Source organism: Ovis canadensis, chromosome 25, assembly GCF_042477335.2.
Source record: "Ovis canadensis isolate MfBH-ARS-UI-01 breed Bighorn chromosome 25, ARS-UI_OviCan_v2, whole genome shotgun sequence".
NCBI lineage: Eukaryota > Metazoa > Chordata > Mammalia > Artiodactyla > Bovidae > Ovis > Ovis canadensis.
The window spans coordinates 61,357,803-61,409,692 of NC_091269.1; the positions used below are offsets into that span (position 1 = coordinate 61,357,803).

The 51,890-nt window shown below is 45.5% G+C and overlaps 1 protein-coding gene across 2 annotated transcripts; it reads left to right on the top strand.

Moving 5' to 3' along the window:
- The first annotated feature begins 3,640 nt into the window (after positions 1-3,640).
- Positions 3,641-49,289, top strand: LOC138430243 (WASH complex subunit 2-like). Of its 2 annotated transcripts, XM_069572290.1 has the most exons (31): positions 3,641-3,801; positions 3,887-4,009; positions 4,811-4,975; positions 10,764-10,823; positions 12,945-13,118; positions 15,321-15,414; positions 16,766-16,827; positions 18,067-18,114; positions 19,876-19,983; positions 20,564-20,651; positions 21,276-21,347; positions 22,029-22,147; positions 22,854-22,911; positions 23,947-24,006; positions 24,388-24,561; positions 26,817-26,941; positions 27,930-28,016; positions 31,455-31,556; positions 32,972-33,103; positions 35,057-35,220; positions 35,815-35,917; positions 38,093-38,248; positions 40,102-40,284; positions 42,104-42,232; positions 42,356-42,436; positions 43,022-43,147; positions 44,084-44,146; positions 44,504-44,713; positions 46,307-46,924; positions 47,995-48,172; positions 48,960-49,289. In XM_069572290.1, exons 1-31 carry the CDS (start codon positions 3,799-3,801, stop codon positions 49,097-49,099), a joined length of 4,005 nt encoding a protein of 1,334 aa, XP_069428391.1. In that variant the 5' UTR covers positions 3,641-3,798; the 3' UTR covers positions 49,100-49,289. The 2 variants fall into 2 exon arrangements, with proteins under 2 accessions (XP_069428391.1, XP_069428392.1); XM_069572291.1 differs by lacking the exon at positions 44,084-44,146.
- Positions 49,290-51,890: the final 2,601 nt, after the last annotated feature.

A 51,890-nucleotide genomic window follows, 5' to 3' on the forward strand; every position in this document is an offset into this window, starting at 1 on the left:
GTAAGACTGAGCACACAGGAAAGGGAGTTCAAAGCAGCGCCATCCCAGGGGAGGCAGGAAAGGCTCAGTCAAGAACATAGCGATTACTGGCCTTGGGCAAAAAGGGGTTGACTTTTCCAGAGACTGGAAACAAGGAGCTGGGCAGTTTGTAGCCTGTTCCTTTTGCTTGCCAAGCATCCCTTCTTCCCACTGTTTGCAGCATTTTTCTTATCATAGGCTTGTGTGCATGCGTGTTCACTCGTGTCTGACTCCATGCAGCTCCATGGACTGAGTGTAGCCCGCCAGACTCCTCTTGTCAATGGGATTTTCCAGGCAAGCACACTGGAGGGGGTTGCCATTTCCTGCTCCAGGGGATCTTTTCAACCAGGACGGAAGCAGCATCTCCTGCACCGGCAGGCAGATTCTTTACCACTAGCGCCACCTGGGAATCCCCCTTCTTCCTGATTTTGGTAACAGTCCCAAATTTTCATCTGGGGACTATTTCTCTCCATTCTATACGATCTCGGTAGAAGAACCAATTACGGAAGTGGGAATGTGATCCAAGGGAAGCTAATGAGATTCTGTTTATCTCAGGAATGTGAAATTCAGAGGCAAAAACCAAGAAGGAAGATGACTGGAACTGAGCTCCTCTGATGGTGGTGACTCAGAGGAGGTGGTCCCACGTTCTTCTGATTTATGTATGGTCTTCCCAAGACCAGTGTCTGCTTGGCTTTCCTTAAGTCCAGTGAGCTCTATAATGTCTTTCCCCCACCCCCAATTCTGTTTTGAGTTTGTCAGTCATATTCTGTTGTGTGCAAAGAAAAAAAAACTGTATGGGATACAGAACGTGTAGCCATAGAAACATCTGAAGTTGAAATGAGAAGCGGAAGTCTGCTTTCTCTGGAAGAGGCAAATAGAGCGGACAGTTTGAACCACGCGGTAAAGTTACGGAAGAGATCTAATCAAGGTTAAGTACACAGATCAAGTTAAAGAACTGTTGACCAGTGCTGAGGGGCCTGCTAAGTTTGCAGAGCATGAAATCGTAGTGATTTCCTTCAGGAACCTAGGTATCAGGAAGGAGAAAGGGCATAGTCAGACTGATTCAAAGCTAGGAACCAGCAGGGACCATGTGTCAAAACTATGAAGTGAGCCTATTAATGGGCTGTCAACAGAAGTCAAAGGCTAATATCATGAGCTCTACGCAGACAAAGCAAGGAAATAAAGCTGAGAGGGTGAAATGGCATGGTGGGGCATTGAGAGACTTGGCTTAGTTGAGAAAAGACCAGGGATTAACAGAGGGCCTTGGGAGCTTAAGCGGCAGCTCTATTACAGTCCGCAGTGAGAAGCCAGCAGTTTCAGCTGAGGTCCAGGGTGTGGGTGGTTCAGGGGCTCTGAGAATTGGAATGCAGATTAAGGCACACTGAGGCCAAGCTTACCCATGCGCCCACTGCAGTTGTCCATGATGATGTTAGAGGAGGTGTAAGTTTGGTAATTGGCTCGGCCCAGTTTTACCAATCAAATTCTAAAGTGGTTTTATTTATTAAAAATATTTTAAATGAATGTGAAGGAATGGCCAGGAGGTTGGTAGACTGCAACTTAAAAATGAAGTTCCGTCAAGAAAGTAAGACTAGCTACAGAGCAACGTAGTGGCTAACAGTGTGGGTTCCAGGCACCGTTTGTTTAGTGTTTTGTCTAACTCGAAGTTACTTAACCTCTCTGTGCCTCTTATTTCCTCAACTATAATGCAAGCATAAGAGTACCTGCTTCACAGTCATTGTGAGAATCAAATGAAGTAATATGTATAGAGTAGTAAACTCCTAGTACTTCAAACGTTATCTATTACTATTATACATGAGACATTATAAAACATAACGTGACACTCTATGATGAATATTTGTGAAAAGTATGACAGTGTTAGCTGCTCAGTCATGTCCGACTCTTTGGGACTATAACCCACCAGGCTCCTCTGTCATGGGATTCTCCAGGCACAAATAGTGGAGTGGGTAACCATTCCCTTCTCCAGGGAATCTTCTTAATCCAGAGATGGAACCAGGCTCTCTCACATTACAGGCAGATTGCTTACTCCCTGAACCACCAGGGAAGCCTGGATATTTGTGCAAACATTAGAAAATAACTGAGGTGGTGGTGGTGGTTTAGTCACTAAGTTGTATCTGAGTCTTGGGATCCCCATGGACTGTAGCCCGCCAGACTCCCCTTCCATGGGATTTTCCAGGCTAGAATATTGGAGTGGGTTGCCATTTCTTTCCCCAGGGGATCTTCCCAATCAGGGATCGAACCCGGGTCTCCTGCATTGCAGGCAGATTCTTTAGAAACTGAGCTAGGACGTAAGCCCCAAATAACTGAGGAGGGGCACTCAAAACTATCCTTGGGGTAATCAGGGAAGTCTTCACTCAAGAGAAAGAGGCAAACAGGAAACATAGGGCAAGAGAAAGAGGCAAACAGGAAACATAGGGCAAGTATTTGATAAAGAAAGGGCATAGAAAACACGGGCAGAGCTATGTTCAATGCTTACAGTATGGCAGGCACCCTGGTACTTGACAAATACCACATTTAACACCACATTCCTGAAAGATAGGTAACTTACATGGATTAAATAACCTGCCCATGGACACATAGGAATGGGAAGAAATTGGAATCTTCATTTTAAAAAGTAAGTTGGTCTGGCAGAAGAAGGTCTCTGCCGATGGACCTTCGGGCAAGTGTGAGGCAGAACAGCTGAATCACTCAGCGCTCCCGGGAAGCCGGGAAAGTTGAGCATGGATTCACAGGCAGGGGTCAGATTACAAATAGATTTTGGACTTGAATCTGAGGGCATTGCCTACGGAGTAAAGGATTTAGGGAGTAAAGGATTTTTAAGGAGGCCCTACCCAGTGAGTTGAACCCGAGCATGTCCTTAAAAGCATGATGATAACGAGACAGATCCATTTCCAGTAAATCTAGGTTTCTGTGTGCTGACCCACTGACAGTCAGCGGAGATGTAGCAAGGAAGAGGCGCAGCAGCCGCGAGCTCTTCTTCTGCACACATCTCCGGACGTTTAAAGCTCCTTGGATGGGTCATCCAAGATCCTTTTGGCTCCCCTCTGAACACATCTGGTTCCCTGCATACTTCCGGACTAATTACGCGCCGGCCACTCGGGTCCTTCAGCTGAAGCTAAACTTGACTCCCGCACCCCTTAAGCGCCCCCTGGCTTCCGCAGTCTTCCTTTTTTTTTTTTTTTTTCCTTTTCTAAAGTGAAACAGATTAAAAAAAATTATATTATAGTTGATTTACAGTGTTGTAATTTCTCTTGTACACCAAAGTGATGGTTATATATTCTTTTTCATATTCTTTTCCATTACGGTTTACCACAGGATATTGAATACCGTTTCCTAGGACTGTGTTGTTCATCCGTTGAATATGTAAGTTTGCATCTGCTAACCCCAAACTCCCAATCCCTTCCTCCCCTGACCCCCCACCGCTTTGACAACCGCAAGTTTGTTCTCTACATTCGCGAGTCTGTTTCACATTCAGAGTCTGCATATAAGTGATATCATATATTTGCCTTTCTCGTTTTCACTCAGTCCCTTCAGTACGACCATCGCTAGATCCATGCACGTGACTCACCCGCAGCCAGCTGGCCCAGCCTCCCTTCAGCGGCCCCACATCCGGTCACGTGAGGGGCAGGTCACGGGGCGCTCTGGTCACGTGAGGCCGGTCACGTGCCAGGGCCGCACTGCTAGGGGCTAGGCTTCCGGACACTCGGGGGCTCAGCGGGTGCGGGCCTGCCGCTTCGGAGCCCACCAAGCTGCGCAGCCGGGATGGTGAGGGCGGCGCTCTGGGTTGGGGCTGGGCCGCGTCCGCCGCCTCCCCGGAGCTCAGCCCCTCTTCTCGCCCTTCCCGCTGCAGATGAGCCGGGCCACCCCCGACCAGGAGCGAGCGCCGGCGTCCGAGCCCGTGTGGGAGCGTCCCTGGTCGGTGGAGGAGATCCGCAGGAGCAGCCAGAGCTGGTCGCTGGCGGCCGACGCGGGCGTGAGAGGCGGGACCCGGGACGGGAGCGGAGGGCGGGCCGTCTGCGGGGGATGCGCGGCCTGCGAGCGGGAGGACGTCAGTCCCAGCCCCTCTCCACCCAGTTGATCCCGCTCTGTCTCTCGTGGACTAAATAACACCCCTTCTTGCTCTCGAAAACTTCCTGGTGGCAGTCCTCAGGCCTTTGGGCGGATGCCGGCCGGCCGACTTCAGCTCTCTTGAGGGCTCCTACTCGGGCTGCCGCCCATCGCAGGGCGCTCTCTTCCTTGTTCGGTTTTTTCAGCCAGGCGCCAGCTCCATCCTGAGCGGAGAGTTCGGCTTCCACCACGCCGCAGGCTTGCAGTGGCACCTCATAGGCGACTCCCTGTTGAGATCTGGGCTGAGTGGGTTGGGAGACAAACCAGTATATGAATATCGTTGAGTAAGACACCTTAGGCCTGGGACCCAGTAAGCTCAGAGTCGTGGTTCCAGAGTCCCATTTGAGTAGGATTTTTGGATGAGCAGTGCTTTGTCATTTTGCCTTTCGTCTGTGATCCCTGTAGAAGGACAGCCAAACAACACTTTAAAGTTTCTCCAGAAACGAGATAGACTTCCTATCTATCACTGTTTGATGAGCTTTCGTAGTGTTTTTCTATGCTGCTTGGCCTTGGTACTGTCAAAAGCAGCATCCCTTTTCCGTTCCAACACACACACACACACACACACACACGAAAGAAAATGGTTGCTTTTCTGTTTTGATACGCAGAATAGATGCATAGTACAGACGCATATTGATACTGCTGTATATGTTTGTTTTTTAAATAGCTACTACAGTTTCTGCAGGAATTTTCACAGCAGACTATCTCTAGGACTCATGAAATCAAGAAACAAGTGGACGGACTAATCCGGGAGACTAAGGCCACCGATTGCCGCCTGCACAATGTCTTCAATGACTTCCTTATGCTCTCTAATACCCAGTTCATTGAAAACGTGAGTTACTTAGTTGCATCCGAGTTCTAAAGAAGTAACACTGTTAGAGGGAGCAGTAGTCAAACTGTGATATTAACTGGCCTATTGTTAGGTTCTCTTAAATTCTGGGGTAAGTAGTACTTCTTGGTAATGGATGTTCCCTCCCTTTTTATTAGTCAAGTTTACCTGTTTTTTCAAGCCTTTGAGAAAACCTAATGATAAAAACTTCCTCATATTCCAATGTTTTCATCCATCATTAATTCTGGAGTTGTCAGCAGTTTTGGTGAATTGCGTGGCCCTCCAGCAAGCCTTGTTATCCTCTGTAAGGAAAGCCATGCACCTGGCCTGACCCTCTGGGCACCAGCATGTTACTAATTGTGTGCATTGTGTCCTGCTAAGTTATGTTAAAAGCATGTGTGTGTCCACTTGGACTATTCTGAACTAATGCCTTGTTGTGCTGGCTGAACCTGTGTCACAAAATCAACTCCAAACAGATGGTTGCACTTTAACCCAAGTACAGTTTCGTCGGTCTATCAAGTCTCAAAGGTTTCTAGGAACACATAGGTAAACTAGAGCCCCTTCTTAGAGAGTACCACAGTTTTCTGTAATAGTGTTATTCCAGAATAAAAAGGGGTAACATGTGGCTGGAGCTCCATGACTGTAGGGGAGATTATTCTAGAGATGGAGAGAAAGCTTAGTCAGGCTGACCTGTGCTTCTCATAGGGTGGCTAACTTTCTAAGTGTCAGTGTTAGTTATACTGTGAAAAGAGAATTGTTAAATTAGGCTGTCTCCTGAGACTGTTAGATACAAAGTAATAAAAATGATTTTGAAAATTGCAAGATTATACAAAGATTTAGGATTGTTAAGAGGAGACTAGATATTGTCATGCAGATATCTTACACAGCATGTTTGTACATTTTTAGTAATTGAGGTTGAAATGCCACTACTGGGCTTTTGGGGGAACCTGTGTGTAAAATAAAGATCTTAATAAAGGTTTTAAGTATCTCTTTGCCTGTAATCTAAGATACAGCAGATACTCTGGTTAAATCTGTAGTCATTTTCTGGCCATCTGCGCAGAATGTCGGTGCTTGGTCCCGAGCATCGTTGCTATTGGAAGAGGCGGTGTAGCACCCTCGACTCTACTTCAGTAGTGTGTGCAGTCCCATCACTTCATCCCGCTGAATTCCGTGTCCTTTTAACTACGTCTGTTGCTCTCATTCTGTGCCTTTCTTGCTGGCTCGGGCGCTTAGCTCTTCTCGGCAGTCAGTCTTGCAGCCCTCGACTGGGCGAGGGACGGAACTGGGAGCCGCCTTTTGTACCTGAGGTGCCTGAAGCACGTTGATACTGGCTTGGTTCTGACTGATACTTCGGGGGAAACGGGCGTTATAAGCTCCTTTCTCTGAATCGTAACCTTCAGGTCTTCTCTTTCCCCAGCTCTTCTTTTCTTTCCAAGTTTTCTTAGATTCTGAGTTTCTGATGAGCTGGTTTTTGTGGGAGGTTTTTTGTTTACTTTTGTTTTTGTTGATTATTTTTGGTTTTGGTTCATGATTTCTGTTCGCTTCTTGGACTCCCTGCATCCATCTCTGTGTCTCCACTGTCTTGCGCTGCTGCCGCTTCCAGTCTGCGGCCAAGTTCCCCTCGAGATGTGCTGTGGCCACTGCCAACTCGAGCTGCTTCCCAGACCTCCCTGTGATGCCACATGTTACATTCTTCCCATTTATGGTAGCGCGTCATGCTGTTAAAAGGATGGCTGACACTTGATAAAACTGAAGGAATCTACCTGCTGATAATACATTTGGCAGGGATTTGGCTTTTTCTTCAGACCCTGACATCAGGACTCATGTATTACAATTCTGTCTTAAATGATGGTGTCATTTGGTTTCATGGTAGTTTATTGGAAAGATACACAAAGTAATAGCTTTTTGGGTTTTAGTAACTGACCTCAGAGGCAGCTAGTAGATTGTGAACTGCATTATAGAGTTAGTGAAACTGAAGAGCAATCAAGGCTTTTTAGGGCAAGAAAAATTAGTACCTTTAGTAAAGGCTCACGAGGGGATTCTGGAGGAGCAGAAATGCTGATTAACAGTGGCCAGTGCGTCAGTGTGTTATCAGTAGGGAATACAGTTCTTGCAGCTTCATTAATCTGTTCCTGTAGGAATTTTGTCCTGAAACACTGAGTGACCTAATTAACGACTTCTTTCACAGCACTTCCGATGATTGTAGTTCTGCATCTATCGATACGGTTTGATGTGTTGAACTTCTCTGCTAAATCAAGCCCCACATTTTTACTAAGTGTTACGTTCTTTGGGGTCAGCGTGAGCCTGATATATAGAGACTCAGTGGATATTTGAATGCGTTAATGAGAGATCATAAAAGTAAAGAGGACCATGGCTGGGTGTAATGTGTGAGAAATCTCCCCGATGTCAGATTTCTCTCTTAATTCCTCACCTTCACCTCTTACCTCATCTCCCCAAATGAGGAAAAGATTCTTCAAGTAGAAATATCAAAGATATTTGACAGTTCTGTGAATGGCTACCTGATTTTAAAATGATCAGGCAACCCGTGAAGCTGTGAGTTCTGAAGGGTAAAGTAAGTTAGCGTTGCTCACCTGCTTGTGTACTGAGCACTTGGGATTCATGGTCCTGCCTGGCCGCCCTTGAAAGATCCTGCGGGCTTTGTGTGTTTGTTGGCTGGTTTCTTAGATGTCCTGCTTGGCTTTCTGAAGGCTGCTGATGTCTTGTGAGGTGTTTCTAATGACAGGAGAAGAAGGAGGGTATTGATGCTGTTCAGACCTAAGCTTGAAGCTCAGTGTTTTAAGTTAAATGGTCTTGCTATTTAAAAGTCTGAAGTGACCTGGGCAGCTGTCTTGTCTTAAAGTCTCAATTTTAAGATTTATTTGCCATTTTTTGTTCATGCCTTTGAAAATTACTCCCCTAATTTCTGGTCTCTATAGAATTATTATTTTTTTTAATACGGAAAAAGAAGCAGCATATGAAATTTCAGATACTAAGGAAGAGCCTCTCAACGTTTTGACATGTATATTCCAAGTTCATTCTCATGCAGACATTGGACTTTAAGTTTTTTCCTTTTTTGTTGTCAGAATAATGTATAAAAAGTATTCAAATGTGAAAAAATTTAAACTACAGAAGTCAACTATAATTCTACCACCCCAAATTAACCAGCCACTGAACATTTTGGCATATTTTTTCCTAACCCCATGCATGTATATGACTTTAACCTCTTCTGTGTGTATGGGTTTCAGCCTGCATTTTTCTTCATGTTAGCATATTATTTTATAAGCATTTTAACACATCTGTAAGATTTACTGAACTTAATTTCTGTTTCTATTTCATTTTATGGCTACCATTATTTAACAATCCCCCATACAGAACTTTTTAAGATACAATATTTTGTGTATCCAGGAAAGAACAGAGGAGAAGGCAGTGGCACCCCACTCCAGTACTCTTGCCTGGAAAATCCTATGGATGGAGGAGCCTGGTAGGCTGCAGTCCATGGGGTCGCTAAGAGTCGGACACGACTGAGTGACTTCACTTTCACCTTTCACTTTCATGCTTTGGAGAAGGAAATGGCAACTCACTCCAGTGTTCTTGCCTGGAGAATCCCAGGGATGGGGGAGCCTGGTGGGCTGCCATCTATGGGATTGCACAGAGTCGGACACGACTAAAGTGACTTAGCAGTAGTAGCAGGAAAGAGCAGATAATAACCACAAATGCTTATAATGTGCACTACCTTGTATTAACAGATTTTAATATTTTTTTTTCCTTAGCTGTAAATATTTTGGGTGTGGGCTTGCTGGTTTTGCTGTCTCTTTACTCTTCTTATGTGGAGAGTATATATATAGTCTTTGGATGTCTGTTGGTACATGTGTATGTAATATGAGGTAGGGATCTCATTTTTTCTTTCCCATATAGGTAACTTTTGTTATGTAGTTCTTTTCGTCAGCGACGTGTATGAATATATGTTCTTGCGAATATAAATAGGCTTACGTGTAATTGTGAGTCTGTCTCTCACCTGTCTTTTATTATCTTTATCCACTGTAGTAAGTATCACAATCTTAAAGACCAGAGATTTCTAAGGAGTCTTAATAGGGCAAATCTCTGTGACTTCTCTTCAGTCATAATTTTCATGGTTATCCTTGGCTTCTTTACTTCTGTGAATTTGAGGATATCTTGCTAATTTCCCCGGAAGATTCTGCTAGTATTTTGATTGGAATTGCAGAGAGTTACAGATTTGGCATCTGTGGTTTTGAATGTAAATCTGGTGCCATGAGCATCTTACTGCTTGTATCTGTTGTTCTTGGAACTACATTTCAAGAAGTAGAATTCTTGGGTTGGAAGATGTGAACTTTTAAAAACAGCACTGTTTAATCAGATTGATGTTGGGTTAGAAGATATGAACATTTGAAAATAAGGTTGTCTAATCAGATTGATAGTTATTTTGAAAAGATGGGCAGCCTCGCTCAACTGCTGGCAAAGGTCTGGGACGTGGGCACTGAATGTGTGTGGTGGCAGCGAGAGTTGTTCCACACAGAGATCTGGAAGAAGCTGTTAAGAGTAAGCCAGAGTTTTGACTTTGGCTTGGCAATCGTGTTTTCGAGAAGCCTGTAGAAATAAAGGGTCCGTGACCTGAGAATTCAGTATATATGTGCAGCAGCTGGTTGGCACTGGGGAGAACTGGAAATGTCCTTAATGTTCTCTAATAAAGGATTCTTGAACCAACTACAGTCAACTTCATACCATAAAATATTATGCAGATATGAAAACAATTGAGTCGAATCTATATGCATGGACCTAGAAAGTGGTTTATGAGAATATCAAGTGAAGCGTGGGGCAGAAGGATGTGTGTCATATGAATGCAGTTTTGTTTCAAAGCTGGAAGGGCAGAAAGCTCTGGGTGTGTGCGTATGTCCGGATGAATTTGTGTGAGAGCCTTGGGAACACACACCAAACTTAACTTAGTTATTCTGAGGATGAGGTTGGAGGCAGGGATGGGATTATTTTTAAATATATCTCTCTGCAACTATCTTCATGTTGACATTTAAATTTTAATTGACGTGGCGTTTACATACCATAAAATAGACCCTTTTAAAAGTGTAGAAGGCAGTAGGTGCTGGTGTATTCTTAAGGTTTTGTGACCATTACTAGTATCTAATTCTAGAACATTTTCACCACTGCACTATTTATAATGAGAACGTTTTGCTTTGGGAGTTTAAGCAACAATAAATAGTTAAAAAAATCACAATGAGTTGCCGGAATGATGGCCCTGTATTGGAAAAGAAGCCACCTGCCCAAGCTGTATGGGTGAATCCCATGACTGGTCTTCTGGCCAATCAGTGGTGGGCTTGGCCTATCTGTTTTCTTATAAATGAGATAATAAAAATGTATCAACCATTTTAAGCCACAGGATAAAAATGACTTATCTTCATGGTTTCTACTGTATAAAATGTAAAAGCTGTTATACCCAGTGGGTAAGTTTCACCACTTGACGTGCTCAGGGCCTCGCGTGTGAGGGCCTGTATCAGAGCCCTGTCAGCGCTGTGTCAGGTTAGACAAGACAGTGTGGATGGAAAGGTTTTTTTTTTTTTTTTCATGTTTCCTAGTCTTTTGTGTCTTTTCTTTAAACTTGATTTTGGGAAAGCTGTCTGCTCGTCTCTGCTTTGGCCTCAGCCGTTTCTTGAATAATCATTTCTTCTTGTCTTTCTCTTTTTTAAATTGTGTATTGAACGCTTACATCGTGATTGATTCCAAATGCTGTTTTGACTAAACTGAACTTTGCTTCCATGTTTAGCGTGTATATGATGAGGTGGAGGAGCCGGTGCTCAAGACTGAGGCAGAAAAACCAGAACAGGTACTTGCTTTGAATCACTCTTCTCTTGGGCTCCTTTAAAGAAGAAAAGTAGTGATTTATGATACAGCTGCTGGAGGGAGAGTGGGGCAGGGAGATGGACTTTGGGAGGAATGGGAGATGCTGGTTTTGACAGCTCAAGAATTGAACTTGTTTGTTTCTGGAATTTATTGTATTAAGAAATGTATAGATCAAGTTCCTGATTTCTGGCTTAAGAGTAGAGCAGAGGTGTGTAGAGATATTCTGTAGGGGACCAGGTAAGAAATTGTTTGCTGGCTGCATTGATCTCTATCCTTTGCTTCTTTTTCTTCTTTTCTTCCTCTCCTATCCCTTCCCCTTCCTTCTTTAAAAATGTAAAAACCTTTTTTACCTTGAGGGTTACTTAAAAAACAAAAACCAGAATGGGCCATACTGGGCAGTACGTGGTGAGTTCTTTGAAGATTGTGTATCCCTGTTCTTTATGCCTGCTTTGCTGCTTATTACCACCAGTTTAAAAATAAAAGTAAGAAGAAAGCCAGACTGCTTGTAACATATGAATGTGGTAGACCAAGAAAGGGCACCAGAAGCCAGTTAGAGTTCTGCCCGAATGGCACGCACCCCAGTCCTCTTGCCTGGGAAATCCCATGGACGGAGGAGCCTGGCGGGCTGCAGTCCATGGGGTCGCTGAGAGTCGGACACGACTGAGCGACTTCAGTTTCACTTTCACCTTCATGCATTGGGGTAGTAAATGGCAACCCTCTCCAGTGTTCTTGCCTGGAGAATCCCAGGGACGGGGGAGCCTGGTGGGCTGCCATCTGTGGGATCGCACAAAGTCGGACACAACTGAAGCGACTTAGCTGCAGCAGCAGCAGCAGCCTTTAAAAATTTATTAGAAAATTTTTTTATTTTTAATAGATTTGCTAAACTGTTTTAAGTGTAGTAATATCTGGTTATACCAAGTCAAGGTTCAGTTTAAAGTGATAGTAACTATAGTGAATTATCTTTAAAAAATCCACAAGCATGTGTCTGCACACTTAGTACAATGTTAGCTGTTTAACTTAGAATCAAACATACCAGAGTGCAAAAAAGATGCAGCCGAAAGAAAAAAGGTAAGTTAGAGAGACTGCTGCACTCGAGGTGGAAGTATAAAACACTCCTCAGGTTTTCCCTTTTGGCTTTCAAAGCAGCAGTGTACGGGGACTTCCCAGGGTCCAGTGCTTAAGATGCCACTGTCCAATGTAGGGGACACAGGTTTGGTCACTGGTTGGGCAGCTAAGACCCCACATGCCGCACGGTGTGCGAGAAAAACAAAGCAAAGGGGAAACCTGTATGGCTGGTTTGTTTCTGTAATTATACATCGACTTGCAGAATGTTTGTGAGGAGAGGAAATGACACTGAATATATTCTGATGACACAGTTGAGTGTGTGAGAGCTGCTGTTACAGGAAGTGGAGATGGGTGGACTGTTTTCAGCAGGTTGGTGCTGTGGACAGAGTTTGGTCGAGGTCGGGGCATTGTTCTAGGGTAACCTACAGGATAGATTAGAGATGAAACCGACTCTCTCTTGGTTTGAAACAAGTTTATAAAATGTAGTTGTCCAGTTATTTTTTTAACTGTAATTGAAAAATAACGTCTCTGCCTGGAGTATTTTCTTCGAAGTCTTAACCTCTGAAATTGTCCTAAGGACCATTAACCAAGGTGAGTGGGCACAGTCATGGCAAAGCTGAAACCCCAGGCCCTTTGTTCCTTCAGAAGCAGGGAGGGAATGTGCCCCTGATGTCTTCTGATGTGCCGTCATTGTTTAGGGCGCTTTCACATAGTCTATAGAGGCTGCACCATCACTCCATTGTGCCTTTGTTTTTGTGAATGATGAACGTGGAGCTCCAGAACCTTCTGTAGTTTGGTGCGTGTTCAATGTGTAGACACATTTGGGGCTCAGCGCTCCAAAGTCTGAGATGAAGCATTCAGCAAAATCTTTGACTTTCAACATTTTAACATTGCAAATGATTAAGAACAACATTTTTAATTAAGTTTTTTTGATTTTGTTTGTTTTTGAGCATGAGTCTAGGCGTCAGTGAACATTCCCAGTGTTTATTAGGGTGGTATCAATATACTGGAGATCTTACTAAAAGTTACTCTTTCCTAGGAAAAGACCCGGGAACAGAAAGAAGTGGATCTGATTCCTAAAGTCCAGGAGGCTGTGAACTACGGTTTGCAGGTGTTGGACAGTGCATTTGAGCAACTAGACATAAAAGCAGGAAGCTCAGACTCTGAAGAGGATGATGCTAATGAGCGGATGGAATTGATCCTTGAGCCAAAGGTAAAGACACTCAGCTGTAATATTTATCGTTAGGCCTGTTGTGATTTGGGTCCTTTACGTGGGTGCAGAGTTGCTAAGATGTGGCCGTCACGTCTAAGAAGCGAGGCTGTCGCTTGGCGCGCTCACACTGACCCCACCAGTCAGAGGGTTGCTGCACAGGAGCATTGCTTGCGCACTCACTAGGCGCCAGCGTGCCAAGCTTGGGGAGTGCAGGGAGGCAGGGCTTCATCCCTACTCAGGATGCTTGTCACAACCATACCAGATGGTCAGAGGAAGGAGGCAGTTGCAAAAGTCTCCATCGTAGATGTTCTGACTTCCAGCTGGAGAAGTTAGGGTGAAGGTGAGATGTGAATTGGGTTTCGAAGGATGAGGAGGCTCATGAGAGGCGGGGGTTGTTGGGAAACTGACATCCTGTAGCTTGCGCAAAGAGGGACCTCAGAAGTGTTAAAAAACATGGGGGTTGTGCCAGGTCTCAGCCAATGTGAATGGAACTGCTGTGAGTGTTCGTGAAGAGATTGTTGGCCTAGCAGGTGCTCTTGGCCTCACTGTGCGCTCTCAGGCTGGCTCAGTAGTAAACACAAGAGGCTGCCTTGCTGGCTTTGAGAGTCCCTGTGACACACAGTGCGTTGTGAGTCGGAGCAGAAGCGGCCTCTCGTGATCATGTGTTCTCTGCATGTTTTTCTTCTAGTCTGAGCTGGCCCCGCCGAGCTGGGGCTGGCCCTTCACCCCTGACGTGCGTTCGTCATCTTGCTTTTCCACTGTAGGGATGTAGAAGTCGGCAGCTGGGTTTCCCTGGTGGCTGCCGCAGTGAAGCGTCTGCCTGCAGCGCAGGAGACTGGGCTTCTGTCCCTGGGTTGGGAGGATCCCCTGGAGAAGGGCATGGCCACCCACCCAGTCTTCTTGCCTGGAGAATCCATGCACAGACCTGGTGGGCTACAGTCCATGGGGTTGCAAGGAACTGGACACGACTACGTGACTGACTCACACAGCAGACCTTGGGAACTGGGGTGCCTGGGCCACACTCCCTCCTTGAAAGTCTCACCAGTTTTCTTGTTACAGAAGGACATGGGAACAGGCCTTCTGAGTCCATGAACAGTCAGCCCAGTTGGCACTTTGATTTCTTTGCACCGAATTAGTTTTTGTTGTATCTTTGACCTTTACATTAACCTTCCCAAACTTTCTGTCAATTTCCCAGGACAGAGCTGTTCTCTTCTGTCCCCAGGGCCTGTTTTACAGGGAAGGGTTGTTAAAGCCGAAGGACCACGCCTCCAGGGTGGAGTGCTTCTCGGCTCTAGAGTTTTGGTGTTGGCAATGGCCTGAAGTGGAAGACTCTAACACGCACCTGTGGACAGTCTACCCCGTTTTATTCTGTTGTTTGATCTTCTGATCTTATTTTACCAGCTTCACTTCTCTGAATTCTGCCGTGTGAGCCTCTCAGGGGTATTATTATTATTTTCTTTTTTTTTTTTTTTTTCCTCCCTCTCCTGGATAGGTTCTTATCAGTCTGTTGGAAACATTCCTTTAGTTAATTATGTTGACTGTAGATACTTGCCCTGCGGATAGCTGATACTCGACGGTAAATACTGTTTCTTTCCGTCTAGCCCACTCTTACGTCTGTGCTCCTGCCTCTGCCCCGATGCGGTGTGGAGGCGGCCTTCTCCTCTCCCTTCCTTTGTGCCTTGTGCCCTGTTTGTCCACACGTCCCACTACCCGCCAGCTGTTTGTGTTATTTCCTCCATGTGCTTCTCTAAATTTAGGACTTCGTTCTCAAGAGTCGTTGATGGGTTGGTGTTTGCTCACCAAGTTGCTTTTCAGGGGAGGCAGGTAGGTCACCATCATGAAAGCGTGTCAGGAGTTCCAGTTTCTTCCCTCGGTCCTCCTCCTCTGGGGAGTGTTGCTATGAAGTTGCGCCCCTTTGTTCAGTTACTGCCGGTAAACTTTTTATAAGCCTTTGCCATTTTGTTAATGTAATCAGGCACTTGAGAAGGGAAAGCCTCTATGAATCAGCTTTACTTTTCTAGCTTTACCTAGGATTTAACTTTTTTTAAATCAGTGATTAAAAAAAAATCCTGCTGTGTTTCTTATTCTCTTTTATTATGTAACTTTTTTGGGGTAGTCAGATGGAAGTGGATGTCAAATGGAATACCGAATTTTATTTTCAGCTTAAATATTTAGCTGCTTCTTCCTTTTCATTGTTTACAGGACCTGTACATTGACCGCCCTTTACCTTATTTAATTGGGTCAAAGCTGTTCATGGAGCAGGAAGATGTAGGCTTGGGAGAGCTTTCTAGTGAAGGTACACTTTCTTTTTTTTTTTTTGAAGGTACACTTTCGCACTACATATTTTTGTTGCTTTTAATGTTTACAGCTTAACTTTTTATTTGAAAATAATTTCAAACTTCACTCTAAAGTCTTAAAGTTACAAGACTAGGACAAGAAACTCTTACATACCGTTTACCCAGGTTACCATTTGTGAATATTTCACCACATTTGTGTATCATTCTCTCTCTATATATATAGTGTTACTTTCTCCTGAGCCTCCTTAGGAGACGTCCTGCCGCCTGACTCATGTATACGGTTGGCAGTTCGTCTCCATGGGTTTTGCATCTGTGTATTCAACCAACCTGGATAGAAAATACTTGGGAGTAAAACATTGCAGGAAGTCCCCAAAGCAAACAGTTGCAAGCTGCACAGGCAGCTACTTACATAGGACTTAGATTGTATTAGGTGTTATTAGTAATCTGGAGACGAGTTCAGGTTGGCGACAGGAGAAGGATGTGGGCTCTACGTGGATGCCACGCCACCTTGGTGTCTGTGTGTGTGTCCGTTGGGGAAGGGGGTCCTGGGACCTGTCCCGTGAGGGACGGCTCTGTTTCTCCGTGTATTTTCTGAGAGTGAGAGCTTCCCCTTATTTAGTTGCACGCTCTGCATGCTGATTTGCCCATCTGCCATCTTGCTTGGATGTGTGCACTGGGCTTTGATGTGAGGCTTTTAATTTTTGTATCCTGCTTATTAATAGAAAAAATTAATCCAAGTGGTTGAATCCTGTGAGACTTGGCAAGAATGTACAAATCAAGTATACTTGACTTTTTACCCTCTTCCCAAAGTAACTTTTATAGGAAATAAAGTCACCAATTGACAGGTCTCCAACAACAGTGGCAAAAAGTATAATTACCAAAGTTAGGAAATTTTACTGGATTTGACACTAGCTAATCCTCAGTCATACTCAGATTTTTCCAGTTGTCCCAGTAATGTCCTTTACAGTCCCTCTTTTTCTCTGGTTCAAAATCCAACCTACTCACTGCATGTAGTCATCAAATCTCTCTAGTCTTTTAGTTTGATACCATTTCTCAGCCTTTTTTTGCTTTTCACAACCTTGACATCTTCAGAGAGTATAAGCTAGTTTTTCCCTTTGTAACTAATATATTTTTTTGTGACTAATAAATACCCCGTGGGGAAATACTTTGAGCCTATGTAAATATTCCATTCCTCACTATAGTGAAGATACTTTTAATTCCAGTGAATGAGTATGGATGGTTTTATCAAAATCTTTTCGTGTTGATGTATGGTGGTTTGTGATCCTGAGAAGAAATTAAGAATGTTTCCTTATGCATACTGGCTTTAACCTTTATCTTTCTTCTAACCAGAAGGTTCAGTGGGCAGTGATCGTGGGAGTATTGCAGACAGTGAGGAAGAGAACGAAGAAGAGGTAAGGGCTTGGCTTGCTGGTGTGTCCAGGTCATAGTGGGCAGGAAACTTAGGGTGCATTTAGCAGGATCAGTAAATGACATATTCGTGGATTACCAATTCGTTTACAACAATCTCTTAGTAGCAATAGAAGCCGTGTTCACAGGTCTTTTCCTTGGGATGGGAAGTTCCTTTTCTTCTTGTGTACAAAACCAAAGGAAACCGCTTTAACCCTTTACATCACCTGTACCACTGCCCTCCCTCCCACCGCCCCACCAAATCCTCTTCTTACCAGTGTATTTCGAGGGGGACAGCTTAGATAGTTTGGTGGAATCTCTGCCTGAGATACAGTCTTTGAGTAAGTTCTATCTTTTGAGTAATTCTAGGAGAACAGTCCACATTTAAAACGTTCTTTACTCTAAAACCTTCTAGACCAGAAGCTTGCTGAAAGCGTCCACTTATAATTGTTAGCTTGACTGCTACCTCTGGCATCTTCCCACCGGAAGAGCCTGGTCTGACTCCCTGTTCTCTAAGGCCTCAGAGTCTGTGGGCCTTGGCCTTGACCCCGATTGTATCTGGCGTTGTTCCTTTAAATGGAATATTTGTTACTGCAAAGGGCAGAGACTCTCTGGAGGGTCATTCCCGAATGTTGCTTTCTATGGGCCGCAGTCTTGAGCGTGCTCCTCCCCGCTTCTCCTCCTCTGTTTGCACAATCGGTTTCCTTTCCTCCTGCCTGCAGCCGTCCCCTCAAAACACCTGATAGGAGGAGATGAACTTTTTAAAAACAGCCTTGCTTTCACTGATTGTCATTAGCTGCTGAAGCAACTCTCTACCTACTGGCTTGTATTAAATACTAATGTTCCCTTCTTGGGCCTGATCAAGCAATGGTTTTACTTAGAAGGAAAATAGAGAATGCAAACCAATGCAAACCAAACAAAATGCAAACCAGGGCGAACTAGATCTTAATGATTTAGCTGATTCCATGTGCAACTCTTAGTCCAGAGGCTGGAAATGATGGGGCAGATTGATAAGAGCGAATTGTCAGAGAGGTTTAAAAGAATATGAAGATGACCTGTAGCTGGAATAGCCCTTGGTGACATTGCCAACTCTCCACCTCGTCTGCACCTTGGTACTGTAGGTGGTGAGTAGTCAGTTCAGAGACCAGTCGGTGGTGGCTGCCCCAGAGTCTTAGACACGGCATCATTTCTGTACTTCCAAGTAGAGCCAGTGTTAACAAAGCCTTTCTTTTCCCCCCAAAAAGGAGTCAGATGAAGATTTTGCCAATCACAGTGACAATGATCAAAACCGGGTAAGATGCGTGTATCGAAGTGACTTTTAAACTTTAATTTAAGCACAGCATGTAGAATGAATCTATGTTAAAATTACTTTTGAATGACTTACAGGAAAGTAAGGATTTATTCATATTTATAGGTATTCATGTTTCCTTCAAATTTTAATGTTTTCAGGCTAACTACTTCCTTGTTTATTTTTTCTCAGTTTTACTTTATATTTTCTTCATTTTTCTTGGACAACAAGTAAAAACAATTGAGAAACAGAGCCTCTAAAACACAGCCCATATTGAAATTTTCTTATGAATTCACCTTTCCTATTTGAAAATCTAAGATAATCTTGCAGCAAGGCTAAGGAACACTCAAGAAGTGGAAATCTTATCCTGCGGTCTTAGCACTGCTGTCTTAATTTTTATATATCCTTCTAAGGACATGTTCTTTTCATTAACATGCGTAGTTTATTTTTTTGTCATTTTATATTAACTCATCACAAGAATTTCTTTGTTGTTTTAAATAGTCTTTGTAATTTGCTTTGTAAACTTATGTATTTGTTTAACATACATGTATGGTACTGTTGTAGTCTCTAAATGTGTATGGGAAATAGTTAAGATTCTTATTTTTGCGATAATACTGCAGTCAGAGTTTTCATTCATAAAAACCCGTTGCCTCTGACTTCATTTCTTAGGAATTAGGTGATCTAACAGTACTTGATACTACTGTTTAATAGACATTCCAGATTAACAGGTGGCACATAATGATTTTCCCAGAATCTCATCAGCACTGGAATTATGTATGAATTTTGCTACCATAGTGTATGTTCAGCAGTATATTGAGATGATTCCAGTTTGTATTTCACTTTCCTAATTGAGAAAAAAATTTCCTGAAAAATTTCCAACTGTCAGATGAGAGATTCAGCACTTTTTGATTGTTACTTTTACTTTTCACTCTTGTGTTTCACAAACGTGGCTTGTCTTTATGATTTTCATAATCAGTCCTTCTGGAGAGTGTCTGTATTTCTCTGGAATTTACTATTAAGATTGATAAATTCAAACAGTTTTTCAAATAATATAATATGGTGATTTAAAAGCATTGGTGCAACTATTTATATTGTTAAAAATAGACTTGTTTTGTGTGCCATTGCTAATCTCAGTGTTCAAAGGATTAAATTCGTTGAAAAAGTGCTCTAAGCATAGTGATTGGCACAGTTTATTGATTTAAATGTTAAAAAATTTAAAAAACGAAAGTTTTTACATACAGTGGCTACCTTTGTAAAAATCAGAACTTGACACATAAGGTTAAGTTTGAGCATCTGTTCTTCATGTCGTTACACTCTCTAGAGATGACGGGTGTTACCGGAGAGCACGTTTCCACGTGTTGTCCTCTGCTTTTACAAGCATGCCCGTGTCTGTAGCCGTGCTGTGTGTCAGGGCGGTGAGTCCGTTCTGGGTTTATCGCTCGCTGTCGGGCCCCTGGGACAGCCTCGGGTGCCTCTCCAGCTGGTACAGCTTATTCTTTCTGACCATTAGCGCTTTTATTGAGATAACAGCATACTTACTCAGTTTACTCGTTTCTCTCGTGGTGGACGTGTTTAGTGTTTTGCTTTTTGCTGCTGCACTGAAGGTGAGTCTTGCGCAGGATCCGCTCCTGCACGTTCACTGCTCCGGAACTTGTGGTGAGCTGTTTTCCTTCCACTTTGAAGAAGTCTAAAGGCTGAGTGGTAGTGTCTCTTTCAGCTTGATGCCCGTATCTGATGCTTATAATCTGATGGTTTACGCTCTTAGCACACTGCACAGATGAGTGACGAAGAGGAGGACGACGGTTGCGACCTTTTTGCTGACTCTGAGAAGGAGGAGGAGGATGCCGAAGACGCTGACGAGCGTTCTAGACCCGTAAGAAGGGCTGTGACCCCATCGCCTGGCGAGGTTTTAGAGATGATTCCTAGGACTCATTGCTTTTACTGGCGTGTATATTTGTGACTGTCTCATTTTGCATCGTAGCATTTTTCACTTCATCACTTTGATCAGTAATTCATTTTCACTTTTGGAAATTATAATAGTTGAGCATCCCAAGTTGCCAAACCGGTACCACTTTGTTCTCCAAATATTAAGATTTTACTGGTTAGATCATTCAGTACATATTCACATTCAGAGTTTCAAGGTCCTAATACTGCAACCCCCAAGGACCTTGTGGTATTTTTCTTACCTAGATCTTTGAGTATTAAAGTTGAAGTATCAAAAAAAAAAAAAAGCAGTAAAGAGCATCTCCCTCTGAAGGAACACTGAGGCCTCTTTCTCAGGTGACCTGTTATAGGGTGCCTGTGTTTACGTTTATTTAGTTAAACATATCTTCCCATCGGATCAGTTTCTTTGCCGTCGTTTGCGTAGTTTTGTTAGGTGTCCCAAAATAGACCACACCAGTTAGTCACAACAAATAGTACAAAAGTGATTCTCTTGGTCTCCCCGGCTGTAGAGAAGGAGCAGGCCTACATCATTCGCTGATGAACTGGCAGCTCGGATCAAAGGGGACGCCTCGAGCCGGATGGAAGAGGAGCGCGCAAGTACGTCGCCGCCTCTGAGAGGCACTCACAGGGCGGCGGGGCCGTCGGGACCGCGCTCTGGGCTTCCCTGAGGCTGGGTTTCCTTGTGTAATTACTGAGACGCAAGAAGCATAAATTGTAGTTCTTACCAGGTTTGCTTTATAGATTCTCTGATACGCAAACACTGGACCGCCCCCTCCCCCAAGAAAAATGCACATATACACATCTCTCTGTGAAGTTTCAGGGGATTAATGAATAACGCAGAGAACCATCGGCCCCGGATTAAAAATCCCTGGCTTCATATTTACTCCTGATTTTTATTTTGACTAAATAAAAATGTAGCATACAGTATTTTCTAGTGATTTAACAAAGTGGAAAGATTATCAGAAGAATCTTTCAGCAAGTGCAGTCCTGGTATGCGCGTGACCTGCTGTGATAGCTGGACCCTTCTGCCTTAAAAAGAGGCACTCCTGAGTGTCCTCTCTGGGTAGGGCGCTGAGTAGGTGCTCAGGTGCAGCAGAGACGCAAAGTTGAATGTCTTGCTCTCATCTTAGGAGTTGTGAGGGTGGCGGATGTGCGTGAAGGTTCAGTAGATAAATACTAAGAATAGACTAAGTGTTACTAAACTGTGAAATATTCTTCAAGCCTTATCCCCGGGGGAAGCAAAACCTCAGAAGACGTTGAAGGAGAAGAAGGAAAGGAAAACTCCCTCAGATGGTAAGCCTTTCCCCTCGATCCTCTTCTTTAGGAGGCTCTTGACTCAGGAAGGGGAATATCGCTTCCCTAATTCATTAAAATGCCTCTTTAAAAGCTGACAAATGAGGTCTGTCTCTGTTCACTTTTAGAGGTGTGGGGAGAAGTGAGTGTGGGTTCAAAGTGCTTTAAAGGTTTGATTTATTGGATTTTACAGGGACCATTAGCTGTCTTTCTAGACATTTATAAACTAGGGATTGCTAGCATTTGTTTTCAGTAAGGAATATTGTATCAGGCCCTTTCACGTTCAGCAGTAATGTCCATTGTATTTCCACTTGGGGCTGTGTCAACCTGATCTCTCCTAAGTCTGCCCTTCTGTCGCCCAAATTCTGGTGGGATAGGTCTTGATGGCAGCTGAAGCATATACTTGCTTCAGAAGAAATGAGATGAGAGGGATCGCCTGCAGAGTTCACTCTGCTCCAGACATGTAACGGACTTGAGAGTGGGAACCCGAAGAACCTTTTAAGGAATTCGATGGGTTTTTGTCTGAAGGCCCTCAGACCACCAGCATCCAAATAGTGCTTATTACATATGGTTAGACAAACCCCCTGCCAGTTTTGGAGGTATTGTAATGTGGATCCCCAGAGTTGGAGTTCCAAACCCATCTTTAATTCTCCATGCAAAGCATTCCCTTCTATTTGCTAGATGAAGAAGATAACTTATTCGCACCCCCGAAGCTGACAGATGAAGACTTCTCGCCGTTTGGTTCTAGAGGCGGCCTGTTCAGTGGAGGGAAGGGACTTTTTGATGATGAGGATGAGGAGGTGAGTCCGCGGTAATCAGTGAAGCTCTCCGTAGCTGTGTCATGGGTTTGCAAGGAAGAAATAACTTTCAGTTCCTTTAGTAAGGAAACAATAGCTTCTTAGTTGGAAGTTGCTTCTACTTTTTATTTTAGGAGATTCTGAACAAAGGATCACAAAGTGAGGAAATACTGTATCTCGATGCCTTTGTTAAGCAGGGAGAGGATGTGAGAGTGTTACCAGTGGAAAACTTGCATTTACTTGCCTAAGTGGGTGTTTGTTGACCTTGTCTTTATCTTCGTCCATGTTTGTATTTAATTTCTCTGTAGACTAAATTGGGCTTCCGCGATGGGTCAGTGGTAAAGAATCTGCCTGCCAGTGCAGGAGATGGGGGTTTGATTCCTGGTCCAGGAAGATACCCTGGAGAAGGAAATGGCAACCCACTTCAGTATCTTTGCCTGGAAAGTCCCATGGACAGAGGATCCTGGAGGGGCTGCAGTCCATGTGGTCACAAAGAGCTGGACATGACTTAGCGGCTGAATAATAACAATAAGACCTAAGCTGTTTCGGGGTCTGATTTCATCATAGTCTTCACTTTGGAACTGATTTTCTGGCAGAACAGTAGATGTGTGTTTTTTAAACTTTATAAGACTTTTCTTTAGAAATCTTGAAATACAACTCCGTTTTCCTGTGCTGCTTTGAACTGTGTTCTTTAATTTATTATGAGCAGAGTGACCTCTTCACAGAAGCCCCTCAGGATCGGGGAGCTCGAACCCCTGTTAATGAAGGTGAGCGTGGGTTGAGGCTGACTGTGCTGCTTCGTTAGAGATTTCCGGAACTGGTTACTTCCCATCAGGAGATGGAGCCCCGAGGTCATCCCCAAACTTTGTTTCTCTGTTAGGCAGGAAGCTGTATGTTTGCCTTCATCTGGTTAAAAGCGGTTCATTTGCAATAATTCATGTCTTGCAAAAACAAAAAAGTACCATTTGTAAACCCATATCACAATTTCGTCTCTTTCATAGAGAAAGCAGAGAAAGTCAACCAGGGAAAGCACTCTGGCAGTGTTGCGGATATCTTAATTTAATCAAGTTCAGTTCAAAGAAACATTTCTGAGATTCTGCATCTACATTGGAGATCAGTAATTCCTTAGCCCAGTGTACATTAGAATAACTTGTGACATTTTTAAGAAGCACACATATGCGGTTAAAAAAGTTAAAATTTTTATTCTGTTAGGTCTGTGGCAGTCTTGAGAATTGGGAATGAGTTATTTTAAGTGGCTTGGTCTCCCAGGCCAAGTCATCGGATTTTGGGCTGCTGTGACGCTGGCTGCCCTGGCTGTCTTGAGGGCCCCACTCTCCACTTTTCGGCGTCTGTGACTTGCCTGCTCTCCTGCTCTCCGTTACTGACTTCGTTTCGGGCACTAATGTCTCAGACACTTTGGTCTTCGTTTTTTACTTGCATGTTCTCATTAAACGGGACAGACGGAGTCAGAACCGTTGAGCCCTGCTGGCTGTGCTCCCGCCTCCTCATCTGTGCGCTGCGTCTTCCTGGCCTCGGCCGCCGGCCCCACTGCGACTGTCTGCCCAGAGTCCGTGATCTTCCGTGGGAGTCACGGCCTAGATTGGTTTGACACCAAGAGAAAAGTTGTGGTGTCGGTAGAGAAGATAATACTAAGGGATTTGTAAATGGCTCTTTGATTAAAAATTAGTTTTTGAACGTCTCCTGTTAGCTTTGTGTTATGTTGTACATATTTCAGGAAGGTGTATTTAGCAAGGAAGGTTGCTTTCTTTGTTGAAATGTTCTCTCTTTATTTCTCATTTTAGCATCTTCATCCTCTAAACCTGGAAAGAAAATCCCGGCAGGAGCTGTTTCTGTGTTTTTAGGTATCGTAACTCAGAGTTTGTTTTTGAGAACTATATAGTGGTGTTTTGTAACTTTTAATACTGTCCTCTTCAAAGAGCTGACTGGGGAGGAGACTAGGAAGAGCTTCAGAGGGCATCCTCAGAGAGCTGACTTACCTGTGTTAGCTCGTATTCCCTTAGAGACCAGCGGCCTTGGGTTTTTTCCAGTCTGGGGGATAGTTGGTTTTGCCCTGTGGGACATTGTGTATCAGTAAAGGATGCATGCTGTCGGGTCCTGTTAATGTGTTTGTGGATGAACTGAAATGACTAGTTCTGGTGGTGGTACTGTTCTTTTCTTCCTGTGAGTCAGGAAGCCCACCCACAGCGGCTCACAGCCGCTCTGTCCTGTCCTTCCACCCCCAGGGGATACTGACATGTTCGGTGGCGCCTCTGCCCCGGCACTGAAGGAGCCCCAGAAGCACGAGCAGCCCCCTCCAGGGAGAAGCGCGCACGTCCCAGCATCTGCTGGCCTCTTCGATGACGACGACGACGACGATGACTTTTTCGCGGCATCCCGTAGCAAACCTCCCAAGACAGGTACTGCTCCAGCCTCTGTTTCAGGGAATGTGGCTGGGTGAAGAACGTCGACCTAAAAAGGCGTGAAGTCCCTCTGGTTCCTCACCTCCTACAGCGCTAGAATCCCTCCTCAGGCATTCGTGTCAGAGGTGTCTCATCTCTGTTTGGTTATGGTGCCTTGGCAGTCTCTATTTTATGGACCAGTCTTTTTTTCTTTAGAAACTAATTACTAGGATTGTCTTCCTCATAGGGAGGAAAATCTGCTCCCCTCTAATAGCTGATCAGGATTCTAGCTTCGACCTTCTCAGCTACCAAGAGAGTTTTGATTGTGCTTTCTTCTGGCGTCCTTAGTACATTGTATGTGAACAGAGCATCTCTGCCAGGTGTTCAGTTCCAGCAAGCCCAGGTGACCTTGGCTTGTCTCGTCTGTGACGGAGCTTTCAGCCCCTTGGCCGCTTTGGCACTGTTCTTTCTTCATCCCTCGAGTTTCAGCCATTTTGCTCCTGAAGTCACTTCTCTGAGTCAGTTGTTGTTTAATGAGCAGATGGCTCTCCCAGGACTGTTGTGAAAATGCAGATTCCAGTTGAGCGGGTTTAGGGTGGGGCCCTTGAGCCTCGGTTTCTAACAGGCGCCCTGGCGGGCAGAGATCACTGGCCCGCTCGCTGTGCGTGGGGTAGCAAAGGATTTGGTTCGCTGGTTTGTTTTCCGGAAGAGAAAGGCGGACCACTGAGGTGCACACAGCTTCCAGCAACCTGAGCAGAGAGCTCTTTCTCCTAAGGACCGTCGGCCAGGAAGCATCGAGAAGCAGGCTTTTCGACTTCAGCTTATTTTCCAGCAATAAGTGTGGAAGTAAGGGTAGCAGCAGAAACGCAAGGGAGATAATGGCTTTAGGAGGGTGCAGCCTGGACACGGGGTGTGCGCACGTCGAGGCCCCCTGGGATCACAGTGAGTAAGGCCGCACTGCTGCTCGTGTTAGGAAGGGTGCAGCCTGGACACGAGGCCCCCTGGGATGACAGTGAGTAAGGCCGCACTGCTGCTCGTGTTAGGAGGGTGCAGCCTGGACACGAGGCCCCCTGGGATGACAGTGAGTAAGGCCGCACTGCTGCTCGTGGCTTGGAAGGGGCCTCACTTGCCCCTTAACTGATTTGGAATCACAGGTAAGTGGGCGCCACTTTGCTGGACCTGCTGCTCTCCTGGGACTTTCAGGAACCAGTGCCCTCATTTCAGGGACACGCACCTCACACCTCATTCAGTGATGCAGTGCTTGTGGTTGTGAACGGTTGAAAACCACCCAAATAGTCACCAGTAGGGTAAGCTATGTTCCTTCCATTCAGTGGAATTTTGTGAAGCTGTGAAAAAAGTTGAAGTTTATCTGTGTTGACATGGGAAGATACGACACCCTAGGTACATGGAAGGAAAATTGCAAATCATAAGATTTTTTTTAAATGATGTTGTTTGGAGCCATGTTTGTGGATTGCTAGAGTTAACATGTTGCTGTATCTTTTGTGGAAATCAGAGGTATGTGCCTTAAACTGTTCCTGCTGGCCTTCCCGTTGGGGTGGGCAGGTGGAATTATGGGGGGGGGTGTCAGTATTTGATTCTGTATGGTTCGGTGCTTTTAAAAGATTACTTACGTGTGGCTGTGCTGGGCCTTCCCTGCTGCGCGTGGGCTTTCTCTAGTGGAGAGCTCTGGGGGCTTCTCACTGGGTGGCTTCTCCTGTTGGGAGCACAGGCTCAGTAGCTGCCGCACAGGCTTAGCTGTCCTGAAGCGTGTGGGATCTTCCCGGACCAGAGGCAGAACCTCTGTCCCTGCACTGGTAGGAGAATTCTTTACCCCTAGATCTCCAGGGAAGTCCCTGGCTTTTTTTTCCTTGGCTGTGCAGCTTGTGGGATCTTAGTTTTCTGTCCAAGGATTGAACCTGGGTAGCAGAAGGCAACCCTCACTTCTCAGATTCCTAGAGCGACTGCCTTGTAAATGATCCTTCTGTAGGCCTCTTTTTACCTTTTATGCCAGTCCAGACTCCTCAAAGCCTGTGCCGCTGCTTGGAGAAGGGTGTAAGCCAGAGAGTTGAACTGTCTGTCCTGTGTGTTTCACTGGAGCAGCTCTTACGCTCTTTGAAAAATTCCAGCTAGTCCACTTAATGTTTCTTTTGTAACAAATCGAGCAATAACATGCTTGTTCTGTTGATTCTTTGAGAGGGAAGACATTTTCATCTTCGAATTCTGTGGTGGGGTTTTTGACCTTTGTAACTTTCTGCTGTGGTCTCTTTCTAAAGACAGAGTCAGACCCACTGCCAGCATCTTCGACGATGAAGGAGATCTGTTCGAAGAAAAAGCAGTGGCTTTGCCAGAAGCGACTGTGAACCAGACAGACGAAGATAAAGCAAGAGCAGAAACAAAGGTGAGCGGGAGGGAAGACTAAACTGAGGAGTGTGCATACGGGGCGTTTCGCTAACTCACATGGAGCCCGAAGGGAGTATGGCTTCCTTTCAGGTGTACAGTGGCCTGCAGATGTGGAGAGTGGAAGGAACGCAGCGTGCGCCCGAGTAACTGCTGCCGCCTAGATTAAGCAGCGTCTGGGTTCTGTCTCCCTGAGTGGTTCTAATGGATGTGCTAATCGACGCTTTATCACGTGCAAAAGAATACCGTTTTACTCCTGTCCTTTCTCCTGTGTTTATTAGCTGGGGTTCTTCTGAACAGAAGAGCTCGCTCTCCCGCTTCTTCCTTGCCTTTCTCGTCTCATTATGGAATCACGGATGCCCCACTTGTTATCTTATCATCTGTTAACGTTGTTATTTTGCTGATGCTCAGGTTGGCCTGTCTTTGGCGAGCGGGCTGCGTGCCCCTCAGGCTTTACGCTCTGCTCGCTCCTGTCGCTCCCCTTGCTGTCCTGCACGGCTTGGTCTGGCCTCTTTCTGAAGCACATCTCTTGTCGTGTGTGCATACGAGACCCCGGCCTTCCCGCTGCCGTCCGCCTGGGTGCCAGCGTTCAGAACTCGGCAGGCTCCTGCGCTGGCTGCAGCCGTGCACGCCCCATTCACGCTCTGCATGCTGTGGGCAGTCCGTTCCACACCGACGCCCCCGAGGAGCCCCGAACCGTGGCTCCTGTCCAGGTCCCGTCCGTCCTGAGAAACTTAGTTTACAAGGACTGCTGCTTCCTTCTTTCCTAACATGCAGCAGTTTTCAGACCCTTTTTCGTGGTGCTGCTCTTTTTGCGTTAGTTCTTCACGTGCACTTGGTACGTGGGCAGCGTCGACGATGTTTTCTTTCCTCTGGTGCGTGGCCTGCCTTACCTCGCAGAGATTCAGTACATCTTCTGAACAAACGAGCGAATGAACCCTTATTTCCAGGTTTCTGGTTTGTTAATTCTTTTTTTTTTTTCAACACAGGTTATGCTACCTTCCAGCAAAAATCTCAAGCTTTCATCGGAAACAAAGACTCACAAAGGCTTATTTTCAGATGAGGAGGACTCTGAGGTAAGGAATTCTTTTTCTCAGGTCTGGAAATTATTTCAAGGATATGACATTGGGAACTATTTCTGATTCAGGATGTCTCAGAGGTATAAGACTTCCTCAGTCAGTACTTCTTTCTTTGAAAACAATGTCTTGAGAACACATGGTATTTGGAAAGCAATGTGTATATAATCCTTTCACTGTTGAGTTTAAATCTAGTGCGTCTCTTAGGAGGACAACTCAGGATGTGCCAATTCTAGGCTGTGAGTTGATGCGCAGTGTAATGAGCTGCTTCTCCCAGGACAGAAGTACACACACAGCTGCCTCTTTGAGGAGGAATTGGGCATCGTATGCACAGGGGGCATTGTATGCACAGGGGCATCGTATGCACAGGGGCATCGTATGCACAGGGGCATCGTATGAATAGGGGGCATCGTATGCACAGGGGCATCGTATGAACAGTGGGCATCGTATGCACAGGGGCATCGTATGCACAGGGGCATCGTATGCACAGGGGGCATCGTATGCACAGGGGGCATCGTATGCACAGGGGCATCGTATGAACGGGGCATCGTATGCACAGGGGGTATCGTATGCACAGGGGGCATCATATGCACAGGGGCATCGTATGAACAGGGGGCATCGTATGCACAGGGGGCATCGTATGCACAGGGGGCATCGTATGCACAGGGGCATCGTATGCACAGGGGCATCGTATGAACAGTGGGCATCGTATGCACAGGGGCATCGTATGCACAGGGGCATCGTATGCACGGGGCATCGTATGCACAGGGGGCATCGTATGCACAGGGGCATCGTATGAACGGGGCATCGTATGCACAGGGGGTATCGTATGCACAGGGGGCATCGTATGCACAGGGGCATCGTATGAACAGGGGGCATCGTATGCACAGGGGGCATCGTATGCACAGGGGGCATCGTATGCACAGGGGGCATCGTATGCACAGGGGGCATCGTATGAACAGGGGGCATCGTATGCACAGGGGGCATCGTATGCACAGGGGCATCGTATGAACGGGGCATCGTATGCACAGGGGGTATCGTATGCACAGGGGGCATCATATGCACAGGGGCATCGTATGAACGGGGTATCGTATGCACAGGGGGCATCGTATGCACAGGGGGCATCGTATGAACAGGGGGCATCGTATGCACAGGGGGCATCGTATGCACAGGGGCATCGTATGAACAGGGGGCATCGTATGCACAGGGGGCATCGTATGCACAGGGGGCATCGTATGCACAGGGGCATCGTATGAACGGGGCATCGTATGCACAGGGGGTATCGTATGCACAGGGGGCATCGTATGCACAGGGGGCATCGTATGAACAGTGGGCATCGTATGCACAGGGGCATCGTATGAACAGTGGGCATCGTATGCACAGGGGCATCGTATGCACAGGGGCATCGTATGCACGGGGCATCGTATGCACAGGGGGCATCGTATGAACGGGGCATCGTATGCACAGGGGGCATCGTATGCACAGGGGGCATCGTATGCACAGGGGCATCGTATGCACAGGGGGCATCGTATGCACAGGGGGCATCGTATGCACAGGGGGCATCGTATGCACAGGGGCATCGTATGCACAGGGGCATCGTATGCACAGGGGGCATCGTATGCACAGGGGGCATCGTATGCACAGGGGCATCGTATGAACAGGGGGCATCGTATGCACAGGGGGCATCGTATGCACAGGGGCATCGTATGAACGGGGCATCGTATGCACAGGGGGTATCGTATGCACGGGGGCATCGTATGCACAGGGGCATCGTATGAACAGGGGGCATCGTATGCACAGGGGCATCGTATGCACAGGGGGCATCGTATGCAGTGATACACACACTCTGCGTGTCACTGAAGCAATAGACTTCCTTCCAGAGAAAGATGTGGACACGGCAGAAATTTACATGTAATTTCAGGAAATTGTGAACTCTGGGTTAGACTCTTCTTTTTTTTTTTAAAGCAACAGAGCCCTTTCTTTAAGTGGACTGTTGCCAGAGTGTAACATGCAGGAGAGGCATGGGAAGCTTGGTGCTTCTCCTGTGTGGCTCTTTCCACCTGAACAGACCTCTGGGGCTCTTTGGGGCCCAGGCGAAAACCACTGGGCTGAGTGTAGCTCTTTTCACTTAATGAACTCATTAGCACTATACTGAGTAAACATTGATTCCATGTTTAAAAAAAATTGCATCGAGAGAAGTCTTTGAAACCGTGTTTTTGTCCTATTTGTCTGACTCACGTATTGAAGATTTTCTTCCTGAGGGAATAGTTGCTCTATTTCATGTTTCTGATTCACGTAGCTCAGTTTGCAGGGCTTGCTTTGCATTGTAGGCTGACGTTTTACAGCATTTGGAAGTTTCTTCATAATCTACCAGACCTTTGTCTAGTTCACAACATTTCCTAGCTGTCATGTCGAGAGTCCAGAAGATTTTAAAGTTAAAACTGAGTATATATTTATTTTAAAGAAATCATATCCTACTCTCAGGAGGCATGTCAGGTGGTCTGGCAGAGACATTACTTTGCCAACAAAGGTCCATCTAGTCAAACCTTTGGTTTTTCTAGTAGTCATGTATAAATGTGAGGGTTGGACTGTAAAGAAAGCTGAGCACCAAAGAATAGATGCTTTTGAACTGGGGTGTTGGAGAAGACTCTTGAGAGTCCCTTGGACAGCAAGGAGATCCAGCAAGTCAATCCTAAAGGAAATCAGTCCTGAATATTCATTGGAAGGACTGATGCTGAAGCTGAAACTCCAATACTTTGGCCGCCTGATGTGAAGAACTGTCTCATTTGAAAAGACCCTGATGCTGGGAAAGATTGAGGGCAGGAGGAGAAGGGGACAACAGAGGATGAGATGGTTGGGTGGCATCACCGACTCAATGGACCTGAGTTTGAGTAAGCTCTGGGAATTGGTGATGGACAGGGAAGCCTGGCGTGCTGCAGTCCATGGGATCGCAAAGAGTTGGACATGACTGAGTGACTGAACTGAACTGACTGATATTCCACTCTTATTAGAGGAAAAAGGGGTATAACTAAACAGTGTCACAGGTCCCGTAATTTGGGAATCTAGCTTCTATTTCCATTGTTACATGTGTTTATCTCTCTGATTCTCTGGACAGAAAAAGGAAGTTATTTTCTCAGCATGGTAGGAAATTGATTGGCCAAGTTCTCCCTGTTGTCTGTCACCCAGGTGGGAGGTTGGCGCCTCCGGGCTCCTGTGAGGCCACCTGGAGTCAGGTGTGGGTCTCTCCCTTGTCTCCTGCACACGGCGAGGACAGAGTCTGATGTGTGTTCCTCGAGGACTGTGACAGCCCGCTTTCCTCTCTGACAAGAGAGACCTGGGTGGATGGCATCTGTTGTACCATAAACTTCAGTATTTTATAACTGATACTTTAAAACTGATACATTTTATTAACCAGGAACTTTAATCTTGACCCAACAGGATTTGTTTTCTTCTCAAAGTGTGAGTAAGCCAAAAGATGCAACTCTGCTGCCTGGCAAACCCCCCAGCTCAGTCTTGCTTTTCGATGATGAAGATGGACAGGTAAACACTGTTACTGCCACACAAGCTAACCGAGTTTTCAGTTAGTAGAAGGCCATTGCCCACGCAGCTTTGCATCCGGAGGCTCTTACAGTAGAACAGGGCGACAGGAAAGCAGCCAAGCCGCCTGAGGCATAGGCAGCAAATAGCCTCTGTGTTTATTTCAGTGATTCCCTTCTTAAGTTCCTGGCTGCACAGTGGGCAGGCCCTTGGATTTCTTGACCCAGCTCTATGCAAGACTTTGTAGATTTCACTTGTATAATCTGCCCTTAAGGAATACTTTTTAGGGGATGAAACCCAGTGATCTACAGGAGTGTTTCAGATGAAGTAGGAGTGGAGGGGAGAAGGTGCTGGAGTGTGTGAGATGAAGTAGGAGTGGAGGGGAGAAGACAGCCATGTCCCTGCTTTGCTTTTCTTCCCCACCCTGGATGAGAGAGAAAAGTGGGGGACAGGGATGAGAGGGAAGAAAAACCAAACCTTTGCTCTTACGCAGAATCGTGGGGTGGCTGAGCTCACGGGCTCTGGCCCCAGACCCCCATGTTCGTATCCTGGGTCCACCACACGCAGGTCAGCGGCTTTGGGCAAGTGTTGGTAGCGACCTTCCTGAATCTCCCCGGCTTGATAGTTCATACCTCACTGTGACGGTTGCAACAGCTAGCACACAGCCCTTGGCACCGTGCCTGGCACATAGCTCGTGCACGGCAGATGTCAGCTCCGTCTCGGGTGTCTCCAGTGAGTGCCAGTTCATACTCACGGCCTTTCATGCCTTTCCACGAGTTCCGTAAAGGCTCCCTCTATCTGATCTTTACACTTAGGACCATTCACCTGTTGTGGTATATTGTTAGGAGTGTTCTTCTGTCTGACCTGGGCTCAGGCCCTTTGATGGTTTTGTTCTCTCTTCCCCAGGAATGTGTCTTTCATAAATGTGAGAGAGTAGAGAAAGCCTCCCATTTCCTTCTTTTTATTCCTTGCTCTGGTCTGTGATCCATAGAAAGGCGCAGGTTGCTGGCTGCGGCAGGGGCTGTACTGTTCTCACGCCGTCTGTAGGCTTTGGGCCCTCCCAGTGGGCGTAGAAGGCCCCCTAGGAGGGCCAGATGGAGCCAAGCTCCCGTTTCTGTGGCTTGTCTTCTTGTTGCCCCCCTTGTGCTCCCACCCGAGTGTTCTGCCTTTGAATCCCGTCCCACGTCTGTGACTGAAGACAGTTAGGGAAGACGGTGAGCTGTTGCTGTAGGGTCACACAGGAGAGAGATGTGCCAGTTACTAGCACTGCCTGATTTCTTCCCCCGCAAAACGTTATATATATTTTTTTCACTCGACTGGAGACTTACTCTCTCACGATTTAACACGAGAATATCTAGTTTTCTGTTTTATGTGTTCAAAGTTGTCATACTCTTCTGACCCCCCCCTTTTTTTTCTAGGATAATCTTTTTGATACTCCAGCTGCTAAGAAGCAGACATCGGCTCTACTGACTCAGAGCCAAAAGAAAGCAAAGCCCTCTGAGCCTCCCAAAAAGAAAGCATCTGCCTTACTGTTCAGCAGTGATGAGGAGGTGGGTGGAAATTTATCTCCTGGTGAGGAGTAGGGGATGGTTAGATGGATTTAAGAGTTATGGCTGTCCTAAACATCTTCTTCTCCCTAGTGTAGACCTAGTGAAGTCTGGCCACTAAAGACTATATTCACAAAATTGTCATTCTATTCTTGAAGAAAGATATTTATTACAGTATATTAACGTAAGGTTAATCTTTTCAAAATGCTTGGGCATAAAGTGAGTATGGTCCTCAAATTTATAATATATACTTATCCAAATGAATTAGGGCTTATTCCACTTTGTTAAATGATCGCTGTGTTTCATTGATCAAGGACTATAGCTCGACAAGGCAGGAGTGGCTTATGCTGGTTTCACTCCTTTTCTGTAAGAGTCTTCACAGGATTGCCATTTGGTATCTGGATTGTATATATTGTTGGAGCCAGTGGAGAATACAGTTTAGCAGCTGTTCAGATATAGCTGTGTAAAAAACGACTAAGTATAATCATAATAAAAACGGTGAGCATTAAGAATCTTATTTCATAATAATTACTCTGTTTTAACGTTGTTAAGTTTTGAGGGTAAGATACAGATATATAAATCATAGACATGTTCAGTTTTTTATTGAAAGAAACGTAAAATGATACAACATAATTTGCTTTTTCTACTCAAACCTGTGAACGGTGATGGATTTTCCTTTTTCTTTTTTCTTTCTAGCATTGTTGGTGGGTGGTTCTCCCGTAGTAATGGCCAACCACCATTTGAATTTTCTATCATATTATTGCAGTTCAGGGAAAATAAGAATACCAGCTAAAGTAGGGAGCAATAGTACCTGCAGAGGAAAGAGGAACAGGCTTCCATTATAGAAAAGCAGCTTGACGTTGGCTGCCGTTGAGGTCACGTGGAACCCGAGAGAGGACTGGTCCCGGATTCCACCCCTGGGGTTCTGAATTAACTGGGGGATGACCCGTCAGTGGAGTTTTCTGAAGCTCATTTGGGGGTTCTGGCTTGTGGTTAGTGTTGAGTCTGACTTCTTTAGGGACGTACTTCTCAAACTGTAACTTGTGAAGAAGTCACTGGATATACTGTTAACAAAGGCAGATTCTGATTCAAAAGGTCTGGGGGTAGAACCTGAGACTCTATATAACAGCAGCTGCTGCTTTACAAAACCCACTTGGATTTGTAAAGCTCTAAACTCCAGAGACCAAAGGACCACTTCAGCAAGTGCTCAGGAGATCCTTGATTTGAAGGGGTGAGCATAGCCAGGTGGGGTTTCCTTAAATGCGTTCTGAAGGCCAGATTCAGAATTCTGTGATAAGGATCACTTGCAGACTTTGTTGTGTCTTATTTACATTGTGTGAGCTTTCTTTTTTCCTTTTAGTTTGGCTGAGTCGGGTCTTAGTTGAGCGTGTGGGATCTTTAGTTACAGCTTGCAGATTCTCAGTTGTGGCACGTGGGGTCTAGCTCCCTGACCAGGGATCAGACCCGGGCTCTCTGTGTTGGGAGTCTGGAGTCTTAGCCACTGCCAAGGGAAATCTCAGGGAAATCCCCTGCGTGAGCTTTTTATGCATTTTTTCCCCCAGCTTACTTTGGAATTTTAAAATTGTTTAATTCAAATATCATTCTCCTCTAAAGTTCAGAGTTCTTGACTTTTTCTTAAACATTCTTGTTCCTTCTCATTTCCCTTCGTAATTAATTTTTATCTCTAAAGTAGAGAAGATCTCTTATCCTAACACAGAGAAAGAGAGAGAGAGTGTGGTAGGCAGTGATGGAGGGAGACGCCAGCAGGCCTGTGAGCGCGGTGGGCCTCGCTGTCTGGACTTGAGTTCAGAGAAGAGCCTCGTGCGTGAACTTGCCTCAGAACTGGCACCCTTAGTGTACATGCAGCTTGGTTTACCCAGTGGGGATTTTATTCTGTTTTCCCAGTTTCTTAACCTGAGTTGCCAGAGGACTTTAACACGTATTTTATCTTTTAAGGACCAGTGGCATATTACTGACTCACAGACCAACTTGACATCTGACAAGTCTAAAGGAGATCTTAGGGACCCTGAGACCACCCACCAGGAGGTTAAGGCCTTGAAGAAGACCAGCCTCTTTGAGGAGGATGACGAGGATGACCTATTTGCTGTTGCCAAGGACAGGTGAGAGAGTCCTTGTAAGAAACCATTTCGTCCGTGTCTGGTGACGGGTGAAGGTGTTTGATGAGCAAGATGTCAGTTTCTGGGGGTGACCCGCTGACCCTCCATCACCTGGTGATGGTGCCAGCGAGAAGGTCTGTGGTTTCCACTTGCACAGTGTTCCCTTTGGCACTGTGAAGTGTTTTTCTTCATAGGTTCTTACCTGATTTCTTCTGCTTATCTCTGCATGGCTTATGGGCTCTTCATTTCCCAGCCAGGGATGGAACCCACGCTCCCTGCCTTGGAAGCGTGGAGTCTTAACCGCTAGGCTGCCAGGGAAGCACACTCTCTCTTTTTTTTTTTCCTTTTTAACCTTAAAACATTGTTATTTCCTAAGTTTGTTAGGGGTTTAAGTGTGATTTGTTTGTTTTTTCCCCTGGGATACCCTAAAGAATGTGAAGTTTTGTCCAAGTTACTTAAGTTTGTCATTTGGATAGAAATGCACCTGTGTAGGTCAGCGATTGACTTGGTGGTAGGTGGGTTTCTGTAGGTATGGCCTGGAAAGAATATTGTATTTGTAAAATCACATTTGCCTCCAACTGGACTCTGTTTGTACAGCCAGAAGAAGGCCCAGAGAGCATCACTGCTGTTTGAGGACGACGGTGGCAGCGGAAGCTCCCTGCTCGGCTCTCCGCCCGCACCTGCCGCTCCCGCAGCCACGGTACCCCTAACCTCTTAGCCCAGGAAGCACCCTTGAGATGACGCTACGTGCATACTGACGGTTCCCTCAGTGAGGTCCTAAAACCAAACCTTGGAGCCTGAGTCTTGTGGAAAAACTCCTTTGCCTGACTTTAGAGATCTTCTGACGGAGAAGGCGATGGCACCCCACTCCAGTCCTCTTGCCTGGAAAATCCCATGGACGGAGGAGCCTGGTGGGCTGCAGTTCATGGGGTCGCGACTGAGCAACTTCACGTTCACTTTTCACTTTCATGCATTGGAGAAGGAAATGGCAGCCCACTCCAGTGTTCTTGCCTGGAGAATCCCAGGGATGGCAGAGCCTTGGGTGGGCTGCTGTCTGTGGGCTCGCACAGAGTTGGACACGACTGAAGCGATTTAGCAGCAGCAGCAGAGATCTTCTGATAATGGTATTTTACAGGTGAAGAACATGTGCAAAGCCTGGAGAAAAGCATCACACAGCCCTTCAGTGTGAGTTGTAGGCGTCTGAGTCTCAGGGGAGACCAGGGAACAGCACCATTGCCCCCGTCAGGGGAACTGCTGGGCTTAGTCCCAGTGGCATGGAATTCTGCGAATGCTAGGCCAGGCCAGTTAATGTACAGCTTATCCCTTATAAGAGCAAGTTTCAAGTACTAACGGTTTGGTCCTATATTATAATTATTCACTATTATTATTAATAGTAAATAAGTGAAAAAGGAAGGAAATTCTGACACAGGCTGCCAACATGGATGAAGCTTGAGGACACAGTGCTGAGTGAAATCAGTCACAAAAAGACAAATGCTGTATGATCGTTCTTACATGGGGTACTTAGGGTGGTCAGATCCATGGAAAGAGTAGAACAGTGGTTACCAGGGCCTGGAGCGTGGTGGAGAGGGGAACGGGGAGTCGTTTAGTGGGGAGAGAGTTGGTTTTGGCAGATGAAAAAATTCTTCAGGTTGGTTTTCCAATAATGTGGATATACTTAATAGTACTGAACTCTCCACTTAGAAATGATTAAGATGGTAAATTTTGTGTTTTTTTTTAAATCAACATTAAAGTTTTTTTCAAAAATCGGTAATAGCATGTGATAAGAAAAGTCCGTTAATTAGTGCCTAGCTAGTCTAAATAGCTTTCAGCAATTACTCATAAGTGGCATTACTACCATGATCACTTGAGCTAAAAAATTAGCAGGTCTTCATGTTAATTATGTCAAAAGAAGTATTAAGGGATGAGAGGATGGTGGCATTATGGTAGTACTTGTGCCGAGCTTGTGCCGAGCCCTTACTTGGTATAAAACACTGTGACTAGCTAGAGAAACGTAACTGCGTGATCCTTCAAACGAATGGATAAAGATGCATGACAGCTCTCAGGGTAAGTCAGGAAAGCAGTAAAGGCTAGGTATAGACATAAATATTCTTATCAGCGAAGCAACTGGTAACTTACCAAAGAGAACGGGAAACCTTTATGGGTGACACCTGAGCTGAGCCTTGCTGGAACGATGAAGAGGATTTGCTTCTCTAGACTGGGGATCAGGCGTGGAAGTTTACAGTAGGTGTCGGGAAGAGTGAGGGTTGAGGAGGTGCAGGTAGATGCGGGTCTGAAGAGGAGCCTGTTGATGGGATGTTTAGGGTTGATTAATAGAAACCTGTGCACGTTTGGGATGGGAAACGGAGTAACCTGGTAGGTGTTTTGTTTTAGCAAGTCGGCTCTGGGTGATGACATATTGCTGAAATGTGTAGGGAGGGAGGGAGGGAGGGAGGCAGAGAGGAGAGACTGATGATCGTCTGGTAGCAGAGGTTACAGTCTACTTGATGGCGCGCGCAAGGGGTTAACAGACACAGGTGTCAGCTAGACTCTGGCGGCAGAAACTGCCTGCAGTGTGAGACCGTGGTAGGGCCTGCTCCTCCCTGTCCGCGCCTCTTTACTCTCCTGCCCCCAGCGTTCGGCTAGGAACTCTGAAGAGGAGCGCACGTTTGCCGTCTTCTGTGCGTGGCCGTGCTTGTCAGGCACGCTCTCTTTGTTTGCAGCCACACGGAGAGTCATGCAGGGTCTTGGCTCCCTGGCCAGGGTTCGGAGCTGTGCCCCTCTGCGTGGAGGCCCAGGGTCCTAACCGCTGGACCGCCAGGGAAGCCCCTTTCCTTTGGCTTGTTTTTGAGGATGTCATTTCCTCCTCTTTTGACAGAAAAAAGAGACTGTCCCTGAAGTACCGCCTTTGCTGTTCAGCGATGAAGAAGAAAAGGCGGCGCAGTCTGGAGTGAAACCTGCGGCGAAGAAGGCTGAGCGTGCCCAGGGGACCTCGGAATTGGGGAGAACTCCTGTGGTCAAGGAGCCAGGAAAGGTGGACTCTTTTTCTTGTATCATCTGTTGGTTTTGTCTCTCAGATGTTCTTGTGAAACCCGTACATGCACGCGCTTACCCTTATATTTTCCTGCCGCAGAAAATGATGACTCAGGTGTTGCAAATTCTGAGAACACTGAAAGCCCGAAGAAGGAGATGCCTGATCTCCCCTTCCCCAAGGTCTCGGCGCCGCGCGCGCCTCTGCGCTCTTTCCTAGGCACGTGTGTGCACACTGTGACGCACGTGTCCCGATGTGTGTCAGTGTGTCAGTGCCGTTTTGCCTTGCTCTGTCTCGGCTCTTTCTTCCTTTCGGTTTTCTCTCTGCACATTGTTCTTTCCGATTCATCCTTACTCAGTTCTCTGTAGTCCGTTTCCCCTTGCTTTCTTTGAGTTTCCACTTGTACTTGAATTATAGTGACAGCTTTTTTAAAAAAAATATTAACTAAAATCCATACTTTATTCGGATTTCTTTGGTTTTTAACCTGATACACCCCCTTTTCCTCCAGGATATCACATTTAGTGTGACAGCTTTTAAGAAAATTTTCATTTTCATTGACCGGTCTCTGACGCTATTGCCTGTGAGTTACAGAGTGAAGTGGATTGTTTCTTCCGCATTCGCTTTCTTCTCCTGGGATGTCTGTCCTCTCTTACGGGAGGCCTGTGAATAAGACTGCTGGCCGCGTCTGGGAATCGGCAGTCCGTTCAGTCTCTCCCTTTTCTCTCACTGGTAACCTTTCTCTACTGTGTGCAGTCAGCTCTCCTCTAGGACCTACGTGAAGAAACGTCGCGAGTGCTCTTCCCGTTGCGGCTCCTTGGGGCGGCCGTGATGCGTGCGTTCTCGCTGTATCTGAGTCGTCGCGCGGCATTCTCTCCTCATCATCTCCATGTGGCCTTTCCTGCGGTGCTGCCGCCCACTTTCCCCTGAATTCCAGCTGCTGTCGCGGTGCTGCCTCCCCTGCTTGAAGCTAAGCGCCTGGAGGATTGGCGCCACGCCCGTTCTGCCATCCGTGGCATCTGCGAGAGTGCTTGGTGCAGTGCCTTGCGCCAAGTAGCCACGTTCAGACTCACCTGCTTTATTTAAAGGAGCGTATTTTCTTCAGTTTAACCATTGTGAAATTAGGGTGCGCCTCACAATTGATGCATGTTTAATTAGCAGTTGTCCCTGTATTTTTCTTGGCAGTTCATACAGGAGCGGTGGTTGTTCTGATCAGCGGTATCTTGCTTGGAACGTGGTGCTTGTTGAATGAATAAATGCTGCAGTTTACGATTATTTTAGAGATTCTTCTAGTTGCGCAATATAGTGAAAGCTTTCTGCAATTTAAGTGTCCACTTCCGTCAGTTAGATTCCGCCCTTGGAGTTGTGTGTTAGTTATTAGGGTCCAGTTCCACCAGTTGGATTCCGCCCTTGGAGTTATGTGTTAGTTATTAGGGACACATGATCTGTTCCCAGTGATTGGCTTTTGTGTTCCATCTGTGACTTTGAAGTCATTTCTAGCGCATGAGCAAGCTGTGTGACTCAGGGTTATAGCTGATAATGTATCTTGGTTGGATGGAGTTACACATACAGGTTTCAAACTGTATGTATAAAAAGTCATCTCTTTTTGGAAAAACAATCTTTGATTGGAAAAATCATCCTTGATTGCGAATTATCTGTTCTAGACTCTCCACTAGAGTGACTCAAGAATTGGCCCGAGTGTTTTGTCACCTAGGAGTAAGTGTGATTAGCTGTCGTGCCCGGAAACAAGCAGACGTGCTAGTAACTGAATTAGTGAGGAGCTGGGTAGGCCCCACCATAGTATTTGTGTTTCCAGACGTTACTCGCTTTTTCCCTTACCTTACTATTTCCGTTTTCAGGAAGGATCTTTGAATGCACCTACTCAGGAAACAGCCAAGAACTCTGATTTGTTTTCTTCGTCATCCCCATTGGACAAAGGACCTAAAAGTAGAACCAAAACGGTTCTTAGCTTATTTGATGAGGAAGAGGATAAAACAGAAGATCAAAGCAGCTTCCAGGCTCTGAAAAAGGAAGCAGGAAAGGTGAGCCAAGGCTCTGGAGGTCAAGCCTTCAGAAGGATAATAGTGTCTCATTTCAGTGTCAGCTCTGTGCCGTGAGTTGCTGGGTCACGCAGGACTCCGGTCTCTTCACATTCTCAGCCTCACTGTTGCTGACTACTTTGATGGCCAGATGCTGGTGAGGATGTGGAGAAGCGGGTGCCGTCGTTCACTGCTGATGGGAAGGTGAAATGGTGCTGCCGCTTCAGACGTCAGTGTGGTGCTTCCTCAGATTCTTGAATAGCGAGAGTTACCATGTGGCCTAGCAGTTCCACGCCAAGGTGTATATCCAAGAGAAGTGAAAACATATGTCATGCAAAAACTTGAGTGTGACGTTCCTAACAGGTATTATTCATAATGGCCAAAAGATGGGAACAGCTCAAGTATCCATCAGCTGATGAACGGATAGACACAGTGTGTTACAGCTGTACGAGAGAATGTTCTCTGGCAATAGAGTAAATTATTAACACATGCTACAACACAGATGAGCCTTGAAAACGTGTTGAATGAAGAAGCGGGGGGGGCGGGGCAAAAAAAACCACACTATTATATGAATTCATTTATTTGAAATGTCCTGAATGGGCAGATCCATTGTGATGGAAAGTGTTCCATGAGTGGTTCCTGCATCTGGGGAAAGAAGTGGACAGAGATGGAGAGTGAATGCTGGTAGGTTTGGAGGTTCTTTTCCGGATGGTGAGAATGTTCTAAACTTAGATTGTGGTGGTATTTGCACAACTCTGTGAACATACTATAAACCATTGAATTACACACTTTAAGTAGGTGAATTTTATCTCAACAGAGGTGTTAAAAGATAGAAAATCTATGGCGATGGGCCATAGATTGCCGGGACTTCTTGTAAATCAAACTGAGGATATAGCCCAACAACAAATGTTTGGTGAATTTTTCATTATACTAGTAGGATAGCCTCGTTTATAAACGAGAGCTGCACGCAGTAGGCGTGCTAATGTGCTGTATTTTCTTCCCCTCTCTCACTTTGTACGATTTTGCGTGTGAATTTCGATGTGAGGCTTTCAGTGTTAGTTGCTGTTACACTGACTTTTATGTGTAATCAGTGATCATTAGTTAATTTTGATGAGACACGTTTTGTCAGAAATGAGTGTTTTTGTTTGTTTCTATCTGTGTTTGTGATACTAAAGAATGAAGGGAAGAATTTTAGAACGTGAGGTCTGGGGCATTGTAGTATCAAACCAAGTAATGTGAGTAGTAATTTGGAAATGTCAGATACCCTAGCAAACAGAGAGAACTCTGTTGGAATCTGAAGGTAATGAGGTGGAATGTGGATGGACAAAGTGGAAGGTTGGCGGGTCCACCTGTGCCTGGTATTTGGCCTAAGATGCTGGTAAGCAGAAGTTAGGTAAATGTGCTTGACCACCTGTGACTTTCTGATACTAAATCACCTGCTGTCTCTTCTTCCCTGTGGGAATGAGATAGAAAGAACTTGTTTAATTTTATATTTTCATTCCTAAAATGTTCCTCAGTATAGAACTAAAGATTGATGTTAAATAACAATTCAGATACCGCACAAAGGTTGGAAGATCATCTTCCCAGATTATGTATGTTTCATCTGTTTTTATAAATATATTCTCCGCTGTTTCTGGTATCTCCTGAGGGTTCTGTTCTGTGAATGTGTCGTTCCCTTCGTGATGGACACCCAGCTTGTGTCCAACCTCTGGACACTATAAACAGAGCCGCAGGGGACATCTTTGTTGCCTAATCTTTACATCTGTGTTATTCCCTTGGATAAATCCCTGGGAGTCTATACATGACCTTCCCTCTTTTCTAGAGTCCTGATCCTGGTACCCGCCCCAAGAGCACAGGTGTCTTTCAGGATGAAGAGCTCCTTTTTAGTCACAAGCTCCAAAAGGACAACGACCCAGATGTTGACCTTTTCTCTGGCACCAAAAAATCCAGGGTCAGTTCCAAGTGGTTCTCCACAACATAGCTTTGTTACTGCATTAAACGTCACTTCTGCAGCTCACCTGACTCTGTGAACTGATTTGTTCTGGATGTTGAATTTGAGTTTTGTCTGTTCTAGTTGTTTGAGCCCAGTGTGGGGAGCCTGTTTGGAGACGACGAAGACGATGATCTCTTCGGCTCTGCCAGGTCGCAGCCTTCGGTACCAGCCTTTTGTTCTCAATACTATGGCATGTGGGGAAACTTCTGGGGAAGGAAATGAATTGTCCAATTATACAGTTAAGGAAGATACTCATAAGTAAATGAACAGCAAATAATGTGCTGACGAGGGCGTTCATGTTGCCCCCATCTCATGTTTCCTAGATAACCAACATTAAAGTGATAACTCACCAGGTTTTCTTACTCTATTACAAATCTTGTGTGATTTTAAAGTTGTTCGTTGAAAGACCACTGCATTTGATACGATGAGTGAATATTCATGCCTTTCAGCTGCAAAGTTTCAAATCTGAGTGTTTACCTATGTCGTCGTTTCCCCCCCGCCCCGCCCCCGCTTGCGCAGTAGCTTTTCTGAGGACTCTTGTTTCCTCTTCACCATAGAGAGGGTGCCAGCAAAGTCACAGTCTTTAGGAAGCTCTTTCTGAAATGCTGCCTTTGTATTTGTTTGTTCAACCCTTATTTGAGAAATGACTTAAAAGACTCAGAAGCCTTTTTTTTTTTTTGCATTATGACTTTTCCTTAAAATGTCTTAGGATACTCGACAGACTTTGGGTGTTCTTTGTTTTTGAAGATCCCAGGAAAGAAGAAGGTAGTGAAAAAAGACAACTCTGTCTTTTCCTCTGTCAAGAACCAGAAGCATCCTGAATCCACTCAGGGTATCAAAGAAAAAGACATATGGAAATCGGAAACATCTCAGGTTAGAACTGACCTCTTTAAGGACTTCCGTCTCCTGTTTGCCTTATAACACAGAGTAACTCCATCATGCCGCCCCAGGGTCATTCAGAGTTCTCTTAATTAAGAAGAAAGAGCGACTAGGACTGCTTCCCCAGCCCCTGCTTCTCTCTCCTCTCCTCCCTGCACGGTGTTTCCATGAATCTATGCTTACCATTATTATTTTTGGAGTGCCTGCAGGCTCGATTCCAAGGTAGAGTGAAGACAGAATGAACGTTCCCTTCCCACTAGAGCCTCCTTTCTCCGTTTGGGCTACCTTGGAGTAGGACTTCGTTCGAACGGAACATCGATTGCACCCAGTCTCTCGGTTCCCTCTCTGTGTGGCTCTTCTGAGCTTGCTGCTGTCCGGCCTCTCAGCAGTCCTCTCTGTGGCGCTCCGTCGAGAGCAGAGCAGGACTGGACAGTGTGTCTCAGCCCTGGCTTACAGCCGTCCCAGGGTGCGCCACTGAGGCCTCCGCGCTCTGAGCTGTGGGGATGAAGCTGCGGGACTCGCACGTCCCCAGTAACTCAAGTGTCGGCTGCTTTCACTTCCAGTGCTTTAAGCTGTGGGTGAATCCCTGTGCGCGTTGATCTTGGCTCTGTGAGATAACCAGCGTGATAGTGTTTCCAGCTGGTGCTCTGTAATTCTTAGGAATCGGATTCATGACCTTTCTCTCCCTTAACTCCACATGTGTATGGTCTTACAGCCTTCCATTGACACGACGGATAAGGAAGCACAAATGAAGTAATGTTAGTGAAATGTTCTGAGAGTCCAAGAAAGAGTCAAATGCCATTTCCGTTGTAGAATTACAGAAGCCGATAGCTTTGTTCCATCACAGATTTACTTTCAGAGATACATGTGATCCAAGAGACACTTCTCTCTTTCGCCAGTGGATTTTTAACTGAATGTAATTTCACGCAGGACTCACCAGGTCCCGCTCCACTTAAAACCAAAGAGCCATCCCCTCGGATCTGGAAAATACAAGTAATTATAACATGTCTGGAATCTTCGTTGCCTGCCTTGTGGCATCTATACACTTCCTTGGGTTTTCCTTTTTGTCAGCTGCTGCCGGGTGTCTTCTCATCTCTTCCCCACCCTCCAGTTGTTGCTTCCTGTTGCTTCCCTGCTGGGGCTGTAACATCTCTTCTTTGGGCCCTGTGATGGGCACAGGTGCTAGCGCTCTACCTCAGCTCTTACGAGTGGATCAGGAGATCCTGCATTTCTCTCTCCTCTCGCGTTGTACACCGTGTACACCAAGTCTTTTGTCAGGTGTCACAGTAACAACTGACGGTTGCGTTTAAGAAAACAATGCAGAGTCAGCTTCCTTTCTTTTCTTTTTAGGCAAATTTAGCGATCAACCCAGCAGCCTTGCTGCCTCCAGCAGCTCCCCAGATCTCTGGAATGAAGTCTGTTTTGCCAGAATCTGGTGTTCCTTCGTCTGAACCTGGAAGGATGCAGAGTCTGGAAAGTGTGCCCACTCCTGGGAGTGGGGAGGCTGGTGTGAGTTTTGACCTTCCCGCTCAGGCAGATACCTTACACTGTGCAAACAAGGTAATGAAACCTCTTTCGCTTGCTTGCCTGCCTTTTTTTTTTTTTTTTAAAGAAAAACAAACCAGAACAATTTGTATGTTTCTTCTGAGTTCGTCGGTTACACAGGATCTGCTGCCCCGGATTCCTCATTTGAAGGAGGCGCCTCTTCTTTCCTTCAGCCTCCTCGCCTCCCTTCCACCCTGCTAGTTCTGTGTCCATTCTTTTACCACCCATGTTTGTTATGTTCATGTTCTAACTCAGTGGCTAGCACACTAGCTCCTAGCTGCCCCTGGAGACCTTCTAGACACTGAGCGGATCATATCCTCCCCGTGAACTTCCTCTGCTGCCTCCTTACTGCTCAAAAGAGAATGTTCGGGCTCCATGGTTTAGTATTAAAGCCATTTACAGTCTGTGCTAATTGAAGCTTCCAGCTCCCACTAGTCCCCTCGCACTGCCAGCCTAAATTGAGCCCCCAGGCACCATTCCCTGAACACGCGTGCCCCAACGCGCTGCCGCTGTCCCTTCACGCCGCCTTCTGTGTCAGCAGTGCTCTTTTCCTCAGTGACAGCTCTGCACAGACAGCACGGCTGCTGGCATAGTTCCCCTCCTGCTCCTTGTCCTGGGCTCCCTGCCCGAGACCCCGTATGCCGCACTGTTGCGTAAGACCGTGGACTCTTTGGGGTTTTGCTTTTAGTTCAGTTCTCTTTTTTTTCTATCTGGTCTTCCCTCTCTAAGATGTCTCAGCTGCGCTCTGAGGAAGCAATAGTACATAGGATGACCCTGCAAATACATGCCTTTTAAGTATTTTCAAAACTGTTTTCCTTACAAAAAAAAAGACATCCCTGGTTTTGTTATATTTCTGTGTTAGCTTTTCTGTTGTTCTTGTTAAGTTTAAATGGACTACTTCTTGAGATAGTTTATGAAATTTCCTTGAAATAGGCAAACCCCATTGAGTACTTTGCCTAAAGTAGCATGTGCCTTTTTAAAGCTACTTGACAGTGTGTTTTGGAAAAGTATTATAAATACCAGGTTATTACTAATAAGTGATGCATATTTTGAGGTTATGTTGAAAGTTCTGATTCCCAGGCCACATTTTTTTTTTAATGTGACATATTTAAAATTGGATTTAGTGTTTGTTGACTGGAAGAAAAGAGCCCCTCTCTTTCTTCATTTTCTTAGATCCCTGTTTCTGGAGCCTGATTTTTGATTAGCCCCAAGAAAGCTTATTGCCAGAATCCCCCTGATTCTTTCTTGTTTTGAAAGATACCTGCATTTAAACTAGGGCAGAGTAGGGCCCAGGGAGCTCTGTGGGACACAGAGTAGTGTGGCCTCTAGGTAAGGGAAGCCTTTATCAAATTGAACAAAAACTGTCCTTAAAAGACTCAAAAATGAGGGGTGCTAAAGGATTAAGAATGACTTAGTCTTGGAGTAGTAGGAGCTGTTAAATGCCTTTGGAAATCTTGTACAAATAACCTTGTCTGTATATTAAATAATATCTTAATTGAAATGGACCAGACAACCTTACAGTATTTTGAGTTGTTGGCCATTTGCTAGGTTAGCTTGGAGCACCTTTTAAAAAACCATCAGGTCACCATGTGGTTCTTGCCATTGCAGACCCGGGTCAAAGTGAGAGGGAAGCGCAGACCACAGACGCGTGCCGCCCGGCAGCTGGCTGCCCAGGAGTCCACCGAGGCCGAGGATATGGGTTCCCGCACGGGATTTGTGGCACAGTTGACAGATGGCACCACATCACCAGGTGGTCGTCAGCCACCGCTGAGGGCAGTTGGTGGAGCAGACACCCCTGAAGAAGCAGTGGCAGCTGCCACTCCAACGTGGGCAGGTGGTCCTGTGCCTGGAATGAACAGTGGCCCGTTTGCGAAATCTGTGGGTCAGCCTCTTGAGGATGATCTGTTTGATTCTGCAGATATCTTTTCCAAGGGCATTGCATCTCAGTCCTCAGGAAGAAGAAAAACCAAGGCGAAGGCAGCCGGCAGCCTGGCCAACCTGGGGGAGGGAAGTAAAGACAGACGCCCCATGTTCCCTGCTCTCGGTGAGGTGGGCAGTGATGATGATCTCTTTCAGTCTGCTAAACCAAAACCAGCAAAGAAGACAAATCCTTTCCCTCTCCTGGAAGATGAGGACGATCTGTTTACAGACCAGAGAGGCACAAAGAATGGGTCAAAATCCAACAGTCAACAGGATATTATCTCAAAAGCACAAGATATATTTGAGGTAATTGGATATAAAAATACGTTTGTGCCTGGTTCCTTGTTAAGGAAGATATGCGGTTGGCTCATTTGAACCATAGGGTACATTAAAGCTGCTTTGTTGCTGCTCAGTATCTGCTTGCTTAGTAATTATACGCAGGTTCTCTTACTAGGTTACCTTATTAGGGCTTCCCTGGTGGCTTAGACAGTGAAGAGTCCACCTGCAGTGCAGGAGACCTGGGTTCGATCTCTGGGTTGGGAAAATCCCCTGGAGAAGGAAATGGCTATCCACTCCAGTATTCTGGCCTGGAGAAGTCCCTGTATAGTCCATGGGGTCACAAAGACTCCGATATGACTGAGCGACTTTCACTTTCTTTCTCTTATTAAATAACTCTGAAACTTATTCAGAAGTGATTTTCTGTTTTGTTCTTGGCCATTACCATTGACACAAGTCTTGATTTTTATCATTTTTATACAGATGTTATTGTAATCAGCATGCATAAAGTGGTATCTCTACAGCTTGGATGTTTAATCTGTTTCTTGGGGGAAACAGGCCATGGCAGGAGGTGATGATTTAACGCAGACAACAAGGCAGGCCTTGAGTGATACTCTTCAGGAGATGTTCATTGAGCATCTGGGTACTGGATGTCGTTAGGCAGATGTTTATTGAGCATCTGGGTACTGGATGCAGAAGGTGAATCAAGACCCATGCTCCGCTCCCCAGAGTGCTCAGGGAGGGGAACTGGATCAGACAGGGCAGCATACAAGTAACGTTTCCAGGTAATGTTAAGTGCCTGAAAACAACTCAGGGCAGTGGGGCAGAGTGGTGGATTGGTGTGGGAAGTGCTTCTCCAGGTAGCACTGGCAGAGAAGGGCTCTCTGTACAGCTTGTGTTTTAGGGGGGACCTGGAAGAATGAAAAGGACTTTGCCAGGCAGAGATTTGGAGTAGTACTCTCCAGACAGAGGAGCAGCTCACGTGGCTGTTACAGAATACCGTGGCAGTTGGCATTTGTGCAATTTGTCGAAATGAATGTATGTAATGAAAAAAAATAACCTTGATTAAAAATTGTTTTGGTTGTTTTTTGGCTTACAAGGATGATATATTTGCTACAGAAGCAATTAAACCCTCACAGAAAACAAGAGAGAAGGAAAGAACATTTGACTCCAACTTATTCGATGATAACATTGATATCTTTGCTGACCTAACTGTAAAACCAAAAGAAAAGTCTAAAAAGAAAGTGGAAGCTAAGTCTATATTTGACGATGATACAGGTAAGTTTGGTTTTCTGTACATGACAGAGAGAGTCATCACCGTTCAGTGACTTGATATTTCTCTTGCTATCTTTGTCTTGACCCTTTCCTGAAAGATGTTCCCTTGTTGGTTTCCTTTGACCTGCTCTGTATTCCTGAGATAGACTGAAGGTGGATAAGTACATCGACTAGTCATTTTGGTGAAACCATGTTTTGTTATGATGGACGTCAAGAAATTTGATACATATCATAGCGGTGAAGAGCCTAGAGCTTGACTGTGAAGTCTAATTTAACTTGAACTCTAGTTTAACTTTTACCTTCCTGTGCCCCCTGGCAGTCATCTAAAGCAGGCTTAAGACTGCATTTTTGGCATTGAGATCCTGCAAATTGGTGTATTTATTCTGAAAGACTGAGATTGGGTTTTTCCCTTTGCTTATTTTTAGTGCCTTTTCCTTTTAAAATCCAAAGGGAAAAGAATATAGAGATAAGTGTAATGTCACAGATGGTAAGGTCATGGGCTGGATTTGAGGTTAGCTCTTCTTTTCCTCGCCTGCATGTGCACGCATGGCTTTGTAGCTGAGAAAATTATACTCAGAGAGAAGCTGTCACTTGTATGTGATCAGAAAACTTGGTTAGTAGCAGAGTCAGGACTGGAGTCTTAGAGGCTTAGCTTCCTCTTAGTGGTTTTAGGTATCCCATGCTGTTATCAGACTTGAGTCTTTGCTGGTTTGTGTAGATATGTCTTAAAAGCACTCATTTTCTTGCCTATTCTGTGACTCTTTCTTTTTTTTTCCCCCCATTTTTAAAGATGACATCTTCTCCTCTGGTATCCAGACTAAGACAACCAAATCAAAAAGTGGATCTTCACAGACAGTGACTGAATCAAGATCTGGACAGAAGGTTTCCAACATATTTGATGACCCCTTGAATGCCTTTGGAGGCCAGTAGAGTGTCCAGGGTATCTTTCAGCTACATCCTTGAGTCAGTGATGCTGTCTTCTGTGCTGCTTAACTGAATTATAGAAAACGAATACTGAAACAGATTGCTCGCCTCTTACCCAGCATACTTAATATTTTTCTGTACTGGTTTTAAAATCATGCTTAATTCTGCAAACAAAAATAAATGTCTCACAGTGTTACTATTTTTTTAAAACCATATTTTGATTAGCCTTGGTAGGGCCATGGTTTAGGGTCTGTTAGAGAAGAAACCTGTTTGTGCCTTTCATGGGTGGGTAGAGACTCCCAGAGGAAGCAAATGCCTGACATGACCAGAAGTCTTCCCTAAATATATGGGAGCCCTAACTTAGAGCCTGGGCACTAGATAGGAGAAGAGGATGAGAGATTATATACTTCATGTGTCTTTATGCTAGGAGAGCAGGTTTCCTCTCATTCCACTGAATTTTGAAGATAACCTTCCAGGTCCACTACAGTGAGTTGGCAAACTACAGTCCTCTACAGTTTACGTATTTATTTATTTTTGTAAATAGAGTTTTACTGGAAGGCAGTCATACCCATTCATTTCTCTGGGAGTTGGTGATGGACAGGGAGTCCTGGCATGCTGCGGTCCATGGGGTTGCAAAGAGTCAGACACAACGGAGCGACTGAACTGATGGCTGTTTTCACCCTTAGTAGGCAAATGCCAGAGCTGACAGTCGTATCAGAGACTGGATGGCTCACAGAGTCTAAGATGTGTCCTTTGTGGCCCTTTACAGAAACAGTTTGCTGACCCTTGTTGTAATGCATTCCACTCCTTGGAGCTTTGCGTTATTTTTGAAGAGGCGGAAGGAACCCAGATGGTAGGGAGAAATGCTGAGGGTGGGTGTGTCAACTTCTAGAGCGCCACTGTTCCGCAGAGCTCCGCACTGATGGGAATGTTCTAGACTGCTGCTCACTGTGGACGGCTGACACTCCCAGTCTGGTTTCCCGTGCGGTGCTCTCTCGCTCATGAGCTTTCAGTCCATAATGTGGTGCAATCTTGTAAGCAGACCCAGTTGGCTTCACCCATTCTGAAGCCACTAACTTCTTTCTTCTTTCTTGGATATTTTAAAGTTGAATTGAGAATTGCTTATTCTCAAGAGATTTTGTATAGCTGTCACAGATCAGCTGTTTGTCCTTCTCTGCTGAGAGAATGACCCAGACGGTACATACTGGTTTCCTGTTCCTTTTCCCGACCCATTTAATGCGTCTTCCTTCTGTGCCTTAGGTTATTTGCATTCAGAGTTACTTGTATGCTCTTGAGTCAGAGCCCAGTGTGGGATCTTCCTCACTCAGTAAGCATTTGTTAAACATGTGTTTCTTTTGGAATGATAAAATCTGCTGACCCACCGTTAGGACTGATTCCAGGGAATTCAAGAGACAGTAGAGTTAGAAAATATGCAAATTGCTATTTTGAGATGCTTGTAAGGGGGAGGAAACTTAACACTTCCTGGTTCAGTGGCTGGCACTGTTCCCATTTTCAAGCGGTAAAGAATCGATCTGCCAGTGCAGGAGATGCAGGAGATGTGGGTTTGATCCCTGGGTTGGGAAGATCCCCTGGAGGAGGAAGTAGCAACCTCTTCCAGTATTCTTGCTTGGAAAATTCCAGGTACAGAGGAGCCTGGGGGGCTATAGTCCATGGGGTTGCAAAGAGTTGGACCTGGTGAGCATGCGCACACACATTCAGTCTCCATAACTCTACCAGATAGATCCTTCCCTCGTTTCACAGATGAAGCAAAATCTGGAAGCAAAGTAGCACAGTGGAACAAGTTTGGACTTTTTCATTGAGACCCATATTTAAATCTGCCACTTAGAACTGTTTTGAGTGTAGGCAATTTGTTTTACCTTAGTTATTTCCTTCTTTGTCATGTAGGGGCCTCAGTACCAACCTTGCAGGGTTGTTATGGGAGAGAATATGCAAAGATCCTCATGAACCATCTGGCACTTGAAACTTGGTAGATGATGATGATAATGAGTGAACTGGCTTCCAGAGTTGGAACCCAAGGCTTTTTTTTTTTTTAATTGGAGGCTAATTACAATATTGTGGTTATTGCTATACGTTGACATCAGCTCATTTGCCTGACTCTCTAGCTTGTTTTCTCAGTTCTCCTGACTGAGAGGGGAGGCAGGTTTGGAAGCTAAGGTTTGATTCAGTAAGATTCACTCCATCATAGGCTGTCTACAAAGATGATAATCTTACCTTGTTCCTCAAGGAGCTCCAATCTACTCAGTATTAGAATTTAAGAAGGAATCATTGGCGAGACAGCCTGAAGATGTGTGAAAGCCCAGTACCTCCTCATAAACTTCAGTGTATTCTCAATTTTCTGAATTGTGGAGATAAATTGGGGGGTAGGGTCTCAGAATGAGAAAGGGTGGGTGATTAGATACTGCAGTTCATTTTAGACTGGTTCCTCTGAGTCAAAAGACGAGGATTAGTAAAAGCTTCTGTGAGAGGGAGATTACTTTGTCAGCTAACTAATCCACCTAGTAAGACAATAGGCCAGGATAGTTGGAAAACTGTAAGGGCTGGATTTAGAACATCTATGGGAAATGAGAAAAAGCACCAATGGAGGCCCATGTTAGGCTGAAAGGCTTGTCTGTTGTGGTGTACACTGAGCTCAGCAGCTTGAGAATTAGCAAACACAAGAGGCTGGCTGGCTGGGCATACCCAACACTGCAGTTTAACAACCCAAAGTACCCACTCAATTTCAACTCGACACAATTCTCAGTAGGTTGGATGAGGAAAAAATGGTTAAGACCTACAG

Bases quoted from the DNA above. Each gene is read 5' to 3' on its own strand.
- LOC138430243 (XM_069572290.1), top strand. The intron at 22,148-22,853 runs GTGAGTCCGCGG...TATTATGAGCAG, and splicing joins TTGATGATGAGGATGAGGAG to AGTGACCTCTTCACAGAAGC. The intron at 28,017-31,454 runs GTAAGGAATTCT...TTGACCCAACAG, and splicing joins CAGATGAGGAGGACTCTGAG to GATTTGTTTTCTTCTCAAAG.